This window comes from Carassius auratus, chromosome 23 (assembly GCF_003368295.1).
Source record: "Carassius auratus strain Wakin chromosome 23, ASM336829v1, whole genome shotgun sequence".
NCBI classification, from domain to species: domain Eukaryota; kingdom Metazoa; phylum Chordata; class Actinopteri; order Cypriniformes; family Cyprinidae; genus Carassius; species Carassius auratus.
Window position 1 is genome coordinate 13,276,279 of NC_039265.1, and position 61,425 is coordinate 13,337,703.

The 61,425-nt window shown below is 36.0% G+C and overlaps 2 protein-coding genes across 5 annotated transcripts; one reads left to right on the forward strand and one right to left on the reverse strand.

The window, feature by feature from the left end:
* Window positions 1–23,828: 23,828 nt before the first annotated feature.
* Window positions 23,829–49,909, forward strand: LOC113041387 (disks large-associated protein 4-like). 4 transcript variants are annotated; one of them, XM_026199863.1, is made up of 11 exons: window positions 23,829–24,208; window positions 25,289–26,152; window positions 26,402–26,646; window positions 29,336–29,492; window positions 31,323–31,542; window positions 38,971–39,392; window positions 42,603–42,691; window positions 44,854–45,209; window positions 46,687–46,778; window positions 47,917–48,069; window positions 48,898–49,909. In XM_026199863.1, the coding sequence occupies exons 1-11, from the start codon at window positions 23,915–23,917 to the stop codon at window positions 49,120–49,122; spliced, it is 3,117 nt and encodes a 1,038-aa protein (XP_026055648.1). In that variant the 5' UTR covers window positions 23,829–23,914; the 3' UTR covers window positions 49,123–49,909. The 4 variants fall into 4 exon arrangements, with proteins under 4 accessions (XP_026055648.1, XP_026055649.1, XP_026055650.1 ...); XM_026199864.1 differs by having other exon boundaries at window positions 25,292–26,152; XM_026199865.1 differs by lacking the exons at window positions 23,829–24,208; window positions 25,289–26,152; window positions 26,402–26,646; window positions 29,336–29,492; window positions 31,323–31,542 and adding an exon at window positions 35,253–35,499.
* A 6,793-nt stretch (window positions 49,910–56,702) lies between these two features.
* LOC113041388 (myosin regulatory light polypeptide 9-like) lies at window positions 56,703–60,748 on the reverse strand. The gene is made up of 5 exons (XM_026199867.1): window positions 60,610–60,748; window positions 59,477–59,683; window positions 58,617–58,778; window positions 57,024–57,195; window positions 56,703–56,867 (listed from the first exon to the last, which is right to left on the reverse strand). Exons 1-5 carry the CDS (start codon window positions 60,731–60,733, stop codon window positions 56,864–56,866), a joined length of 669 nt encoding a protein of 222 aa, XP_026055652.1. The 5' UTR covers window positions 60,734–60,748; the 3' UTR covers window positions 56,703–56,863.
* Between the last annotated feature and the right edge of the window lie 677 nt (window positions 60,749–61,425).

The window sequence follows — 61,425 nt, forward strand, 5'->3', positions numbered from 1 at the left end:
ATTGTGACCTCAGTGCCACCTATTTTTCTACATAATCTGTCATTATTTCATGATGGACTTGAGGCTAGGTCATTGATCACAGAATTACATTTTTGGGGAATATATCCAATATTATTTATTGGGGTATACATGTGTTGTAAGCCTATATAGTATTTAGTAGACGAAAACAAAACAAAAATGTAATTTCTAAATATTTATTATTGTTTTATTAAGCATGAAACCATATGAAAGATAAGAAAATGGATATGGATATGGTTTTTTGGACAAATGTAATACGTGCACTCCATTCCATCTAAAACCTGTTAACAGAACGGCAGCTTTCCAACTCTTTTGGGATAGAGGTAAGGGTGCACAAACCCTGATGTGAGCCCAAGGCACAAACAAATGAACTAGGACAAAAGAAACCTCTTCAAATCTATAAAATAATTAAGCAGGAGAGATTGTAGGACCGTACGTTAACACTGAAGATGCCAGAACCAACAGAATGATCCATAAAGCTTGAAGTTTATCCTGGTTCATACGTTTCTCTTCTTGACGTTATCACCAGGTCCAGGACACAGCAGAGCCTTTGCAAAATCAATCGATAAAGCCCAATGGTATTCATTGTCCCTAATACAGTTGAACATATGATCAGAACCCATCCGATGATGGATATCAATTTGAAACTCAACAGAGCAGACAAGCAAAAATTCGACACAGCAGACAAAATGTATTGGTTTTTAGTGGATTTTATTTCTACTTCATTGAACTCAAAGCTATTTTATAATTCTTTATCCTGTTTGTCAAATGCAGAAATTGCATGTGAAAGCTGAAAGGTGCACAGTCCTTACAAAGCTGTATTCAGAAGTCATGTGATTTGACACCTGTGAACACCTGCGTGTGTATCATGTGACAGTCTGTCATGAGCGTTCATCATGCTAGCCGCTTGTCTCAGTCACACCCAGTGATTTGATAAATGACCATCTGAAGTGTAAGCGAGAGAGAAAGTTGATATTATTTTCCATGATGAAAGTAATGTGTGCTAGTCAACATGCTGTCTGCTTAGGACTTGTACATCACCACGTATTAAAATATAGACTGAATTACTAAAAATAACTCAACTATAGAGCATTCGAGCAATTTAATGTATGTTAAATATAATTTCTCCCTCATATTCTCAATACTGGAAGTCTTAGACTGCAGTAATGTAATTCTTAACATTCACAATATATTTATAAGGATTTTATTGGCATTGTAAATATAGAGCGTTATTTATTTGGTCATTAAGTTTGATGATTTTGGATGTCAAATGTTTTAATTTTGTATTTGTTATAAATGGCAAAAAAAAAAAAAAACTGTGTTGGAGTTGACTAGAAAGTTTATTTGAAAGTAATTGGCTCAAAGTAATTTTTCACGTTAAAGAAGTGAAGCATAAAGACGTGGGGTAAGATAACCAAATGAGTATTAATTGAAATGCAAATGAAGCTCGATGATTGTAGTTGGATGTTTTCAGTTCTGCACTATCTGAAAAGTTTTCCTGTAAGCACTTTTTTCCTTTCATCTATTAAGAGAGGAAAAAGAAATCTCTTTGACTTGTGTGAAAGATGTCATCCTTTGCTGTCTGTAGGAACTCAATAGTCAAAGAGATCTCTTTGTGTGTGTGTGTGTGTGTGTACTTAAGCCTATTTTGAGGACAAATTTGTACTCAAAAGGGAGCTAAACCTGACAAAATCTCCAAAACCTCCAATTGGGGGCGTCCTCATTTGTAAAAGTGGTTTAAAAAGAAAGTAAACAAATTTTTTTTTTACAATTGTAAAAGTGCAGAAAGTGTTCTGCAAGTGGTAGGTTTAGGTGTAGGGTCAGGTGATAAAAAATACAGTTTGTATAGTATAAAAACCATTACGACTATGGAATGTCTCCCTGTGTGTGTGTGTGTGTGTGTGTAAAAGAGAGAGATAAAGAGACATAAAATCACATAAACAAACAGAGTTCTAGGTAATGCAGATCTGACCATTGTTTCTTTACATCTCCAGCAATACATACATAATTCCTCACACACTTCCAAGGTTTGTTTCATTGAGTTAGCAATGTAACCTTTGAATGTCTTTCTATTTTTACTATTTTCTCACATTAAGGCCTATTTCACACATGTTTGCGTAAGCACGGTTTATTTATTTCTGCATCCATATTAACAGGTTGTGGCATTCACACTGTTCACGCAAGCTTCTGCCATCTTATGTAGTTTTTTTTTTTGTGTGTTATAAAGCTGAAAGTGCACATCTAGTTCTTTTAGTTGTTAAAAGTTCATTTGGCACTTGAGAAGCTATTCAGTGAAACGTGTTCGTTTGCTCTTCTGTTTGATCTGTCACTGGCTGTCACATTATAAGTCTATAATTATTGTTCATATTTAGTGGTCATGATTTGGTCAAGCCCCGGAAAACCAAAAAAAAACCAAAAAAAAAGTTCTCACCGAATAAGACCGAAAAGGCAAGTAATGATATTTATTTAAACGTTAAATTATGAAGTACAGACATGGAAATATTATTATTATTATTCAGAATGAAGACGAAAAGCAAGCAATTTGGATGCTAAAAGACAAGAGGAAGTCAATTAGAACTACAGGAAAAACAAAGGGCACGGAGAACTCAAGAGTTTGGAAACTACCGGCGACATCAGCAACCAACGACGACCTGATTGGCTGAGAAAAACAACAGTAGTGGATGGCAGACAAATCATAAAAGCTGTGAAAATGAACCCTAAAATACATGTGTGTAAAATCACCAACAACCTCCAGAAAGCTGGGGTGACGCTCTGTCAATCTACAGTCTGCAGGAGAATTTGACAGAATTACAGAAGCTACAGAAAGATGCAAACCTTGATCAGCACCAAAAATAGAAAGGCGAGGTTCTTCACAAATGTGAGCCAGTAGAGTTTTGGAACCGAGTTGATGGACCGATGAGACAAAGATGAACCTTTATCTAAGTGATTGGAAAGCAAAAGTGTGGAGCACAAAAGGAAACTCCAAATTATTCTAAGCATATAAGCTCATCTGTGAAGCTTGGTGGAGGTGGTGTCATGGACATGCATGACTGTCTCTAGAACAGGACCTCTTCATTTTAATGATGGCTTCATGTATGATGACAATAGCTGAATGAATTTGGAAGGGTACAAAATCATCTTAGCTACCAATATTGAAGAAAATGCCACCAAACTCATTAGAAACCACTTCATATTGGATCTGGATATTAACCCAAAACATCCTCCCAGTTCAGTCAAGGACTTCATCAGGACAAAGAAATGTAAAGTCTTAGATTGTCCAAATCCATCTCCAGATTGAACATTAATTTCACGAGCTGAAGAGGAGACTAAAGACAGAGACTCCCCAAAACAAGCAACAGATGGAATTGACTGCATTAAAAGGCTGGAGAAAAGCATTTCAAAGCAGAAGAACAAGAGTCTGGAGATGTCTATGGTAAACTACTGCTCTGATTTCATGCAAGGGATCTGCAACTAAATATTAGCTTTTAATCTCTTACAATGCATTAAATTCAATACTTATGCTCACATCAGATAGTGGGATGAACTTTATAAGTGCTGTCCTTATTAGGTAAAACATGTCTGTCGAAAGACCTAATAATAAAATGTGATAATCTGTAGTTTTGTCGCATATTATTCATCTTTTAATCATATTTGCAAATGTCTTGACTCCACAGCAGAGAAAGCAGTTTTGTCTTCATGGCGGGCACTGTATATATTACCTCAGCTCATTTTTATTTAGTCAAGTTATAAAAACGTGTATAAAGGTTACTGAAATTATATTTCCATGTCTCTACTTCATAATAGATATCTAGGCGGGTTGATAGAAAATCATAAAAGCATATTGTTGAAATTTTAGGGATTTATAGTAAATCCATCGTGGATCTTGTAAAGATCGTAAAATGTCGAAACTCAAAACATTTTGCCTACCCCTGTTATTTTTAGCAGGTTTTGTGTCTCTGTTCACCTGCAAAGCATGCGGATGCGCAGCACGTGCAGAATGAATTGTGAAATTGAATCTCTGTGCTCGATCGACTCGAGGGGAACATGAGAACTGCAGAAAGTGTTTGGGAATTACACTGAGTCACAGTTGAACGTGGGCCGGAGCTGTAGTGAGCATGTGTGTTTGAATTACCCCGGAGAAAACGCGCCTCCCTCCCCTGTAATTACACTCGTGATGGTGAGATGCCGCGTGTGTGGGTCGAACTTTAATAGTGAAGGTGTTGTTGGCAGAACCCAGCTGAGACATGCAATACACGCTGAATATTTCATAGCATATTTTCCTCCTGCTTGCTGCTCGGAGGATGAAACCTTAGAAACACACGTCAGCAGAAATGCTGTAAATAGCCTTTGCTTTCGGGAGGACAACAAATACAGGGAATGTATTTTTCATTTAATTAAGATCATTTCCCAGATGTAAACTTATCGTTAGGACTATTAGCCAATGAGATCTCTTTAAACATCTCAGTATTTGCTGATACTGCATTGAGATTAAATGGAGCGATGTTGTCTCCTGCTTCTTAGATGTTTCTGCTGAGAACAGTCTCGCGTGTCTCATTTAGAAATTCAGAAGATTGAACTGTAGATGTAATCTTATAGCATTACATTCTTACTGTTTGCTAACTCACACAGTTAATGTATGTTCAATTTACTAACCCTCGGTCCACATGGGAACAGATTTGGAGAAATGTAGCATTGCATCAATTGTTCACCAATGGATCCTCTGCAGTGAATGGGTGCCGTCAGAGTAAGAGCTGTTAACATTGCTTTCTCCAGTGAAAATGTCATCTTGTCTGAATAAGGAAAGAAATATGCACAGTTTATAAGTGAAAATTGTTCTAAACACATCTGTTGGTGGATTTTGACAGCAGGGGATGGATTTTTTCTCTGGAGGAGACATTCTTGTGGATTGTGGACTAATATTTTGGCTCTAAGCTATTTGTTTCTTACAAACACACAGCTTTTAGCTTCACAAGATGTTAACCGATGGACGTGAGTGGTGTGGATTTCTTCTGAATTATTGTGATGTTTTTATCAGCTGTTTGTGCTCTCATTCTGACGGCACCCATTTACTGCAGATTATCCATTGGTTTGTGATTTAATGCTACATTTCTCTAAATTTGATGAAAAAACATCTACATCTTGGATGACCTGAGGGTGAGTGAATAATAACGTGATACAGAAAAGATGCTAAGCAAAATATATTTGTTTTGTTTGATTTTGGGGTAAAATGTAACAAGGAATTATTCTTTGATCCAAAATGAGCTAATTTAAGTAAATTAGATTCTGTGGCCTATTGTTTGTACTTTGTTGGCTAGCATGCATATCTGATGTAAAAGAGGAGGTGAACGGTGCAACTGTAGCTTCATCAGGCAGCAGTAATGTGTTTCTATTGGATGTTTGTTTGCAATGATATGAGGATATTTTCTACACATTTTTTGCTAATGAAGCATATGAGCACTAGAGTTTGCATATGTGTGTGTGAGTGTTCAATGGTGGAGATAAGCTAAAAAGTTCTGGGAGGAAAATATATGTCCTCATTCTCACTATCAGATCAAAACGTCCTCGGAGAGCAGTCAGCCAAATGAATGATTTCCATCAAATACTTGCCTTTCCTTTATCTCCAGCCTCCTAATGTAAGACATTCACTTACGCGCACAGGGGACAGAGGCTTGATTAATGTTTCTTATCAGCCTTGTTGAGTTTAGGGAGATAAGTTATTCTAAACAGCACCGACTGCTGCAAGATCCGCTGTAAATAATGAATATACTGCTATATTTTCAATTTATTTTAAACGATTTCATGCCTACTTGAGCTAAATTGCTCTGAAATACCTCTCCTAGGTATTACTCAATGTTTGCCTAGTTTTTAAAGTCAACATGAAGTCAAAATGTACGCTGTTTACTTTTATTGAATAATTCATAAATGTATGTTAACATAGAACATTTAAATATCATTTTATATTGGAAAACATGACATTATTTAAGCAAAATGTGAATGCTGTTAATAATAATAATATGTTTTATTTTATATAGCACCTTTCCAGTACTCAGGGTTGCTTTACAGTGAAGATACAATTAGACAAAAGTAAAATAAACAAACATAAGCACAAGTGAAATAAATGAAATATACCACAATGAGAAAACACAACACAAAATAAGAATGGTAACATTCCTGAAAAAAAAACAAAAAGATGTAGGACATAACTTATAAATGATAACATTCAGAGAACAGGTGGTGAGTTTTAATAATTGATTTAAATTCTAGAATGTTATTGACGTAGCAAAAATTTGTGGGAGAGAGTTCCAAAATTGTGCAGCAACACTGAATGATCTACTCCCCAAATGAAGCAAGGCAATACCAAGGGATACTGAGAAGACCAGGTTGTGCAACAAAAGTGAGCAGGATAATTTTGTATTTAATACAATAGACAACTGGTAGCCAATGAGGAGTGAAGAAAATTGGAGAGATGTGGGCAGAGCGCTTGATGTGGGTGAGTAGTCTAGCAGAAGAATTTTGAATACTGTAACCTGGAAATGGAGCTGGCAGGTAAACCACTGATGAGGGCATAGCAATTATCAAGACGGGATGTGACAAAAGCATGGATAATGGTTTCAGCATCTTTAAAACTAATAAAACAGCAGAGCTTGGCAACGCAACATAATTGAAAGAATGTGAATTTGGTGACAGAGTTAATATGGGCATGAAAGGAGAAAGAGATTTTTAACAGTACAACATGATCTAATTAGAGTACCAGCTATCTCAGAAGAAAAGTCATTAGGAATGTTTCTAGTAAGTGACGAGGTTCCAACAGTAATGATCTTGGTTTTATTCATGTTTAGTTAAAAAAAAAAATTGAGATTAGCCAGGCTTTTATTTCATGTACACAAGTAGAGATTTAGTCAATTTGAGTGGGAGTGGGCCTACAAATAGAGTAAATTTGAATGTCATAAGCATATAAATGGAAATTAAAGTCGTGTCAGTATAAAATTTTGACACGGGTAGTAAGTAAATAATGAAAATTAGTAGGCTTAGAACAGATCCCTGGGGGACACCTTGTTTCAAATGGACATTAGGGGATTGAAAACCCTACACTGATATGAAGAACTGTCTGACAAAAAAAAAAAAAAAAGAAATGGAAAGAACAGCACCAGAAATACCCACATCAGAGAAACCATTTCAAAAGTAGAGATCAAGTGGCATAAGTACAGAGAGAGAACCAGAGTAACCAGAGAGAAGTAGATCATTTAGTACTTTTACAAGAGCAGTTTCTGTACTATGCAATGGACAAAAGCCAGACTGAAACGGATCAAAGAGATTATTTTCAACAAGAAAAGACAGAAACTGAGAAGCAACAGTACTTTCCAATAATTTAGCAATGATCTGTACATTTGAAATTGGATGATAATTAGATAAAACGGAGGAATCAAGTCTATGTTGACTAACTTGATAAGTTTTTTGTGCATTCAGACATATGATCTGGGTTAATTGATTGAAGAATTAAAGCCACAGAAAGGTCTATATTTTGGTTTCACAAGGATTAAGTGGTTAGGCATGGCATAGTGAGGTGTAAGGCAGATCTTGTAGGAACTGTGGTGGACAATCCATAAAACCTTTGTGATATGCATTTGATGAGAAGCTGTTTCTCCTTTATTTATTTAATTTTTCAGACCCCTCCTAATAAATGAGCTGCAATGGACTAGGGCTGTACACTTTATATTAAAAAAAAATGTATGTCGCCATTCAAGTCATCTGGTCACATTTCTGTATTTTTTAAATTTTGTTTTTATCTTGAATTATATGTCACAGAAAATAAGTACGATATGGGAGGAAAATAAATTTTTTAATAATTTCTCTCACAGTTATATCATTGGGTAATTATACTGTATATAAATTGCAAGCATCAGGGAGCAACTATCATGCCTGGCATTAAAATTGCCTTTGAATGCACGATCGCTTTTTAATTTCACTTTTGAGAATCGCACGTACTGTTTATACTATAGAGCGGCAGGAGATACGACACATTAGATATTTGTCAGTGGTGCTGTTGATCTACAAATCATCGTCGCAAGCCATCGTCCTTAGTCATCTCTGATTTTGTGGTAAGTTAAATTCAATGTGCTGTAATGTAACAGGCAACCATTAACAATCGTTTTCTGAATACAAATCCATGCTTTGGGCACTAAACTAAATTTCTCAGTGTACGCTTTTTACAATATTGTGCAGCCCTAATGACGACTCTTATGTATAGACAAGTATCTACTGTTTCTTTTGAAACATGTTATGAAACAGGAAGTTGTACATTTTTAGCTCAGCTACACATTTTTAAATCACTAAAACAAAGACACACTTTGTTAACTCTTCTGAGATAGAGGAAAGGCTGCACGAACCCGAACATGACCCCTGTGCACATGCAAAAAGACCACCACACGAGAAACTTATTAAAATCTAAAATATAATAGAGTACAAGAGAGATAGTGACAGGGGCATATGTCAACACCAAAGAAACCAGCACGATCTGAATGATCCGTAGAGCCTTGACTTTATCCCGGTTCGCGCCATCTCTCTTCTTGATGTCATCACCTGGTCCAGGACGCCTCAGAGCCTTCAGGACCATCAAACAGCTAAACACCTCCATGATTAGAAAAGCAAAGTACTGTGGCATAAGCAATTCGTACATGTCAATGAGTCCCAACCTAACTACTATGCTTGAGCTAATGATCAAAATCCATCCAATTATGGCTGTGGTGATCCTGTATTTAATGGGTTTGAGCTTCAAGAAGGTCACAGGATGAAGAACCCCCAAGTATCGCTCCAAACAGATGCAGGTTTGAAAAAGAGGACGACCAACCAAAAGGATCATTCCAAAACCAATTATTACATGTTTACAGTGAAGACAATTAAAGAAATACTGTTTGATCACAAAGGGGAAGGAGAAGTTATAGATGACCTCAACAAGTGAAGTATTGAAGACGAAGACTTCGAGGGACTGTCCTCTGATTATTTCTTTCATGCTCAGCCACAGGATATAACAGTTTGCTGGGAAACCAAGAATCAGGTTGATGCTGAAGGAGAAGGCGACAAAATCATAAGGTAAATTGTGGCATTCGCTGGAGTTCCTTGCGAAAATGGATGGGCGGCATGTTGAAATGTTGGTCCACTCTGACATGATCACACCTAGATGTTTGGGAGTTGAAAGAAAATCAATGGATTGAAGGAACTGTATTAAATGAATAAAAAAAAAAAACAAGGAAAAAAACGTAAATTAGGATAGCATTAAGGGTTGTTATCATTACCTAAAACTGAAAGGATAACTGAAATAAATTAACTGAAATGAATTTAAAACTTTGTAAAAGTATTTATTTTCACATTTTTTGTTTAGACAAAGCAATAAATGACAAAACACAAATAAAACAAAATTACTAAAATTAAAATGTTAACTGAAAATAAAAAACACAAAACTAATTCTAAATATTCATAAAAACTATAATAGTATGGTAATGGCACAAAAATAAACATCAAAAAAATAATTTAAACATTTAAAATGAATCCGCTACCTCGCAAGGAGAACCGTCTTGGATGAGCATGGGACTGAATGTACTTTGCTTCAGATGTTGCAGATCTGCTTTATAGATTTGATTTGGTTATTCATGGGCATGCAAATGAAAAATCATTGTGATAAATAACCTAAATAAGGAATCTTGCAAATGGTGTGTTGTGGAAAAAAAAAGTAAATAGTGGTTCCATGCAAAACTTGCTGTTTCATTGCTAGAGTGTTGATAGACTGTTTTGTGATTATCATATAGTATATTCAATTTGATATGGCATATGACTCTCAACCTGCATCCTAGCATGTTATATTGAAATTAGCCATATAGCATCAGTATTCGTTAATATTTAATTTTATACTTTTTTGAGTATAATTAGTGATGAAAGAGATACTTGAGTTGGAAAAAAAATTATAATGATGCATTTACATTTATTTTTCACAAAATGTACAAAAAAATAAAGAGTCAAAACCGATGGTCTGACTTGGTTATGTAACTATTAAAAAATGCCAAGTTCTGTCATGAAACTCTAGATGGGGCAGGCTGATGGGTTGTTAAGGCAAACAGTAGTGCTTTACATTTAAATGTCCATTACATTTGCCTTTACATTTAAAAGTCAAGTCCAGTCAAGCTTTATTGTCAATTCTTCCACATGTACAGCACATACATACAGAGATTTTAAATTGCGTTACTCTCAGACCCCTGGTGCATACAGATTATTTCACAACTTCACTTCACTTCATTACACTAACAGTAGAGCATAAAAATACAGATAGATGCAGATAGTTCCCCTGAAACCCTCCTCCTTCACCAGCTCCACCTGTATAGATTTGCTACAGGTATATAATAGCTATATCTGCTATATGTGCAGCAGCAGTAGGCTATGTCTTAGGGTTATGTCTGTGTATTGGCAAAAATCTGGTGATACAATATGTATCACGATACATGGGTTGTGTTGGCACATTGAATAAGACGCATGCCTTTGGTGTGAGAGACCCGGGTTTGAATCCACTGTGAGACACCAATGTGTCCCTGAGCAAGACACTTAACCCCTAGTTGCTCCAGAGGCGTGCGACCTCTGATATATATAGCAATTGTAAGTCGCTTTGGATAAAAGCGTCAGCTAAATGAATAAAATGTAAAATTTAATGTAATGATACATTGCGATAGTGTAAGCAAGGCGATATATTGGGATCAGAATATGTGAGCAGAGAGGAGTGGGAGCTGAGCACAGAGTAGAGCGGTATGATTTTGACTGGAGCAAGGAGTGGATTTTTTAAAAGTCAGAGCGTCGTGGTTTTCTCTCACTCCAAGAACGCTCCACCACCGCTCCATCACGAGTACAGTTCATGCCAACGATTCGTAATATAACTGCATATTTAGCAGGAATTCACGTGTTTAACATATTTAGCTAGCTTGATAGAGAAGGATCACTCAGATCAGAAAGAATGTGAAGGCTATGATCACGGCAATGGACATGAGTGAGAAGTTATAGTTTGTGTTATTGAAACACTTTTTGTGCAGCACGAGTAAGGGGGGGGGGGGTTCAAGTGCTTGCAGGACTCTTTAGTTAAATGTAGTTAAACGGGGCGAACGTTACCGCAAAAACCCAAATGACTTCACACTTCAGCTTTGTACACCGATGCAGGAACTGGAACAATTCTTTTTTGAGAATCAATACATTATCGCCGAACAAAATATCACGATACTCACATGTATTGTTATTTTCTTACACCCTTACTTAGGGTGTACTAACACTAGGTATTTTGAACTGTGCCTGAGCGTGTTTGAATAGTGTGAGTGCTTTGCGCTGTGCTTGGGTGCGGTTTGTTTAACCGTCCCTGGCTCGGTTGAAAGAGGTGGGACAGGGAATGGTTCGGTTGGGCTTGGGGGCAGACCAGACCTAAAAAGTGAAAGTAACGCAGTGTGTTTCCCCGCATTTTGTTTTTATTTATTATGTTTTCCTTTTGAGATACTATGCTCAACACAGAGCCCAGCCTACCAGCACCCTTCTTCGTGGAGCTACAGTTTGACCTCACTGCTGGCGGAGAGCCAGAGCCTGTCGTGACGGACAGTCCATCTCCTAGGAGAGAGATAGTGCTGAGGATCACCCATATATGCAAACATGTCCCCTCTTCTCTCTCCTTCATATGAACTCTCTGCCTGCCCTGAATCCTCTGTCTTTCCTGAAATGACCACGGAGGTCATAACAGAATTGTCTGTTTATATTGATCTGTCTGTCTGCCTGGAATTATCTGTCTGTCCTGAACTGTATGCCTATACTATGTCAACAGTGGAAGTCGTTCCCCTTCCGCTGGCGCTCAAGGTACTTGAAGTGGCTTTATGGTGTGTGTCGGCAGCACACACCGTCCCTCCGCTGTCTCCTAACAGCCCCTCAGCTCAACATCTGTGCAGTGGGATCGCAGCGGGTCTGCCGGTCTCCATCGGCGTCATGACTGTTGGATTCCTTGTCTCCGCCTCCAGGCTCTGAGTCCCGGTCTCCGCCTCGGCCCTTCGACCTCCGCCAGGCTCCATCGTCCCATCCGGCTCCACCTTGGTCTGTTGTCGACCATCCGCTGCCTCTGGACTCCTCTGGCTACATCTTATCCCTCTGGCTCATTTAGGCTCCTCCTTTCCTCCAGCTCCACCTTGGTCCTCTGTCGCTCTGGCTCCACTGTGGCCTTCCAGATCCCCGCCTCTGCCTTGGTTGCTGGAGCCATCTGCCTTCCACCAACCTGGCTCATCGGCTTTCCGTCTCTGCCTCGGGCTCCTCTCTCCGTCGGCTCCACTGTGGGCTGCCATGATGGATTTGGCCTGGTTCCCGACTAGTCCCTCCTGCCTCTTCCCTGGCTCCTTCCCCATCTGATCCACCCTGGTCCCTTCTGCTTCCAAAATGACTCCTTCCTCCATTTGATCCACCCTGGTCCCTTCTGTCCCCGTCCTGGCTCCTCCATCAGAACCACCGTAGACTCTGTTTATCGTTCTCCACCTGGGTGTCCTTCCTCCGGCCGAACCTTCACCTGTATTATCTGTGTCACCATCCCATATCCATTCATTTGTCCTCCTCCTAAGTCCCCCTCCGTCCCTCCCTTTGTTGTGTTTTCTTTACTTATGTGCTCTGTGTGACTTAGTTTCTGTTTCTGTCTATAAACAATAATTGGCACACAGCCACCATAACGTTATGAAGCGATGAGAATACTTTTTGTACACGAAGAAAACTAAAATAACGTAGAATAGAATAAAAACCATAGTGCCATTATAGAGAATATGAGCAGAACGCAGACAGGGTACACTTTTCTGTGTCAGCTCCAACACAAGGATACATTTTCTATGCGTATTTTCACTTTGATTTGAAAGAAAAAAGCGCATCCTTGTGGCACGGCTGACACGAATTGTTGAATAAAGTCGTTATTTTTGTTTTATTTGAGTACAAAAAGTATTCTCATCACTTTTCTGGACCTTGACAGTGTCATTTACTTGGCAGTCTATAGGACAGTCACAAGTCTCCCAGTTTTCATCCAAAATATCTTAAATTGTGTTCCGAAGATGAGCGAGGCTTTTACAGGGCTTGAGTGATTAATGACAAAATTTAAATTTTGGGGTGGAGTATCCCTTTAATGTAAGTTGCAGTTCTTTGCATACAGTGGTTTTAACATGGTAAAGCAATAAGTAAAGTACGGCAGCCACAATTCAAAGATATTGATGTCTATCTATTTATAACACACATCTCAACACTCCTACCATTAGTACCACCGTAGGATTGATCATCAAAGATGCAATCTGCTTAAACTTGCTCTCCTCCCCTTCAAAATCATAGTTATCATCCACAAAGATGCAGAACACTTGGAGACTTCAAAGGACAGAATATGACGTGACAATTTGGACGCCTCTGGTCCTCTGCTCTGCTCGTGGGCTGAAATAAGGACTGTGACAGGATGAAGTGTGTCAGAGAGCTCTTATATGATCAGCAGAAGAATATAATTATTTAATATCACATATTCCTGAGATTAGCAATGATATAAAGATAGCAGAGGATTATGCAATCAAGGCTCTTGAGTTCTTAAAGGTGTTTGGGAACATTGAAGGTCCTCGTGTTTTTCTTAGTATGAAATTGAACACCAGATAGAGAGGATGACAAGTTGCTAAAGGTCAGTAAACCATTATATATTATCTGAGTAATTTTAAATCACTTTTACTATATATTTCATAATATAGTTGTTTGCCTTCCTTTAAATTTGAGGAAAAGTGTTTACATCAGGGATCTGCAACAGAGTGTCCCACCATTTTTTTTATTAATTAACTAACTAATTTTCTTTTTTTTTATGTTTTAAAGGGGACATATGATGGGATTTTAATTTTTCCTTATTCTTTGGAGAGTCACAAGCTCTTGGTACATAAGAAAAGATCTGTAAAGTTGCAAAGACTAAAGCCTCAAACCCAAAGAGATATTCCACACCCCCCTAAAACAGCTCATTTTAACATGCCCCCACATGTCTACATCATGATGTGCGAAGATTTACATAACGCAGCCCAAATGCTCACGAGAAGAAAGAAGGCGTAACTTTTATTCTTGCTGTAGTATTGTTGTTGATGCCGACGCCATGTTGAGCGACATGGAGTCGCTGTGTGTTTTGCTGTGAAAGCGAAACTACTTTGTTTGGCCTTCTAAAAGAGGACACGACTAGAAATCAGTGGTTAAGTTATATTTACAACACTGTTTCAGTACAGTTCAACCCAAATATTCAGATGTGCAACGCATTTTATGGAGGACTGTTTCCTGATCCTGAGAGCGTAGACTACAATACTAGCTGTTCTGACTACAGTCTGTAAGTAGGTTTTCATATTTAAATGATTTTGCCACTGATGATTCAAATGTGAGTTTTGAGCAGTGTAGAGTAGCGCTTGTTGTTTGTATTTTATGTTTACGAAGCACAATGCAACGCAACACGTAAAAAGACGGTAAAAGTCATTATAATCAGTAATTATGTCCCCACTGGATTAATGATTTTTTTTTTATAACCGATATAAATTATTTGTATGTTTATGTGCCCAATAACCGATATGCGGAACCGATATTTATTTAAGAACATACTTCACTTTGGTTTTTCCTCTTTTCAGTCATATTTTTTTTTAAGTGTTGAACATTAGTTTTCATGTTAAATGTAATCTTTATATTACAACAATAAAATCATTTTATTTATTAAAAAAACATCAACAGAAACAACACTAATATTAACAATAAGCAAAATAAATGTGGAATGTCTAATGTTTTCAAATGGAGAAAATAAAAAAAGGACAGGAGTCATATCAACTTCATTTTTTATATAGGTTTATAAGCTGTTTAATAGAGTCAAGAATAATTCACGGGATATTGTGAATTCACTAAATAATATTCTCTGGATTATTGGAATATAACAAACAAAACATTGTATGTTATTGCATTTCTCAACTGGAATGTTACATCAAATTTTTTTTTAAATCACATTCTGAAATGCCTGCTGATGGCGCGGTTTATCTATGCAGTTACACAGAACTATACTCAAGCTGTGATCGCTCGTAGCAATGATAATTAATTTAGAAAGAGTTGTATTTATTTAGAAGTCTATTAGCGAAATAATGGTTATATATTAAATGTTCATACAATTTAGGGTGTTTTAAACAAGTGAATCTTGTTAAAAGTTACATGCGGTGGCCGTGCTGCATTTCCTGAGCATCAACCCGCTGAGTGAACGGCAATTTGAAAGCGGCTTCAAGAGACTAATGATGAGCAAATTTACAACAGAGAGAGAATTAAATTCAGCACTTTTATTTGCAACATGTGCTCATTCATGGCTGTATTATTTAACTCATGCAAAGTTGCATCTTTATTGCGATAGGATCTTGACGGATTATTTATGTGACTTCGACTTAATGAGACTGACGATGAGCATAGACAACAGAAAGAGAATTAAATTCAGCACTTTTATTTCCAACATGCGCTCATTCATGGCTGCATATTAATTCAGGCAAAGTTATGTCTTTACTGGGACAGGACTTGATGGATCAATTTTTTAGAGCCAAGCTGCATAAACTACATATCAGGCATTTATGTAATGCATCAAATTTGTGCATAACTGGCTGTTATGTGAAAAAAAAGTTTACTAACTACAGCAAACAAGTACCTGCATGCCGTCGTTGTTGTCTCGTCTCCCCTCAGAAGCGTGCAATTCTCAAAAAACCAGCAGAAGGTACCGTTTATCTGTAAATCTGATAATACAAAACCGATACCCGATTATGGTCAAATGCTTAAATATCGGGGAACATATCGGTAAATCGATATATCGGTCAATCTCTACACTGGATGCAACAAATGCCTGGTTTATAATGGGTTTTTTAATGTTTTGTCTTGTCACTCCATCACAGTATGGTAAGGGGCATAACATTTTCGTCACACGCTTGAGGAATTCAGTCAATTGTATCACACTGGAAAGCTGAGCAGAGCACACCTCGCTTTTCAGAAAGAAGAGCTTTGTAAAAATCGACTCATTTCAAAAATGTTGTTGTATTTTATTTGATTTTCAGCAATTAATTTTTATCACAATTTACTGTAGTTCATTCTTTAGGAAATTCAACACCAGGGATCTCCATCCAGGTGTTTTCCAAAAAAAAAATAAAAAAAAAATATTTTATAAACATTTAGTTTGCATCTTTATTATAGATAATAGTAAATATTTAGCCATAAACTGATTCTTTACAGCAGGTAAAAAGTGAAAATAATAAAATTAAAAGATATAAAATAACACAATTTAAAAATATAAAATAATATTTGCTAAATATGTATTTACGATTAAATGAATGTGAAAAATCTATACGGTAACACTTTAGTATAGGGTCCAATTCACACTAATAACTAGTTGCTTATTAGCATTTCTAAAATTAACATATTAGCTGTTTATTAGTGCTTATAAAGTACGTATAATGCATTACATCCATAATCCTACCCAATACCCTAAACTTAACAACTACCTTATAAACTATTAATAAGCAGCAAATAAGGAGTTAATTGAGGCAAAAGTCATATGTAAAGAGTGACCTCTTTACATATTTACTTATAAATATACATTGAAAAAAAATGTATGAAAATGTTGTATTTAACATCTCAGAGCAAGCTGGTTTGTTTTGAGGTATATTTGATATTTAGATGTACATCACTCAGCTCTACAACTGACTAGTTAAAGCACTGAAAGGAATCAGTGAGACTGGACATCCATCGGCTCTCAAACGTGTTCAGAAAACAGAGAAAATGAGAAAAGAGTGTTTTCTTAGTGTAACTCTCACAGTCGGAAAGCAGCCAGTTCTCACACGTTCACACGTCCAGAGCCAAACCGCACACAGATCCTGAGTCATCAGCCTCACAGCAACGCGTGACATCTCTGTTCCTCTGCTGCGGACGTGAATGGAGTTTGTTTGCGGTCTGATCTCACAGGGTTTGGTCGTTATATCAGTGATGGTCAGTGGAGCGCTGAGAGATGGAACGTCTGACCCTGTGATGGAGAACATAGCCCCTAAGAAAGAGAGCAGCCAAATTTATATATATATATTAATATAGTATATCAAAAGTATGATTTTCTGTTGGAAGTCTCTTTTGCTCCGGCTGATAAAATGTATTTGATTTCAACAAAACTATAAAGCAGTAGTTTAACATTTAAAATACAACTCAGGATAGCTGTTTTCTATTTTAATATATTTTAACATTTAAATATTTTATTCCTGTGCCATTATTTGAGCATTCAAATAATTAAAGAAATAAAACATTGAAACTTAAGATCTATTCAAAAGTATCTATTAATGCTTTTTGTATTATATTACAAATTTTTTGTTTTTATTATAGTACACTTTTAGCTATTTTTTCCACAGAAGGTAATATTAAAATGTAAAAAGTATAAAATATGAACTGTCAAATATATATATATATATATATATATATATATATATATATATATATATATATATATATATATATATATATATATATATATATATATATTTATATATATATAATTGAATTTTTTTAATAATAAAAAAGAAATTATTATTAATATTGATTATTAATAAAGAACCCCACTGAAGCATTTTTTTTTTCTTGTTTGCATATTTTACTTTTTTATTTTTCCTTATTTATGGTCCATTTCTAAAAAAAAATTAGACCAGAAACTTCTATGGGAGCTCTGTCGTGATTGGCTAACCAAATTTTTCAGTACTGAATTAAATATGAATATGTAAATTTGGAGGGCATATGTTAATTAGCTCAAAGTTGTCATGTCAATACAGTGGGACTTCATAAATCATTAGATTTTTTTTTTTTTGTCAAGTGCTATTAAAGGGATGAGCTCTAAATTCATAGATGTTAAGAGTATGGCCAGTATCAAACTTTGATGTCATAATTGAGGCTGAAAACATTATTTAGCAAACGCTTTTATCCGAAGTGACTTATAGATGCTTTGTAGGTCTGTGTCAAAGAAAGCTTCATGTGAAATGTGTCTCTTTAGGATCCTGTAGTTGTGGGGTCCTCCTCCCGTCCTTCACTCTTCCTGTCCCTCCACAGGAAGTGGTTGTGAGGTGGTATGAAGCGTGATAAATGAGCGCAGCGTTCGCTGTCTTGGAGCCGGGAGTTCATGCTCAGTTCATGACATTGATTACTCGCGCTAAGTGCTTGGAAGTGGGTCAGGATGAATCCAGAGAGATTCACAGATCCGCTCGAGCAGAGTCTCATCATGTCATCTGAAGAACAGCTCAGAAAATCAACTGATTGTGCAATGCATGCACACCAGCTCTTCTGTTAGATATCACTTATGGTACTGAACTACACTACTGAAGTTTTAGTTCTTGTTTTTGAATGTCTTCTGCTCACCAGGTCTATCAAAAATAAAGTGCCAATTATCAAACATGCATTAAGTTGATGAAAGTGAAATTTAAGTAAAGAACTTTCTATTCATCACAGAATCCTGAAAAGTAAAATGCATTGAATCTGCATATTAGAATGATTTCTGAAGATCATGTGACACTAAAATATAACTGTGCATCACAGAACTAAATTACATTTTACAGTATATTACAACAGAAACTATTTTGAATTGTAATAATATATCACAAATATTACAGTTTTTACTGTATTTCTTAGTCAAATAAATGCAGCCAGAAGTTATTTAATATTACATTATATATATATATATATATATATATATATATATATATATATATATATATATATATATATATATATATATATATATATATATATATATATGTGTGTGTGTGTGGGTGTGTGTGTGTGTGTGTGTGTGTGTGTTTATATTTATATATTTTCAATATCATAAAATTTGTAATATAAATATTTATATAATTTATTATATATCTATTTTAAGTGTATTTGCTCACAAATCACCCTGAATAATTCTTTAGTTAATCTGAATTAAAATATTTAATAAGTAAATAAATAAATGTTTATCCAGAAATGACAATCATATTGATATTTTTGGTTTTTATAATCAAAATCAAAAAATGACTTTTATTTTGTTTTTGTCACCTAGGTGGGCTATTGATGAATGTTAAGCAGTATGCAGCATTTAGTGGATGTTTTACGATCTCTAGAGCAGTGAAGCATTAGCATTGGGATGCACAGCTGCAGCTGACCTTCATACGGGTCAGAAACCACACACACTGGTGATGCTTGTCTTAGCAAACAGCTGCAGGCTTTGTTTCGAGCTCTGAATGTGTGTAAGATCTGCTGTCAGCCACACTTTAATAAAGACCCAATAATTGAGTTCTTCAGCGATCAGCGAGGAACAGAGGCTTCAGACGCGGCTGCTGTCGAGTGACGGAAGTCATTTGTGCAGCATTCAGATCCAGAACAGATGTGTTTGATGCCTCAACAGAGCGCAGGAAGCTCGTTTATTTCCTAATGAACTACAGCACGACTCCAGCGCTGCCATCCTGAGAGCAACATCAGAGCCTTTTAGAGTCCTGGTGCGACCATAGCGAGGAAAAAACATCATTTACCCCTCATCCTGACCGCAAATTACTTGCTTTTATTTGCTTTTTATTGTTTGCTACACAAAATGAGACGTTAAGCAGCACAGGGATGACAATGATATTGAAGTATATGGGATAAATTATGATTGTAAAAATATATTATTAATATTTAAACATGAATTGAATCATGTTTTTAAATTAGATTATTTTATTATATATAAACATTGTTAATTAATAATAAATGCATATAAAAAAATTATTGTATAGCATAATAAAAAAAATATTATATAAAATATATATTTTTTTTGTTTTGTGTGTAAATATACACACAAAATATATAATAAAAAAATATTATATTAACATTATATATGTGGTATAATATATATATATATATATATATATATATATATATATATATATATATATATATATATATATATATATATATATATAATAAAATAATAATTTAATTGATTTTGAAGATCAAGTAATATACATTTTACATTAAGAAAAAATATATAAATGTAGTAATTATACTTTGATTAATGACTAACATTTTGTATAATATATACATATTTATTATATATATAATTAAATTATTTATGAATGTCAAATATAAAATACATTATAACTTGAGTAATAAATTATAATTTGGTTATATAATTTATACAATATAATCAATACTGTATAAAATAGTCATAGTGTAATCTATAAATCTGGTAAATTATGATTTATAATGTATATTTACATACTATAATATTACATAATTATGCAATTTTAATTTAGAATTATATTTTTTTATGTTAAATGTAATTTTTATTTGATCAAAGCACAATAGTCTGTCTAATAAGAAACCTGTAACTTCAGCCACACAAAATGAAGATTATAACTGAAATATGAAAGCAGAAGTAAGAAGTTTGACTGTAATTACACAGCGTCTGATCTGGACCCAGTATCACGGAAGAGAATTATCTCAGTTCATCGTTCATCACTCTTTCACATCGCCCTCCTCATCCTCTTATGCTAATGAGAAGCACTGATCTGGAAACCTCATTAGAATAAGCTGAGGAGCCTCAGTCATTATCTCCCAGTCCTGTTCCTAACCTCTCTCACTCCCCAGGTTTAGTTTGTTAAACGCAGCCCATGGATCCATCAAAGGGCCCTTAATGACTTTCTGAAGCTGACAGGTCTCCAGAGCCGCCACGGTCAGACGCACTACATTTTAATGAGATTCCTCAGGGATTCCTGAGGACTGTCAGATTCAGCCGTCATGTGCAGGGGGCGGAGCAGAGGTGGAGGGGCGTGGCTTGAAGGGCTGGAGGGGGAGGGGTTATGTGACTGGGCTAAAGGATAAGAGTTTGATTGGTTAACACAGACGACTGGCAGTATTTTAGTATTATGATAGTTTTTATTAATATTTTGATTTATATTTTACGTTTTTATCAATTTAAAGTTAATAATTTTGTTTGTTGTCTTTTTTATTAATATCTAGAGTTAGTTCTATTTTTATAGTTTCTGTTTTAATGATAATTTTAGGTAAAGGTTTAGAAAATTTGTTGTGTGTTTTTGTCATTTTAAATTAGTTGTTAGGCTTTTTTACGCTTTTTATATATATTTTGTGTGTGTGTGTATGTGTGTGTGTAGGGTTTTTTTTTCATTTTTAATTTCATTTTAATTTGAAATATTTTATAATTTTGTGGATTGTGAATTTTTATTATTTTTTGTTTTTTAAACAAGTATCTTTAAACATTATTTTGAATTACTTCTTTCTTTTTATTTTCCTGTTTTCATTGTAATTTTAGGTAAATGGTGACGTTTTTGCCATTTTGTCTATATAGTTTTTATTAAATTTACTTACTTTATATATATATATATATATATATATATATATATATATATATATATATATATATATATATATATATATATATATATATATTGTTTTGACATATTTAGTTGTCTTTAAAGTTTGTGTGTGTGTGTGTGTGTGTGTGTGTGTGTGTGTGTGTGTGTGTGTGTGTGTGTGTGTGCGGGCGGGCGTGTGTGTGTGTGTGTGTGTGCGTGTGTGCAAATAACATATTTCTCAACTGAGAGCCATTTAAACGTAGCCATGTATTATTTTTTTGCCATTTCCTTTTTTTCTTTTTTATTAAAAAAAAAACATTTACAGTACAGTAGATATTTCACTAGCAATCGATTTGTTTTTAGAGGGCTTTTGGGAAAGAGTGAAATTTTTTGGTATTTTCCCTGCATGATTCTCATCACAGTGCAAATAAAACACAATGCATGCTATAATAAGTGCTTCAAATGCTAGTATGCTGCATTGTGCCCTTGCACACTTAATAGTTTCCATGATGTATTCAACAGGCAAAATCAGGTTATAGCAGGAATTATTGTTATTTTCAATTTCTTTATGAATTTGGATGAATGGTGAAGTCAATAGCTTTGCATTGTTGGACAGATGTAGCTTTGTTGTTTGCTGCAAATGTAGCAGGTCGTCTGGGAAATGTATGTATACAGTAAACGTGCATGCCCCAGAAACATTGTGATAGTGTGCTGTTTACATAGCCAGACTTTTAATATGCCTCGTAAAGTTTAGTGCATAAATAATGTAAATAATTAACTATAAATATTTAATTATAAACACATTTACATAGTGTTAATTCTTTTTTATTAATTCATTTAATTTCACTTAGTTTTACTCATTTGACTACCTCAACCTTTTTTATTTTATTTTTATCTCAGTATTTCTTAAACGTATTTTATTTCACTTAGTTGCCAAAACAACATTTCTAGTGTTCTTTTTCTTTTCTTTTTTGTTACATTTTTTTATGTAGTCCAATACTTATGTTTAATTTGACTTGTTTTATTTTAATTAACAAAAAAATAGTTTTAACCTAATTATATGATATTTTAACAGTATTAATGCTGATGTATTAATCAGTTATGAAGCAAAATTAGGCCTCATTTCAGTTTTTAAAAAGATGGTCATTGGTTTAAAAAGGTGTCATTATTCAGCTTAATTTGGTTTAAATTTGGCTCAAATGCTAGTGTCAGTTCCATAGATAATCATACTGAATATTGATAGTGTTTTTAACCCCATATGGCACAAGATTGAGTAAATGGCGACCATTTTTATTCCAACCTCTAAGCAAAGTGCAAATGGCACGCTGAAGGTTGCTGGAGTCACTTACACAAACCAAACACATCTCGCCGTGTATAATTTCTTTTATCTTCAGAATCCAGTTGGTGGCTTTCATATGGGCGCAGAACGACTGTCAGGTGAACACGGTTCCTCCTGGTGAACTGGTGTGAGGTGTTTGTCGTGGCCTCGGGTGAATGCTAACGAGCTGCTCGGGCTCTTTGACGGCTGTGACTCATCGTGCCGTAATGACAGATGAAAACAGCTATGTTTAGCATGCCAATAGAGCTAGCTCTTTGTGAGGTTTTGTGAATGGTGCTGCCTGCCATCGGCGGAGACGTTTGAGTCGATGTCTGGATGAGTGTGTGACTCACATATCCAGCTCCAGATGACTGTCGATGGGAAGATGATGAAGACGCGGGTTTCATGAGCCTCAGGGGCGCGTGTTGAATACTGTGCCACAAAACAGACTGAACGTGAGCATGAGAGAGATCTGACTGGGAAGAATTAGCATGTCTATAAAACACGCAAGAAATTGACTGTGCTGCTATTTAAAATAATGTAAAAATACACCGCAAAGAGAAAAAGAAGAAGAGAAAAGTCTTCCTCAGTGTTTTTGTCTTGTTTTCTGTTGCAGAAACCGAAATCAAAAAATTCTTAAATCAAGATGTATTTAACGTTACTTGAGATGGAAAATACCTTTACATGTTAAGGCTATAAGGGGTCATTCACTGTGAGTTTAAAACACTAGACTGAATAAAAACACATGAGGCATGTTTAAAACTAAACAAAAAGATAACATGCAGAACTGAATGCCTCCATATAAAACCGTTGCCTTGCTATAATAAAAACACGCTTGCCCCGCCTCCAAATTCTTCTGATTGGTCCGTTGCTAGACGTCGTGGACAGCCGGCGATGTGCGTGATTATAGAAAACGTGTTCAAATTTTATTATACTCATTTTAGTGTTTCGTTAAATTTATTTTATTTCAGTTAACTGCAAAGACGTGAAAACATGACTCAAGAAAGCCAGTGTGTGCTTCTGTTCATCAGCTTGTAAGCGGCTGGATTTGATCTGTGACCGACTGTGTGTGTGTGTGTGTGTGTGTGTGTGTGTGTGTCCTGTAGGGGTCGCCCTCCAGGGCCGTCGTCTCTCTTCATCTGGGATCATGTTCTAGAGTCGACCCTGCGCAGCAATCATGAAAGGCTTAGGGGCCAACCGTGGCCGCCATCTGTCAGAGACCTGCGACCCCAGCGCGGGCCCCCAGGAGCCCCTGTGTCCATTGGCCCCGGACCCCCACGCCACCTTCCTCCTGAGCCCCACTGTCAATCACTACGCCACTCTTGATCCTCACCTCCATCATTTTCCTGTGTCCACCCCGACGACGCTGCAGTCGGACTATCTCCTGCCCCTAAACAACCAGCTGAGCACCAGCAGCACCTTCCCTCGCCTCCACTACACCACCCAGCAGGAGCAGAGCGACTACACACAGGTGCTCACACCACACTGCATGCGTTTCATTCACATACAGTAATATCTGGAAATATTATTACAATTTAAAGTAGCTGTTTCCTATGGGAATATATTGTAAAATGTAATTTATTCCTGTGATATGCAGCTGAATTTTCAGCATCATTCCTCCAGTCTTCAGTGTCACATGATCTTCAGAAATCAGAATAATATTCAGATTTTTTTTATTTGAAAAATAAATCTTTTGTAAGATTATAAATGTGATTACTGTCACTTTCGGTCGTTTTAATGCATCCTTGGTGAGAAAAAAAAAATCATTTTCTTTAAAAAAAAAAGTACAGACTCAGCGAGACTGAAGAGTAGTGTATGTATATAAAATATAACATATATTATAAACAATATATATTTCAATATAAGCATGGAGTACTCATCATAAGTGTTTTGATTCATGCAGTCATTCGTCTTGTCCATTATTTGATGCATTTATGTATAACAGTTCAGATGTTTTGTGTTTGAAAAGGTATATTTGTTAAACTAATGTATTTGTTGAAGTTTGCATGAATATGTCATATGCACAATATAAAATAATTTTTTATTTGTTATTATTATTGAACCTATGTAGATTATACATAAGAAATTAATTGTTAAATTAATTAAAACATACAGCCAGCTGACAATCTCTGGTGAAAATAATTTCAGTAATTTTTTTCTTTTAAATATTTTAGCATAATATAATAAATAAAAGTGCAATAATAATAACAATATTATTAATACAAATACTTTAAAAAAATATTTAATTTATATTTTAACCAGAACAAATTCCTAAATAACTGCAATAACTGAAATAACATTAATCATATTGTACAGGTGTTATACAGTTAGTTGTATGATAATAAATTAATAATAAATGCAATATGTATTGTTTAATAATTAATAATAACATACAAATATGTCAAATGGCTCTAATAGTGTGCATGTGATATATGTAATACAGTCAACAGATGTGCAGTTTTAAACTCTATATTTAACTCACACTTGTTATAATAAATTTGTTTATATTTTGCATTCTTCTATTATTTTATGATGGTGTGTTGTGTCTCAGCAGGCTTGTGTGGCTCAGACTGGCAGTCACTCGGGCACGCTCACGTCCTCCATGTCCATGGGCATGGGTTTGGGTCTGGGACTGGGTGCTCCAGCTATGATCAGCAGCGGCACAGCCACCATCTCATCCGCGGCGGCCGCCAAGATGAACCGGCTCCCGGCCAACCTACTGGACCAGCTGGAGCGCCACCTACCCCTGCAGCGGGACGGCTTCAGCACGCTGCAGTTCCACCGGCGCAGCCGCGGCTCCAAGCAGCGCAGCGAGAGTCCCAGCCGCATCCGCAACCTGGTGCAGTCCGTCCAGAAGCTGTTCGCCAAGTCCCAGTCCATGGAGGTGTCGGCGGTCAAAGGGAGCATCACCGCGGGTCCAGCCGGAGACGCGGCTAAAGCGGCCCGCCGCAGCAAAAGCAAAGACCGCGCCAAGACCGAAGGCACCAAACGCCGTCCGCGACCCAATCTCTCAGGCTTCTGGAGCTCAGATGACGGTTTGGAGGACGAGGCGCCGGCTCAACCCGCCGCCGGGCCGTTAGCAGTGGCTTATCGAAACCCTCTCAGCATGATGACGCTGGGCAGGGCTGTGTCGGACAGTCAGGCGGCTCCCAGAACACATCCGCAGGGCTACAACACCATCGCAGCGCATACACTCAAATCCTCCAAGAGCAGTGGAGATCTCAAGCCCACCGTCAGCCTGCCGCCCTCCACGGGCCAGACGGGGGAACACTCGCTGGTCAAGAGGGGCTCGTGGTCCACGCTGACCCTCTGTCAGGCTCGACAGGTGCTCCAGAAGGGATCCGCCACCGTCAACCGCACCCTGCTCAAGTCCAAGTCCTGCCACGGCCAGGAGATGACCTGCAACTTCCTCCAGGTACAGACACTTGTTCTGACGTGGAACAAAGACTGTCAATGTGGGAGATTGTGACAAACACTACATACAACATGCATAAAAGATTTCATAATAGGCAATAACATTTATACATATTTATACATACATATTATTCCACTGTCATTTTAAATGGCCTTTTATCAGTGTAATTTTTTAATTAGATTTTCAAAGTTTTTTTTACATGCTTTGACCCAGATGCATTGTGGGTAGTAAGTGTAAGTGTTTTGGCAGGTGCCTGCGGGTGACTGGAGCGGGACGACGGGTAAGGGAGGCGGCGGTGTGGGGGATATCCCGTGCAGACGGATGCGCAGCGGCAGTTATGTTAAAGCCATGGGAGACATGGAGGACAGCGAGGACTCGGACGGACCCCCTTCACCCAAACCCTCGCCCAAAACCGCCGCCAGACGCCAGAGTTACCTGAAGGCCACACAGCACTCGCTCAGTGAACAGCAGCCGCCGCTGCTACCCCCTCGCAGGTGAGTCCTGCACGCTACACACACACTACACACACTACACACACACTACACACACACTGCACACACTGCACACGCTACACACACACTACACACACACTGCACACACTACACACGCTACACACACTACACACACACTACACACACTACACACACTGCACACACTACACACACACTGCAAACACGCACAATACACACACTGCACACACACTGCACACACTACACACACACTGCACACACTACACACACTACACACGCTACACACACTACACACACCCTGCACACACTACACACGCTACACACAAACACTGCAAACACACACAATACACACACTGCACACACACTACACACACTACACACACACTGCACACACTACACACACACTACACACACACTGCACACACTACACACACACAATACACACACTGCACACACACTACACACACTGCACACACTACACACACACTGCACACACACTACACACACTACACACACACTGCACACACACACTGCACACACTACACACACACTGCACACACTACAAACACACTGCAAACACGCACAATAGACACACTGCACGCACACTGCACGCACACACACACAATACACACACACTGCACACACTACACACACACTACACACACACTGCACACACTACACACACACATTACACACACTGCACACATACTGCACACACTACACACACACTGCACACACACACAATACACACACTGCACACATACTGCACACACTACACACACACTGCACACACTACACACACACATCCTACACAGATAAACACACACACACAAATATATATATATATATATATATATATATATATATATATTCATGTTCATTTTACTTCAGGCAACAGAAATGTGTTTTATGGCTTTAGTTTTAGTTTTAGTTAACTATATTAGTCCTGACTATAATAATAACCTTTTACACACTACATTATGAATTAACACAAAGCTCCTAATCCTAATATCCTAAACTGAAGATCTCAGCATGGACGGCCTGAGGAACACATTATGACCAGCAGATGGCAGCACACTGACAGCTTGACTGCTAAAAACTTCAAATCAGAAGGGATTTCCAATTCTTTTTTGATATTAAAATACAATGATACACAGCTTAATTAACACTCTGTTAGTGATGTAATTTTGTTGGTTTAACACAATCAAAACTGCCAAATTATTGTTTGATGAATATGCTAACATAAAAAGCTCTCTTTATTAATTCTGAGTATGTTGGCTACCATAGCTATACATGTATGTTATAAACTTTAGATGACATGAAACTGTGGTCAGAAGTCTGTCATAAACGTGAAAACATTGCAGTTGTATGGAGAGGAGAGTGTTGTCAGCAGTTATGTTCCCTCCGGTGTTAAAAAAAAACTTGATTAAAAGTGTTGCATTATGTGGTCTTTAAAAAACAGCATTCAGGATACACTACATCATGCACAGTATGCTAGCATTAATTTCCAAACATAACCATAGTGCAGTAGATTTCTTTTGGGGGCCTCAGAAAACCTCTAAATGATTTCAAATAAGCATTAAAGAAAACTAAACTTTTAAAAATGAAGTTATTTCATATTTGTATACAACCTCGTTGGTCCCGGAACAGCATTTTTGTCAATGAGATGTTAGGAACAAGCAAAATAATAGGTTAAGAGTTTGGATTGAAGCTTGAAATACATAATTTATGATTAAAGCTGCAGTCGGTAACTTTTGACGCTCTAGCGGTTAATAAACAGAACTGCTTGCGTCTTGCGGAAGAACATCGTAGCCGGAACTACATCTCTCTGTTTATGTCTATGAAGAATCACAAAGGTACTGGGTTACTCCGCCGCGGTACCCCCGAAGCAATCTAAAATAGTCCGAATATAAACACTTATTATAGGTGCACCCTAGTGATTCAGGACAAGCTAAAAACACGGTTTGGAAAATGGATTCATGGTGTACTCGATTATTATATACATTTTTCTACATTTTGAACACAAACAAAGTTATGGACTGCAGCTCTGATTGGTTGTTTTTACTGGGAGCAACGGAGTTTCTGCAAATGGCAATAGGACACTGGGAGGAGCCAGAGGAGCTTGATTTTTACACAGATTATCTGTCTCATATTCTACTGTCAGGACATAATGACAGGTTTAACAAATATGTAAAAAATATATTTTTACAAAAGTTACCTACTGCAGCTTTAATTTTCTAGGAAAGTTACGCAGTTGAGTCAGTTGTTAATGAATCTTAGACATGTTGGATGGTGATGTAACGGCCCTTCCCATCAGGCCGAGCCCATGTCCCTTCATGCAGAAGCAGTTTGGCGTGGCTTGGTCTCCTCTGCAGAGCACCACCTCAGTGCCACACCTGCACAGGTTAGTGTTTAGCCCCGCCTCCGTCTGATCACATGACCACTCAGACGCACTCTCACTCTGTCCAGTGAAAGCAGTTTTAAACGTAACATCCCGATGCATGAGGAACACGTCCACCACTGTCCATCCTGACTGACTCCTCACTGACCTTCTTAGGTTTTGATTTATTTGTTTTTTAAGCTTGGTCCGAACTGGACTGCACCTGGCTCTCGCTTGCTACTGAATATACAATAAAATGTGATTTGCAGAGTGGCACATGGATGCAAAGGTCTCCTGCACTCACTCTCCAGTGTTTGTGTGTGTTTCTCTCAGCTGTATGCCGTCTCTATGCGAGGTCTCCACCAATCGCAGCCTGGATAACCTGGAGTGTCTGATGGGAGCCAATGAGGCGGCTCTGCAGCACTGGGACGCTGATGGGGGCTTCGGTCAGCGCTGCTCCACACTGGGACGAGGCTCCACCATGGGACAGGTGACAAACCACCCCCAGAACACTCTAGAAACCACAGCGGTAAAGTGTAGCGCTGTCAACACCACTCACATGTTCTTCTCCAGATGTTAAACCTCTCGTAATCTGTGCGCTCTGCATCAAACGCTCAAATGTTTCAGAGCGGTCTTGCTGCTCACTTGACCTCAGGAACGGCGTGTTCCAGATTAAAACGCTGTAAGACATCCTTAAGCTAGTTTAAGGAGACGTGGAGGGTGGGAAATCAGTTGGAGGGCATGTTTTCAGGACGAGATACTCAAACGCTCGCTCTTCTGATGGAGACATCAAGACTCCTGAAGCAAGACGATGCTCCGAAGCCTTTTCTTCGGAGGAAAGAGCATTGATCTGTTTGGCTGAATGGGATAATGTGACGTGAAGACTGATGGATGTTGTTGATGTTGGATTCTGGGATCAAAGGGAAAGAAGTCAGGAAAGATGAGGACAGCAGAGCTGATTTGCAGCAATTATAAGTTTTTTTTTCTGGGAATGGCTTGTGATTTCTCATTCAGTGAGCTCTTAAGACGCAGTTTGCTGTGCTTTACGGTTTGTTTGGTTTTAATAGAAGTGTCTCCCGCTGGACAAACAAACACAAACTCTCTCTGTACGTTTCAGAGAGTGTGAAGCGTGATTTTGTTTTGTTCGCAGGTTAGTTTGGAGAGAGATTCAACTGAATCATTTAGCAGTTTACTGACTCTGAGGCGTCTTCTGCACCCTGCCTGATGGATTTGGAGCAAAACAAAAGTTACAATTATATTTAAGCAAAGGAAAAATACTTTTTGAAATGACTTGCATAGATATTAAAACAATGCTTTTTTTTAATTAAGCATTTTTTTTTAATGCAGACATAAAAATTTTCAATGAGGATTTTTATTAGTTTCTAAATAAAAACACTGTATCACAGAAACATAATTTAATGTACAGCAGCATTAATTAAAAGCCGGACAAAAGATACTATGATGTTGTAGAAATATTTTACTATTTAAATAACATATCTTTAGATTTTATCCATAATACAGTATTTATTCTTAAATATCTAAAGCATTTCAAAACGTATTAATAGACTTAAAACAGAATGAATTTCCATATTATATTATATTTATATTATTTTATAAATATTTGAATTTTATTTCAGTTCATATTTTTTCAAAAATAACTTTTCAATTCAAAACTTGAATGAGACTTTGTGGTGAAATATAGTCTAAATATGGTTCTTTCCCACATTACAGTATTTTGTTATATAAAAAAATGACAAACAGTGAAGTCATGGTCCAAAACATATTATTAGACCTAAAACAGAATTAAATTTTCTTTTTATATTACATTTGAAATAGGTTTAACTACATTGTTTGCAAGACCGATATAAAACAATACAAACAAAATTATTTATTATTATTTATTAAATTGTTATTTGACAATTTTCATCAATTGTATATTGATATTTAATCAATTGTAAGGGAGCTTGCTTTCTTTCTTTTTTTTTTTTTTTTTTTTGATAAAAAAAGGTCTAAATTAAAAGCATTTTTTATACCAATTTATAAAACAACCCCCTCATCCACAGACAAGGAGCAGTAAAACTGTGAGAAGGAATACAATTAAAGATCGTTCTCATTTTAAGCCACATTTGTCGCATTAGACTGAATGGAGAGCGCTCCAGCAAACCTTCCATTGTCTCTTCATGTCCGCGCTCCGATGTATCAGTCCACCCTAAAGCGCCGGCCGCATCTCGCCCCATGCGAGGCTCGCTTGTGGGCGGGCCACGGCCGTCTGCCCCGCCGGCCTCGTGTGGGACGTTTCAACCTGCACGTGTGCTTTCAGGTGGAGCAGGGCTACCGGAGCGGCACGGCGTACGGTCAGCTGGACTCTCAGGCGCTGGAGGCCTTGGATCTGCCCACACCCAGCTGCTTCCGCTCGCGGAGCCACAGTTACCTGCGCGCCATCCAGGCCGGCTGCTCTCAAGACGACGACACGGGCTCCGCAGACTCCGACGAGACGCCCCCCATAACCTCATCCATCAGCAGCTACAGCAGCGCCACCGGTGAGTCACAAACAACACACATCCAGACACCTGTCGTACACCCGAAAACTACATCAGAGTCAATAGAAAAGACTGATTACATGATCTTGTGTAAAGAAGGTTTAAAGACCGTTAAGATTTTGTTCCATTCAAACATTACTGTCCTGACAGCAATGCTCTTCTTCCTTAAATTCTCATTAAGATATTTTACTTTTCACATCTTCATTATTGTCAATGTGGATTCTCATCGGATTTTAAATAAATATACATACTGTATTATGAATAATGTACACCAGCATAAAATAAAAGCTGGGAAAAACAAATAATATCACGATATATAAGTATTTTACTATTTAAATTGCATGCATATGATAAATGTCTTATTTTTTTGAGTAACATATTTTTTTTGTGGGGGGTGGTGAAATATAAGCTTGCATTTGTAACATCAATCATAAAATAGTTTTTTTCACTGATACAGTACTTTTCAGAAGTTTGAGGTCATTTTTTGTTCTTTTGAGAGAAAAATTTATACTTTTTTTTTTCTGCAAGGAGGCACAAAATCGAAAGTGACAATAAAGACATTTATAATGTTACAAATGATTTATATTTTAAAAAAATGCTGTTCTTTTGGACTTCCTATTCAACAAGAATAAAAAAAATGCTTTAATAAATGTATCAGTTTCAACAAAAATATTGTGCAGCACAACTGTTTTCAACATTGATAATAATCAGAAATGTTTCTTGAGTGATTTCTGAAGATCATGTGACACTGAAGACTGAGTAATGATGCTGGAAATACTTTGATATATGAATATATTCACACTGAAAAAAGTTATTTACATTTGGAATGATATTTCACTTTTTTTAATTGTATTTTTAATGAAATAAGAAACTTCTGTCAAAAACATTTTAAAAATCATACTGACCCCGAACTTTGAGATGGTACTGTATGTTGTCATTTGTGGTTTATGGCTGTGCATTTAGAGTAAAGTATTTAATTACATGAGAAACTGAAAGAAAGGCAGTGAATGGTTGATGCATTCGATATTACTGTATAATCTTAACACTTTAAAGTAATGATGCCGACCTTGCTGTCATGTATCACAGGGTTAGTGCTGAACTTGCATATGCAAAAACGAAAGTGTTGATAAAGAAGACAAAGTCCACGATATGGAACATAAAAACATCCTGATAAGCTCAGGCCTCGTGGACTTTTCACTGATCGTGATGTTATTTTATTGCCTCCAAAGGCGATGTCAGTGTAGTCAAACAGGCCTTGTTTTTCTGTCTCTGTAATAAAGACTTTAGTGTGAAGTCGGATCTCTTTTGCTTGGAGAGGTCGGCATGTGGACAAGTCCAGACAGATGATCTGGAATCATGGTGTGAGGGTAAAAACAGCCACTAGACCATGCCGACTGTCTCATAGTGATCCTCTTAAAGGGATAGTTCCCCTGAAAACTTAAATCTCTCATCATTTACTCACTGAAGGCTTATGTAGAAGCACATGAGGCATATGGACTACTTTGGTTCATTTTGGAGAAAAACATAGGCTTTTGGAAGGATTTGGTCCTTTTTTCACTCGTGTGGTCAAGATTATGGAAGCTTGTTTCCTCAACAGAATCAAAAATACAAAAAATTGCGACTTTTCATGCAATTCAGAACTGCAAGATATGAACTAACAAATTGCAAATCTGAGAAGGAACGTCTAAATCAGGAGATACAAACTCAGAATTGCAAATTTGCAAATAAAAAATAAAAAGCAAATAAAAATTAATTAATTAAAAAAAATTGTACAACTCAATAAAAAACAGTCTGAATTGCAACTCAGAAATCTGATGAAAAAATTGTCAGAAATGTGAAATGTAGAACATAAATCTGAAAAAAGTCAGAATTGAGATTAAACTCAGAAATGCGTTAAAAAATTTTGTGAATTGTGAGAAACAAATGAGCGAAACATAAAATGAATACAATGCAATGAATAAAATTTTGAAAATAAAAAAATTGAATTGCGAGACTTAAACTTGAAATTGAGAGACAAGTCAGAATTGATGTACACTTTTCCCCGTGACAGAAACAAGCTTCCATACGAGATCCATCAGGCTGCTGCAGTCATAGTGTTTATAAGGTCTCAGATGGCCAGTGTGTGTCTCTCTCTCTGTCTCTCACACACAAAATCTTCTGACCTACATTAGCTCTGGTGGTGTCCTGCGAGATGAGTCCTTCAGCTTAACGGCTGATGTTTCTCGGCCCATCATGACCAACTCTGGCAAAACCTCCACAGCAAATTAAACCTCATCTTAACCGGTTTTCAGAGGAATTAACCGACATCAAGCAGATTAGTTTGGCACAACGCTTAATAAACCAGCAGCCAGTGGACCGTTCTGATTTTGCAGTTGATCTACTTAATTTGGATTGCATTTTACTGCATATCGAAAGGTCTTATAATTTGAAAGGCGAACATAGTCCAGATTGATTCAGTCAGACAGCATTCCCCTGATTTCTTGATGATCTTGAAACGTTTGGAGAAGGCTGGCCACTTGTGTACTAAGTACAAAACACAGTTGTATGCTCAGAATAGCAAATAATGAAATCTCGTCTATTTTTGGAGAGGAATCTGGCTAATGCTATTTAGTTTAGGTAGCAAGCTGTCAAGAAAAACAAATCTTGGCCATCTGTTTACCATTTCTGCTAAAAGAAAAAAAAAAAGAAAAAAAAAAAAACCCTGTGCTATTTTTTGCCTGTTCCATTTGGCATAGCATACTTTCTTACTCTTAGACTATGCTTGTTGTGCACAGCAGTTCTGATTATGTTTTATTTCAGTATATGTATAAAAATATATTTGATAAAATAAGCAGCTTACTTGATGAAAAACTGTATCCCAGAATGCAATGGACTTGACTTGACCTTTTATTTCCGGCATGAATAATGCATACGGTTTCACTTCACTTTTAAACCTAGCAAACAGTATATTAAACATCATTCAATAATAAGCCATTTTAGTAACATTTAGTAGCATTACTGAATAAAATAGCATTGCAGGGTGCATGTGTCATCAAGCCTCGTTTATTTCAGTTCACTGAGCATCACATTCACTAGTCATATGCATGTTAATAAATAAATTGTCAAATTTCTAAAAAAATGTTAATATTCTAAAATGAGATATTTTTATAAATTTTGCAGCGACATCTAAAAGGATGTAACCTTCCGTTTGAGAAACGAACAATACATGTGTGTGTAGTGTAAATTTATTATGCATATTAAAAACACACGTGCATGCATATATTTCAGAAAATGTTATATTTACATATCAAATATATTAATATATAATATAAATTATATGAATCAACATATTAACATGTCAATATTTTCAATATATATATACGGTGTAATTATATATACATAATAAATATACATAGCACATAAAGATAGTATGCATCCTAAACTAAAACTTTTATTTTGGATGTGATTAATAGTTTGATAGCACTAAAAATGTATGCATGGATGAATGAATAAATGCCCTTCAGTAGGCTATGTATAATAAAAAGTAATGTTACAAGTAATAAAAAAACAATGGAAAAGATTAAAGAAAGAGATCTCTAAAGAAGAGAACGCGCGCGCAAGCGGGGATTCTGTGTGACGCACAAACAGCGATTCTGATTTGTCCGCGTCAATCTCTACGCCCCGCCCACCGACCAATGAGAGCGCACCGAGTGAACGCCTCGAGCGCGTCTCCCTCCAATCCCGCGTCCTGAAAGCGGATTACCGGATCGGTTCTTTTTCCTCGACTCCTCTAGACGTGGATGGTGGGCTCCGTTGAACGAAAAGATCTAACAGCGGGTGGGTTCGGAAGAAACACAGAAAAAAAGACAAATAACACCCTTTCAGTGGATCTTTTAATCGTGTCTTTTTTGTTTAACGCGACGGGATGGACGCACGCCGTCGACGCTGATCGCTTCACACTCAGAGGAAGAGGAAAAGGTGTGTGGATTTGTGTAACGAACGAGCGAAAGAGCTCAGCATCGCCTCGAGACGATTTTGGCATGAGCTCGGGGTCAGAGGAAGTCACGAGTAACACATCTGGTGATTCGCGAGATTTAGCATCGGAGATGCGTTTCCGTTAATCGTTTCAATATCAGATTTAGAGATATTAAGATTTCATTAGCAGGTTAGCTCACGCTAGCATGTGCTTGTGGCTTCTGTAGGTGTGTTTATGTTGATGCATCTGTCTAGACAGGCAAAGCATGACAGCATCGCCTACCCGAACATGACAGCTTGCATCTCACGCGTGCAGTTTTCCTGCAAAGTACTGTTTTCAGAGCAGTGCATGCGTGTGGATCAACAGTGCACGTGTGAGCTCTGCATCCAGTCACACAAAGGCCGGTGTCTGTGCACTGTGTTTTAAATCAGGTCAAATGCTATTGTTTGCAATGCAAAGTCAGGGAAAGATTATCTAACATTGGAAGAGAGCATGCATTGTTCATGCTTTCCTGTAATAAACTGAATATGTAAAGCATCTAAACCCAAATTGAAATTGCTCTCCTCAATCATGAATCTCCATGGAGAAATGTTGGAAAAGTTTGATTAGGCTATGCATATTTTCAGCCATACAAACTATTTTGTTCTACTCCAACTAGACTGAGTGTTTCTCTTCTTGGTAAACACTTGCTGTGCTTTGGAGAGAAGATGTGCACTTAATCTAAAACACTTCCTAATAAGGATTACAAGTCTGAATGAGATGAAAAGTTATGTGTAATGTACTCCGTTACACCTCTTTGCATTTATGGCTTGTATGTACCAAAGGCAGATTTATCATTTAAAGTTGTGACATCACTCAAGATACTCAAAGTCATGGAGTCAGACTAACTCCTAATGTTCTACGTTTAAAGTAAAACTAGTTTAAATTTCAGTAAATAAAATAATAATAATAAGTTTGCATGTTTGTTTTTTGTTGAGCATATTTGATAAACCATGATATAATAACTTGTATTATGATTTAATAAGAAACCTGGAGGAAAAAACCAGCCCTGTTTAATCTCTAGCTCTAGGCCCAAAGTGGACGAAAATATACAATTTGGTGCAGATGCTGATATTTAAATGGCAAAAAGATGAAAAAAAGCAAAAGTTCAGCAAAGTTTTGTCATGTGTGGCCATAGAAATGCATGTTTCAAATATGATACAGTAGCTTTATGGGGTTAAAGTGTTTGTGGTGAATCATTTACTCCCACCCAAACCTGTATGCTGTTTTTTTTTCCATTACAGCACAAAGTTATTTAAGGTCTTATGCATGAAACAAAGTGCATCAGGCTTTTGAAAAGCTTCCATTGCGTTGCATTGCATTATATGTTTTAAAATTACAGCGCTTTTAATAATACAACTAAGCATTTAAATATAATCCAGGCAATAAAATACCTGTTTCATGTCTTCTGAAGTCATACGATGGCTTTTGACACGCGGTCACAATGAAGTCTCGTATGAATGAGAGTTGCATAAAGATATGTCAGAGTTGTTTTGTGTTTCGTGCCTCAGTCTGGTCATATTTTGGAGCTTGTCCTCTGTGTGTTCACAGAAAGGCCATGTGAGGTTTGGCCGGGGCCCCGGGGCAGAGCGACTGGCTCTAATGCCGTTAATCTGGATCTGAGCCCCAACTGTGTCATAAACTCATATCACCCTCCGTACCAGACAGTCTCTGCTAAGAGCAAACGACGGTTTTATTCACGACTGCTGAAGTTCTCGAGGGAGGTCGAGATGTGATTATGTGATTAATTCAGTGCTGCTTTGAGATTTGTTCTCAGTATAAAAGTGTTTAATTAAATTGCCACTACGTCTCACAGAAGCCAGTCGTTCAATAGCTGTCAGTGGGAATAATTAGCCGTTGCACTTTCATTACTGTAGGGTTTATTGTTTTCCTTAAAGGAGCAGTTCACCTACAAATGAAAATGTATTCGCCCTCAGGTCAACCACGATGTAGACGAGTGTGTTTCTTCATCAGATTTGGAGAAATGTAGTATTCCAGCACTTGCTCTCCAGTGTGAATGGGTGCCGTCAGAATGAGAGCTAATTAAAAACAGCCCAAGTAGACCAGTTTATGTCTTGTTGAGAGGAAAGCAGCGTGTCTTTGAGAAACAAATCCATCATTTCAATGTTTTATCTTCAATTCGTTGCTTCTGGCTAAAATATGAGTCCATAATCCAAAATAATGCTTCATTAAGACAGAGAAAACATGCATCTCCTGTTGTCCTCTCACATCAAAATCCACCCACATATTTGTTTTACAGCTGTTTTTGCTTGTAAATGGTGTTTGATCTGTGCAGATTTCTCTCCTGATTCAGACTTTTTCACCTGAGAACACAATATTATAGATCATTGTGTTGTATTCGAAGCAATGTTTTGAAGTTAAAAGCAACCTAATGATGGATTTGTTTCTTATACGCATGCAAGTTAACTGATGGACTGGAGTGGTGTGGATTATTGTGATGTTTTTACCAGCTGTTGGACACTCGTTCTGACTGGTATGCATTTAGATCGGCTCTTTGTCATCTGTATCGACAAACACATGCTCATAGACTGCTGTGAAGCATCTGTCCTGGCACCAAACGGCGAGCAGAGCACACAATGCCAGAGAGGACACAGATTGATCCAATATTGTCTCTGAGCCCTAGAGTCCGGTGTTGGACTTGTCCTGGCACTGAGTCCTCTATACAGCACGGCCAAGACAGAGGAGAATTGTTCACAAACCTCTCGAGGGAGGGCAGATATTAGCCCTGATCGCTCGGTAAAACAAGTTTTGTGCTTGTTGCAGAACTGTTGATTAATGTAATGTTGTAGTCCAGCTCTGTCCTTCAGTGTTGACACAACTCGAATCAATGGATCTCTCATAATGCAAATAAATAGCAATGCTTCTAACTTTTTTTTGAAGTTCATTCTCAGATATAAAGTACTTTGGAGACTATTTTTTTAAAGAATTGATCATCAAGGCAACATTGTTTGTTACCAATAATCTGATTATTGCATTTAAGCCTTAAGACTGTCAAACACTGGCCCCTCTCTGTATGATTTTGTTATAATACATATAATTTTCAGTAAAAATAACTGTATGGTGATTTAAAATGACTCATGAGGTGGAATTGATTTTGGTTCTACCGCCTACCGGCTTGTACGCTTTCAAAGAAGCTTCTCCTACACGACCGAGCGTTATCACCGGGCTTCATGACACGCCGTACCAAACCCAGAGTCTCGTCAGCAGATTTCAGCTCATGTTTTGTGGGCGACACATTCCTGACGCATCTGGTATGAGAGGAATGCCGTCCAGATTCCAGTGTTTAAATGCCTGTCTTTGTCTCATCTCTTCCTGTGGCTCCGAAGCAGGGGCTGCTGGGTAAAGACGTGTGACGAGACTTTTTACTGGGGTTGTGGGAGGATTCTGACGGTCCATCTTCTTGTGTTTTTCAGTCTCCACGTGTACGGCCGTCTATAAGAAGAATCCTCCGCCTATTCCTCCTCGAACCACCTCCAAACCCTACATCGCGGTGACGGTCCAGAGCAGCACCGAATCGGCCCAGGACACGTACCTGGACAGCCAGGACCAGCGCAGCGAGGTCAACAGCCAATCAGGACGCAGCAACTCCTCCGACAGCATCGCCAGCTCTCGGACGGGGAGTCTGGTCAAGGCCAAGCGGCCACCCATCCTGCCCCCAATCCCCGCCCCGCGGGAACCCGTGCCCCTGCCCAGCGCCAGAGTGACCACGCCCCCTCCCACCATAGTCCCGCCCTCTCTCGCCCCAGACGCCAAAAACCAGCCAGCGAGCCTCACAGTGGCACTCAGCGAACCGCAAGCCCCGCCCAAAAGAAAGCTCTCCTCCATTGGCATTCAGGTTTGTGTGTGTAGGAATATTTTTGATGTCGTCATGATGCTTTTATGCTAGTGCTGCACGATAAATCATGTGCGATAGTCATTTGCATGAGCTTTAACTCTTCAGGTGTTAATTTCTGGTTAATTTGCTGTTGCAAAACATCAGTGTGAGTGCATTTTAAGAAATAGAAGCTGTTTTTATTATTGAACATTTTAAGAATTTTTTTGTGTGTGAATTTTAACGGTATAGGCCTGTAGGTTTTTACAATGCATTATTGCAATTTGATAAGTAGAAGAAGAAAAAATTGCCAACTTACCCAAATAAATATAAATAAATGCCTAATAAACACTTAAATCATTTGATGTTAGTTGTATTTTATTGTAGCATTGGTCAATTTTGGCAGAAGATGAAATGCAATGGATATTAGTCATTTGTTTGTTTTTTTTTTAAATCATTTTTTTTTTTTTTAATTAGGTGTTTAAATATTTATTTAATGGTTTTATTTAGAGAAATTTAACCCTCCACACTTTACTCTTTATTTACAAAATTAATCAAATATAAAAAAAAAATTATATTATACAATTCTGATCATTTATATAATTTTTATTTTTACATTTTTCATTACTTATATTATATATATAATGTGACTCTTGCTGGCAAAATAAGTCAGAATTAGGGATGTCAAATTTCGATTATTTCCATGATCGATCGTCGTTTAAATTAACGATCAATTAATCGATTAATCGTTAACCATAATACTGCAAAATGCGTCTATTGCAGGCACGCAGTCAGCGGTATGACAGGATGTGCAAAAGCCACACACACACACAAAACGCTTTCTCACTTGAATTAAAGAGGTTTTAGTCTGAATAAAATGCTAGTAGCAGGATTATAAAATGAATAGATGCGATTATGATCATTTGATAAAATGAAGAGAGCGCGCCATACTTTTGAGGTCATTTTACTTTGTTGACAGTTTCCAATCCCGCACGGAGAACGCTGAACGCGCCTCTTTAAATGGTTTTGTGGTGCTGGTTGTTGTATTTTAAAGCACAATTGCAATGTTTTCAACTGACATTATTGTATAAAATTATCCGAAATGTGGAGCGCGTGTGACTGCGCTGCACATTAAGTGAACTACATCGGCGCTGCTGCACCAAAACACAGTTGCTCACATTAATTTGATCCTGCTGGATTCTGTCCTAGAAAATGTCAGATTTTTAAAAATCCGTAATCATTAAAATCATTAGATCGTGACTGTGCGTGCAGACGAGGATGAGCGAGCGCGGCTTTGGCTAGATTTATTTGGAGGTTATTGCTCATGTCTCATTCGGCACAAATCGAAATGTTTCCATATTCGCAATGTATTTGAATGTTAAACTATTATTTATAATGTAAACTAGGCTTGTACTTAACACGCATTCGCATATAGACGGAAAAGATGATCCTCTTCATATGAGCAAAAACGTCCTTGGCATAACAGCAGAGTGGACCGGTATACTACGGTCTATTTAAACTGAATGCTCCAGGAATATGTCGGTCACAGCGCCTATTAATCGCTGTTTTGAATCCAGCAATTATTTATTTAGAAATGATAAGATCTGATTATGACAAGTGTGGTATAAAAGCTTTGTTTATTAGAGGAATAATAGGTTAACTGGAAAATGTTAGATCACGACCATGCTTTTGGACCCCATAGTCTTCATTTACGTGGCTTTGTTCTGGTTTGCCGGTTGGTCACGAATTTCCACAAATTCAGTATATTTAGGCATTGCTTCTTTTCCTAAATCTTCATAGTCTAACCCTCTAATTTCCCAGGTTTATTTTATTATCTTTCGCTTTTAATAACTGTTTTCGCATCTCTTACTGTGGTAAACATGGGAAGGGAAATTAAAGATTTCATGAATTAAGAATTCGTTCGATTTATTAATTTGTTCCCTTATTTCACTTAAATCATGGGTTATTTAGGGAACAAAATTAATGAAACATGGACAGTTGCCACATTAATAATTCGTAGGAATGAATTAACAAGTTGTAGGAATGAATAGACTACCTGTCCTGTCACTGTGTCCCGCAGCCCAGCAAAGCGCACGATATAAAACAGTTATCTGATGAAATGATTAGTAACTACATTTCTATTGCATTTAATGTTGAAGAACTTTTATGTTGTTTCTATTTTAATGTACTTTAAAGTTTAAATCACATTAAAAGCTTAATTTGTACATTGTGAATGAATGATGATGCTTTTATATATCGTCACCGTCACTCACAGCCGCTCGCACGTGTTGAGTGCGCATGAGCCGCACACAGCCCAACATTGAATCGGTTAACCGACCATCGATAGCCTTAATCGATTGCATCTCTTATCGACAATTAATCGATCATCGATTAATCGTTGACATCCCTAGTCAGAATACAAGTGAAAAATGTCAGTTTGGTCGAATTTTCACAAAAATAAGTTCATTAAGGCCTCGTCTAGTGAACCCAGTGCTCCACATAGTCATTAAACAACTAAAATGTTCCTTACTTGTGTTTTCTGAGAGTTGTACCTTCTTTGTTTTAAATTCAAGCGAACCACTTCTGCGTCTGACGTTTTAGTTTGAAAGGAACATGCAGGAAAGAGAAAATAAATTGCTAAAACTTGATTGATGTTAAGCGTTCATAAAAGTGATAATAAGCCATGAAAAAGATCTCACAGTAACAAATCGTGACTCATTTTGCCATCCTAGGTCACATATTACAGCAAAAATAACTGTAATAAAGTAACATTTTACTGGTTGTGTAAAATTGTAGGATATTTGACAACTCAAAAAATTACAATTATTTATTTATATATAATGTGTACATATCAATTTATGATCTTATGTTTAATTCATACAGTAATTCAGGCTTATGTTGACTACAGTAGACTCTGATATGTAAATGTGGGCGGTTGTATGTTAATGAGCTCATGAATGTGACGCTCCATGACTAATTCAGAATGAGAGGTTTTGTATTAGTGTCCTTTTAAATGCTCTGTGTAAACTAGCGAGGGAGGTGTGAGTCATGAATATTAACTACATCACTTAACATATCAGACTTTTTAAAGGAGCAGGAAAGATGTTGTTTTCCATCAGACGACCTCTTCACACTCGAGCTGTTTGGCTGAACCAGTCGGTGACCTCCTAGTGCGGTGTTGAGCTCATTTTAAACTCTAGACGTGTTGGATCTGAGTTGTTTCTCTCGTGGCAGGTGGACTGTGTGCAGCCGATTCTGAGAGAGGAGCAAACTCCCACCACCAGGTTCCAGTCCATCGGGGTTCAGGTTGAAGACGGCAGGCCGTGAGTTTCCTTTTGCATCCTCCAGAAAAGAAAAGTTGCAAAAGTAGCGCTTTGATATGCATGTTGAAGGCAGGACTTCTCACAAAAGTGTGGTCTGATTGCTGTGTGTGTGTGTTAACGGGTATGTATAGTTTATGAGGACACATGTGTATAATGACATAGGTACTACAATGTTAACATGGTTTATGAGGACACTTCCTGTGTCCCTGTAAATCAAAAGGCTTAAAAAACATACAAAACTTTGTTTAATGAAATTCAAAAGTTGGCAGTAGTTTTCTGAGAGGGGTAGGTTTAGGTGTAAATACAGTCTGTACATGATAAAAACCATTACGCCTATGGAGAGTCCCGGTGAACCACAAGTGTGTGTGTGTGTGTGTGTGTGTGAGTCAGCAGCAGAGTTTCTCAGCCATGTATGGCGCTGAAAACCCTCACAAGTAATGATTCAGTGCAGACGGCAGGAGATAATGAGATTCTGCACGCATCTCCCACTCGCTTTGTTTCCTGGCGCTCTCCGGTGCAGTCTATTTTCATATCTTTCCATCGCTCTGATTTACTTCTCTCTGTAAGTGTGCTGTGTCCCACACACCAGCTGTCTGTCTTTCTCCCGGCCTGCCTTCCCAGTCTCTTTTTATTTTCTCTTTATTGATATTTGTCAAATTGATATTTCTAAATAGATTTAAAATTCTTAATAAGTTAACATATAATAACAACTGAATAAAGCTGTATTGTTCGTTGTTTTGTTGTTCTCTCATCTGGTATTTTCTATTTTTAAAGTCTCCTGTGATCGAATATTTTATCCCTTAAACTCATCTTCGATCATCAAAAAAAACTTGTGAAAACAATTTTCTCATGCCTTAAAGTAAATTTTATTTATAGAGCACATTTACATTCAGCTTACACTGACCAAAGTGCTGTACAAAACAATCATAAAATATAGTGAAGTATGAAATAAAATGCAAATTAAATCCAAGATAACAATACTAATCCATAAATTAGAAATTAGAAAAGGCCATAGAATAAAAAATGAATTTAAATCAAATTCTAAAGGAGACCTGAAGCCAGTGGAGTTTATGATGTACTCGGTCATTATATTTCATTTTATGTACAAAAGTAACATAGTGCTGCTTTAAAGTATCTTGAATGTAACTCTAAACTCTTTCCTCATTTAATATGCACTGATCTATGAATATGCAAAATAGCCCCGCCTCCAGATCCACTGAACTGTGGTAAACGAGAACGGATAATGACTGACAAAACAACTTTTGTATATTTCTGAATATTTTGGTTGTATTTTTAAATTATAGTATTTAAATAAATGCCTGATCATATTTTAAGTTGTAGAATTTAAAATAGAAAAACAATTAAGTATTCTTATGTCCTTGATGTACAAAACTGAATAATAGTGTAATTAGAATGATGTAACAATTTGTTGGTGGTCTAATATAATAATATATTTTATGATATTTTAATTGTATTTTTAAATTACAGTATGTAAAGAAATGCATAATTATGTTTATGAATGCATTTTAAGTTTTATAAAAAATACGAATTTATTATTTTTTAACGGTAAATTTATATTTAGGATTTCATAATTTAGCCTTATACAGTTTTATATACATATGTATGTATATAATTTAATTTATTTATTTTTACAAATTAGAAATGTATTTTTTTGCCCTTGATGTACAAAATGACTACATGCAAAATATAAATTATTAAAAACTATTCATCATATGAAAAAATAAATAAAACACAGTTTATTTTTAAATTACAATATTTGTGAAAAATGTGAATTTATAATTGCTAATTTTATTTTGTGACACTGTTTTTATATAATTTTATTATTCCTGTTTATTTGGTTTCTCTAAAACCATTTTTTTCCCCCATATAAATTCTAATATTTAAAGAAATGTATAATCATGATGTCAATTTTATTGGAAAATTACAGAATTATAAAACATTATTTTGTGATTAAATTACAAAATCTATGATTAAATGCATGTTTTAGAAATAGGACATTATGGTGTGAAGAAGCCATTTCCACAAGGAATGTACTTTCAGCTGGTTTATTTTTTCCGATAATGGATTCATAAACTAATGGAAGTGTGTAGTTTGAGTGTCAGTCGGTGTCTTTAGTGGGTCTCTTCTCTCTGTGTGTCTAGACTCAGTCGCTACACTAGCATGGCGTCTAGACAGGAGACGACGGAGGCTGAATCTCAGTCCGACGGTAAACCCTCGCAGAACAAGACGCCCCACCAGAGTCTGGACTGCGGCAGCGTTCTCAAACCCTCGCTGCAGGAGAAGCTGGACCCAGCGCTGGACCCGTCCTCCCTCCCGCCGCCCGACCCGTCTCTGCAGGCTGGGAGCATGAACGGGGCCGTGGAGCAGCCTGGGGGTGCGGCGTGCCTCAGGGACGGGTGCTGGTTCCAGAAACTTCTTCAGGCCGAGACCGAACGCATGGAGGCCTGGTGTCAGCAGATGGAGCAGGAGACCAAAGACAAACCGCTGTCAGAGGAGGGTGAGTCTAATCTAAATTATTCAAATAATACAAAATCGGTTTTCAACTAATCAATAATAAAAATAAATAACAATTTATTGTATTAGCTCTCTGTTTAACCCTTAACTGTCACCCCGTCCCAAATACGGGACGCCTAAGTTTACGTCACTATATTACAAACAAATCGAATCTAATCTTGACAAACTATATATCGTTGGAAAAGTCTAAGACTCCCGAATATATATTTTACCAATGTTTTTTGTAAACAATTATGTAGGAAAAGTAATAGATTAATTTATGGCAAGAGTGCACCCTCAAAAATCTACATTATAACAGGAGTTCTTACCTTTGTCAAAAAAAAAAAAGACTTCTTCGATTCCTTTTTCTCATTTTCACATTTTAGAAATCATCAGAAATTATATATCACTTGAAAACTTGAAATCGCAAAATTCATGCTTTAAAACCCATTTTAAAATCAAACATTGCATTACCATGTAAATGGTATTTCAAAATCATGTTTTTAGTTTTGAAATATAAAAACATAGGTTTGGATCGTGCACATTCAAGTCAGTGACAGTTTAATAATTAATATGATTAATATTTTTTTTTTTTATCACATCGTAATCGAAAAGAATCGGAATCGATACAATTCAAATGATACCCAACCTGAATCATGATATAATAATTAACACTACTATAACCACTTATAAAAATAACAAAAACTAAATAAATAATTGAATAGAGGATGGAATAAATTGGTATTATTATGATGCATAATTTATATATAATATAATAATTTTATGATATACATGATAAAAAATTTTTTTATCAGTGTGTGTGTGTATATGTATATTTGTGTGCAAGTAAATTTTATGCTTTAAAGAATTAAAAAAATACATATGTATATATTTATTTATTTAATTAATTTTTATAACCACTTGCCCTTAAAGAGATACTCCACCCCAAAATAAAAATAACTCCCATGTCGCTCCAAACCTGTAAATGCTTTGTTCATCTTCGAATAATTACACTTTACGACTTTATTCAACAATTCGTATCCCTTTAATTAATTTTTTACATTTTTTCTTACTTTAAAAAAATAAATAAAAATAGTATTAAAGGTAACAATTTTCAGTAAAACTAACTGTGTCAGTGTGAAGTTTATTATGCATGTCATCCTGGCCGATCTAATGAACTTTTCTAGCATATTTAACTGAAACCCTGTTTTAGACCTGTTTCAGTGAAATGAATGTGCAGGAATCTCAAGAGCTTCTTTCAGATGCCCAGCGGATCCTTGAATAATGGATGATATCAGTCCCTCATTAACCAGCTTTAATCACAGACGCCTTTCTCTCGTCTGCTAATTCTGGCTCCTGGAGCCGGTGATTAAAGTCATTAGGGTTGAACCTGGCAGGAGAGAGAGAGAGAGAGAGAGAATGAATGGCTGTGTCAGTGATGATGATGATGATGATGAGCGGGTCTCTCTGTGTCTCTGTAGTTTTGGGGAAGGTGCGCAGTGCCGTAGGATGCGCTCAGCTCTTGATGTCTCAGAAGTTCAAGCAGTTTCAGGGTCTCTGTGAGCAGAACCTGGTGAGTGTCTCTATAACACAGGGTCTCACACACACACACACACACACACACACACACACACACACATATATATATATATATATAATCCCCCCAAATGTCTTGCTTTTGAGGGGGTTTTTTTATGAACAAAAACATTATTTTTAAAGTGTTTCTGATTATTGTAATGTAGTGTATATATATTTTTGTAATTAAAACAATACACTTATACTATTATATTGTTCATATTTAAAACAAATTTTATCCATCTATCTATCTAGAAGTGTGAATCCAAATCTTAATGTATATAAGTAATAAAAATTAAAAGTATATAATTATTTAACTTTTTATTGTTTTCATTAATACGAATTTTAGTTGTGTGTGTATATTAGGAATATTTTCTTTATTGACAGCTATTTTTTATTATTATTTGCAATTACATATTTAAGTATTTATGAGAATTGATTGTGTATATAAATGAATTAAATGTTAGTAAGGTATATTAATTAATGAATATTCCTTTACCCATATTTTATAGATGCTTTTGTAATTATTAATGAATCTGTTTATTTTTCTGCTGGCAACTTTGGCTGCAGGACGAATAATATACAAATAAAAAGTATATCATTTATATATTTTTTATTGTCTTTTTTTATTTATTCCTAATATATATTGTGAATAAGGAATTATCATTATTTAATCTTTATTCTTATAACTATAATTATTAAATTAGTAACTATGTTTTAAGATGAATGACAATTTTCTATTTATGTTTAAGTATAGTGTATACACATAAATATAAAATTGTAATTAATCTTAAAACATATACTGTATACATTTATTAAATGTAAATAAAAAGTATATATTTTATTATTTTTAGATTTTTTATTATTATTATTATTATTTATTTTAGTTTGTTGCATTAGTTTTACTAAAATCCTGTTGGATTAAATCTACTCTCATCATATATTAGTTATTCTTCATGTATTTAGAAGCGCATGTCTTTGCAGAAGAGCTGGTGATCGGCGCCCTCTGCTGGATGTCTGTCTCTGTCACAGACACATCACTGCTGGATTCTGCTGGATTCTTCTGTTTGGTCTCATTGAAGCGGTGCAGTAGTCTGCTGACTGATGTGTGTGTGTGTTTGTGTGTTTCCGGTCAGGATGCGAGTGCTCAGCCGCGGCCCACAGCGCAGGATCTGGCCGGTTTCTGGGATCTGCTGCAGCTCTCCATCGAGGACATCAGCATGAAGTTTGACGAGCTGCACCTCCTCAAGTCCAACGACTGGAAGATGTGCGAGACCCAGGACAAAAAGGTCCCTCTGACAAACCTTTCCAACATCTTAACTGTTGTCTGGTTTGTGGATATACTTCAGCTTTTAGATCTAGAACTTCGTGTCACCACATAGAGCCGGCCATCTATAATAACATCACATGATGAAAATCTAGCCCAAAAAAACAAAACAAAAAGTAGGCAGAATATATTGTATTTTTTGGTATGGTGTTTGTAGTAAATAGTTCACTGTTGTTAAAAAAAATTTATGGTAGTATATTGTATGCATACTTTTATATTTTATATGCATTTTGTTATTTTATAAATAATATTTATGTCCAAAATGTATTTAAATATAAGCTAATAATTTTTTTGTTTTAAATTTTAAAAGTAAAATTAGTAATGTTATATTTTTATTAATCTAAATAATTTATATTTTATAATCAAATAATTTTTTGAGGGGGTTAAAAATGTATATTAATTCAATACTATTTTAATATTTCCTTTGATAATTTGGAATAAGCATTTTATTGAAATTTAATATTTAGTATACATTTCTGTATTTGTTATAAAAAAACTTTTTAAGTTTTATATATTCTATTTGTATTGTATTCTGAAAAATAATTTAATGTTTTATAAATGCATTTTATTTAGTACAGTTTCATATAAGCTAGAATACATTTTAACAGGTCAAATTTTCAATTGATTAAATATCATTTATATTAGTTTTTAAAAACGACAACATCTTTAATGTTTATTACAGATTAAATTTTATAAATGTGTGTGTGTATACACTCTTATATAACTGATCTTCAGCTTCTTCGTAGTATTTAACAGAAGCAGAGTTTAATTCCTGAATGCATGTCTTCAGGAGGAGAAGAAGTCGGCTCCGTCCCACACACCAAAGAAGACGGTGAAGGTCAAACCCAGCGGAGGAAAGGAGAAGAGCAGCGACTCGCTGGCCGACAAACAGCGTCAGGAGGCCAGGAAGAGACTGATGGCGGCCAAGCGAGCGGTTTCTGAACGACAGAACTCTGCCACCGAGAGCGCCGAGAGCATCGAGATCTACGTCCCCGAGGCTCAGACGCGACTCTAACTAACCCCAAAATGACAAACTCCAGACGAGGACACGCGCACCGGGGGGTCGGAAACCACACGAGCAAAAAAAACATGAAATCTGAAGAGCAAAAAAAAAACGGAATTAGAACGCTGCCACAGAAGAACCTCCCCTCGACGTTAAAATTCTAAATGACGATGATTCTAAATGTTCTAAAAGTTAATTATCTCATGGAACTATATCAAGACTCTGTGTGTAAATTGTGCTAATATCTCTGATGATCTCAGACCCTTTACCCGCTTCTCACGTCACATGACCCACAGCATGCACTCAGGACCCCGCACCCGTGCACTTGTCTTCCTGCTCTCTGTTCAGTTCCCTTTCCCACCAAGGTTTTGGACGTTCGCGCTCCAATGGAAATGTTTGGATGGCCGTGGGAAGCCTCCACTCGTGGTGTTTGATTCACTCCAGTAAAGTTGAACACAGAAACACGTCCAGCTTGGTTTGTTTTCACGTAAAAGCGCTCGGAGCACCACCCGGTCTCTGCTTATTTAATAGGGTTCAAACATGACCACTCCACTTTGTTTTTATGATGAATGTTTTAAAAACTCGACAACAATGTCCAGATTTTTACTTGGGCCAAGTCTGTTTTGTAATATTATTAATATTATTATAATTTCAGTGTGTTTTTGTTGTCCAGTCATTCCATGTGTTTCCAGCACACGGTCTCCGTGTGTGTGACCAATCAGAGCCCGTCATTTGTGATCGAAGATGTTTTTTTTCTTTTGTCCGATATTAAAAACTTCCGTCACCCAGGTCTTGCTGATTTGGAAAGGTTGTTTCAGATTTGTCAGTACTTACACAAATGCTTTGCTTCTAGTTTTTGGTGCATATTAAACTGCCCGTTTCTTCATGTGCCAAAGGAAGGAAATGAAATTTGATGCCACTTTCGTTAACAATACGTTCATTTTTTCAGAGTTTGTATTCCATTATAAGCTTTAAAGGAATAGTTCATCCAAAAATTTGCTGGAAATGTCCTCACCCTCTGGTCATCCAAGATGTATATGAGTTTGTTTCTTCATCACATTTGTAGAAATGTAGCGTTCCATCACTATGGATGTGAATGGGTGCCGTCAGAATGAGAGTCCAAACAGCTGATAAAAACCTCACAATAGTCCACACATCACTCCAGATCATCAGTTAATGTCTTGTGAAGCCAAAAGTGGTGTGTTTTTAAGAAACAAGTCCATTATTAAGACTTTTTAACTTGATATTGTTGTTTCTGGCTTAAATACAAGTCCTGAATCCATGTGCTGATGAAACACTCATTTTCATCTTGCTTGGCCTGAGAAGTAATTGGATGAGTCATTTTTGAGTGAACGACTCCTTTAAGAGCATCAGATCTGTATCAGACCTCGAAGCTTCCCGCTGACTCACGTCTGTGTTTCAGAAGCTTGATTTTGATGGTTTGTGTGGTGCGTTCAGTTCAAACTTGCTTTAGTTTGGATTCACATGTAGACGATGAGTCTCTGATCACGAGTTATTCATCCTGGACTCGCCCTGAAAGAGCTGAGAAAGGCTTTTGCGGTTTAATATTTTTGTGGAAATGATAAACATGATGCATGACATTTAAAAGTTTGGGTTAAATAATATATATATATATATTTTTTTTTTTTTTTTTTAAAAAAAGTGACAGTAAAGACATTTATGTTGGGAAATATATATATTTTATAAAAAATTTGTTTTGGTAACTAATTCACGAGAGAATTATGAAAACAAAATGTTTAATTTTTCCACAGAAATATAAAGCGGCATAACACTTTTCAAAAAAATTTTTTTCATGAGCAGCAAAACAGCATATCAGAATGTGATCGTTTAAAAATAGTCACTTTAAGTTTTTGTTCTGCAGAAGAAAATGTTTTTAAAGCCATTTTCACATGCACTGATTTTCATCACGCCAAATGAATCTAATGCAACTTTACATCCTGAAAGTAATGGTTATATGTTCCCTTAACTTTTTTTTTTTTAAACAAAATTTTGTGCATGTTCTCCAGAATATAACTGTTTGCATAAGTGGCGTTTTCCCCTAGATCACATAATTAAAATTATTCTGGAATTAAATTTTTCCCACTCTTAAAGGTGCTGTATGTACTGTAGGATTGACACCGAGTGGTTGAACTAGGTATTGCAGTCCAAATTCAAAATATTGGAGAGTTTTTTTTTTTTACCCTGCTACTCCTCCTCAGACTTGAGGCACACTCAGGTTGCCAGATTGACAACACAAACTGGAATGAGTTCACTTGATGATTAATTAAATGAAATAATTCGTTTTAATAATTTTGTTTTTTTCACCTGTTTTCTCCACCAACTGCAACCCGAAGCACCGAGATACAATTGGGTAAAATGGCAGTGGGTGGGTGACACAAACCAAACGGAGACTGACATTCTGGCCCAGAACGCACATTTTTAAAGGAGAATAACTGACTGTAGCATTGATTTTCAGATAAACAAGTATGTTAACTTTATCATGTTTCATAAATATCTGCAAACATATGGTATTTTTATGCTTTAGTAGTGTCAAAATCTTACATTAAGCACCTTTAAGACTCCTCCACTGATCAGTTTGTAAGGCGTTAATAAAGCATTGCGCAATGTGTTCTGCATCTGATTGAGAAAGTAGTTGAAATTAACATAGTTAATCATTTTCTGTTAAACAGATTAGATTAGATCTACACTGCTGTTAGCAATCAGTTAGCAAACTTCCTGCAATCTTCAAGGGATCTGTTCATCCCTGCTGAAAAAAACTAAACTAAGGAAACAATAGAAACTGTCACAAAACTTCCAATTGTTTCCACAACATACATTACAAACCATTCACACTTAACCATAAAACCATTTCCTAATGGCTTCCAGTTGCAGGGTTGCCAGGTTGTGCAGTTTTCCTGTAAACTGATAAACTGTTGCCACAGGTTTTTTTTTTCTTCTGTGGTTTAAAAATTCACATACTGCATGAATTGTATTATTACTAATAATAAACCTGTTCTAAATGATGTGTTTTGTGGGAAGGGCTTTCGAGCTCCTTTATGAAAACAGACGGTCACTAGTGGAGTTCAAGTTCAAATTGTGTTTAATATGTAGTTTAGGGACGGAAGTCCCATATGTTGAGTTTTGATAGTTGTTTTAGGCTATTTTTTTTATTTATTTGACCTTTGGTCTAGTTTTGTTACACAGACTTGGCAACCCTGTACAGTAGTCCAGGAACACTTCAGGTTCCATTGAAACCAACACAGTTCCCATTATAACCATTAAAAGCATTACAAACTCTGAGGGTTTCTGTTGTTTTCTTCAGCAGTGTGGTAATGGATGAAACCGAAAGCCTTGCACAATGAAGTTACAAACCGTGCCAGTCTTTATGTTCAAATTCGTTTGACAGAAACCCAATTATTAATTCATTTCTCAATCAAAATTCATATCTTGATCTTGAAAAAAATAATAAGTGAATATTTCCTAAGAACTAGTGAAGCATAAGCATTTTCTGCTCTGATTGATACAAAAGTTTAATATTTTTTTTTAAGCGGAGTTGAACTATTCGTATTCAATTTGTGTATTGATTTCAACGTAACGTTTGATTACAGATATGAATTCGATCAGTTTCTGGCCCGGTCACAGCTCAGCATGCTCAGATTCATCAAACATTTCACACAATTGACTTGAGCAATAAAGTAGCATCTTAGATTACCATTTGTTAGATGAAAAGTGGGTTTCGGGCGGGTGAGCGTTCAGTTTGTTCGTGTTTTTCTGTTCTCATGTTTCCTGACCTGCTTCTCCAACAGACACTGATACTCAGCACAACTCTCTGAACTCTGTGTGTCATAGCAATGTCAGAGTCGTAAAGCCTTTGTGTTCCTGTGGAAGGACTGATTATTGAATATCAATGAACTCAAACCCATCAGATCTTAATAGGGCTACACAGGACTCAACACACTTGTGGACTTTCATCGGACATCTTGCCTGCCTCTGTATACATTTATTTATTTTATTTTCTTTCCGTTGTTGTTTTTGTTTTGCTTTTTTACAGGTGATGCTTCAGATTTTATTGAAGGACATTGTGAATGGACACAAATCAAATGTGTTTCACATGGTCATGTTGTTCTTATGCTAACTTTGGAGAGAATGGCGAGGGCCGATATTGAAACTTTCATACATTATGTGTTTGTCCAAGCCATCAGGTTGTTCCTTGCACTTTTGTTTGTGTTTATAGTGAATAACCAGTGTTAAATCAACTGCTTTAGTAGATATAAATGGCACTTTCATAGTTGTGATAGTTTGAAAATACTAAAATGCTGTATTTAATATAGATTAAAACAAATATAGGCCTACATTTAAGAAACGTTTGACAAATATTTAACTTAGCAGTGTAGCTCAAATTACTTTGATTTGCCCCAATTCAAACTGTGACACACAGGAAGTGATGTCATTTTGGACAAGGTGGCGGGAAGCATGTAAATAATTTCGTTCAATTATAGTATTTTTTACACAAATTATAATGTTGACAGCATTTGTCAAGATCAAGCAGTTTGAAGCAATTAAGTAAGGTTTGAAATATTAAATAAATGTATAAAAAAAGATCCTTAGTTTCAAAATCAGACTGATGTTTATTGTGGTGATCAGGTACGAAATTCCGCGAAAAATACCGATTACTTTGCAGCAGCAACAAATGTTAGCAAAACATACCGGAGACCAGATGCCATTTTGAATGAATGTCAATGGAGGAAAGGCTTCACTAATCTGAATAAACTGATTTTGTGTGAAAACAGTGAATTGTTGAACATTTTCGGGATTAAACATTAATTTGGATTGAGTTGCTTTAATAAGAATTTACGGACAAATTTGTGACAGATAGAATTCAGTTTATGGTAATTCTCATTGGTTATTATGGTATTCATGCACAACGAACGTCAAGACCGTGAAGTGATTGGTTATCGAGGAACACGTGATCATATTTAACCATTACGCTATGCTTTCTTTAATGGAAGAGCAGCTTACATTACAAGTTTATTGCTAGACAAAAAAGGGAGAAAAAACATGCCGGGGTTTGTCTAAATATTTGGTAAGAGATAAAAAAAATTCTAAGATTAGGAGATTAAAGTCAAAATATGACAAGAATAAAGTTGAAATGTTTCGAGAATAACGTTTAAATATTACGAGAATAAAGTTGAAATATTATGAGAATAAAGTCGAAATATTACAAGAATAAAGTTGAAATATTACGAGAAGAAAGTCGAAATGTTTTGAGAATAAAGTTGAAATATTTCGAGTATAAAGTCGAAATACTACGAGAATGAAGTCGAAATATTACAAGAATAAAGTCGAATTATTACGAAAATAAAGTTGAAATGTTTCAAGATTAAAATCGTAAAACTACGAGAATAAAGTCGAAATATTACGAGAATAAAGTTGAAATATTACGAAAATAAAGTGAAAATGTTTCGAGAATAAAGTCATAATACTACGAGAATAAAGTCGAAATGTTTCAAGATTAAAATCTTAATACTATAAAAATAAAGTCTAAATATTACGAGATTGAAGTCTAAAGACTACGAGAATAAAGTCAAAATGTTTCGAGAAAAAGTTGAAATATTACCAGAATAAAGGTGAAATATTACCAGGATTAAGTTAAAATGTTTCGAGGTTAAAGTCATAATACTACGAGAATAAAGTCAAAATATTATGATGGAAGTCGAAATATTATGAGAATAAAGCCTAAATGTTTCGAGGATAAAGTTGTAAAACTTCGAGAATAAAGTCAAAACATTACGATTGAAGTCGAAATATTATGAGAATAAAGTCTAAATATTATGAGAATAAAGTCGAAACATTACGATTGAAGTCGAAATATTATGAGAATAAAGTCTAAATATTATGAGAATAAAGTCGAAACATTACGATTGAAGTCGAAATATTATGAGAATAAAGTCTAAATATTATGAGAATAAAGTCGAAACATTATGATTGAAGTCGAAATATTATGAGAATAAAGTTGAAATATTATGAGAATAAAGCCTAAATGTTTCGAGGATAAAGTCGTAATACTTCGAGAATAAAGTCTAAATATTACGATTGAAGTCGAAATATTATGAGAATAAAGTCGAAATATTATGAGAATAAAGTCGAAACATTATGATTGAAGTCGAAATATTATGAGAATAAAGTTGAAATATTATGAGAATAAAGCCTAAATGTTTCGAGGATAAAGTCGTAATACTTCGAGAATAAAGTCTAAATATTACGATTGAAGTCGAAATATTATGAGAATAAAGTCGAAATATTATGAGAATAAAGTCGAAACATTATGATTGAAGTCGAAATATTATGAGAATAAAGTTGAAATATTATGAGAATAAAGCCTAAATGTTTCGAGGATAAAGTCGTAATACTTCGAGAATAAAGTCTAAATATTACGATTGAAGTCTTAATGTTTTGAGAATAAAGTGGAAATATTACGAGAATAAACCAAAATGTTTCGATAATAAAGTCAAAATATTTCGAGAATAAAGTCCTAATACTTCGATAATACATTTGAAATATTTCGAGAATAAAGTCGAAATATTACGAGATTAAAGTTGAAATATTACAAAACATTTAGACTTTATTCTCGTAATATTTCAACTTTAATCTCGTAATCTTAGATTTTATTTTATTTTTCAAGGTGGCACTAAAACGCAGATTGTAGATTACAAACCTATTATGCCATGAAGATGTGACTTTTAAAAAATCCTAACCTTGTCTGTACCATTTTTGTGGAAAGTGTCATATTACGATGTGGTTGGCTTAGCACTGGTCAATCACATGTGAGTCTGGTTCTGTTTTTGAGCGCTTTTGTGATCAATTTAAGAACAAACACATGAAATCTGATCCTGGATCAGTGAATTCAATATGCATACAGGCCCAAATCTCATTCTTACATCTCCAGAGTCCAGAGAAAGAGAGATTTACTATAGATATCATTGATGGCTGTTATTTTTCAGAGCTGACCTGTTTAAAGTAACATAGATATACAGCGTTACACTCTATAGATTGTAGGATTGTTGTGGGAAATATTTCTTTTACAATCAAAATAAAGTTTTATTTAACAAGAACATGGCAAGCGACGGATGTGGTGTTACTTGCTTTTATATTTTTCAGATTATAGACTCATATTTTAGTCGGTAGCAATGGTTTGACGTTAAAATGTCTTGATGATGGATTTGTTTCTTACAAACACACAGCTTTTCTCTTCACATGATGTTAACTGATGGACTGGAGTGATGTGTGGATTATTGTGATATTTTTATCAGCTGTTTAGACTCTCATTCTGACGGCACCCATTCACTTCCATTGGTGAGCAGGTGATGCAGATTTCTCCAAATCTGATGAAGAAACAAACTCATCCTAATCTTGGATAATCGAAGGGTGAGTAAATGGTTAATTAGCTTCCATTTTTGGTGTGAACTTTTTGTGTTAAAGCCAGAAAACCAGGATTGGTCTTTTTAATTGTGTGCATTTTGTGTGGAAGAGTGGAAAAGTGTCTTTATTTTGAAATGATGCTAATTGCTAATTAATTAATACAATGTCGTATATCACTTCTGGAATGTACAAACTTTATTGTTAATACATGAAATCGACAAAACTATATTGTAAAGCTTTTTAATATGTTGAACTTCATGTTAATGGGTGTTTTTGGACTTCTGTAGAGCATAACCCATCTGCTTCAGTCTCTTACAGACACACAACAGGGATTTTATCTGGAGAGACAAAGAAAGAAAACATGAATACAGGATCTAAAGTGTGTTTGCACATGCAGCACTCACAAACACACTGTGGAATACATGCTAAGGCTTTCTGAGTGGTTTCTGAACTGCTGAAGCTTGACATATATATGAATCTGCTGCTGTTTTTACATGTCGTCCTTGTCTTTGGCCCCGTGTTTGAGGATGCGAGTGAACTCCACGTAGTTAAAGTTTCCTTTCTTGTCGATAGGTGCCTCTCGAAACAGCTCGTCCACTTCTTCATCAGTGAAACGGTCACCCATGGTGGTCAGCAGCTCGCGGAGATGGTCCTCATGGATAAAACCTGTCACAGACGTCACATAAGGCTGTCTGGTTACTGATGAAGATTTAATTAAACAGAAAATCAGCTGCTATTTGTGTCTTTCAAAAAACAGTTGAGGACAGTTTCTTATATAAATGATTTTCTAAACAGATCAATGTCAAATCCAATAAATGTATTAATAACAATGGACCACAAAACCAGTCATAATGGTCAGTTTTTTTAATGGAGATCTGAATAAATAAGCTTTCCATGATGTATGGTTTGTTAGGATCGGACAATATTTGGCCGAGATACAACTATTTGAAAATCTGGAATCTGAGGGTGCAAAAACATCTAAATATTGAGAAAATCACCTTTAAAGTTGTCCAAATGAAGTTCTTAGCAATGTATATTACTAATCAAAGTTACGTTTTTATATATTTAGGGTAGGAAATTTGCAAAATGTCCTCATAGAACATGATCTTAATATAATAATGATTTTTGGCATAAAAGAAAAATCAATAATCTTGACCCATACAATGTATTTTTGGCTATTGCTACAAATACACCTGTGCTACTTATAACTGCTCTTGTGCTCCAAGGACATATTTTATTTTTAACGTTTTCCCCCTTATATCATGAGGATGCTTTTTTAAGCATTTGTCTTTTAAGGTAAGTGTTATTTTAATATCACAGAAAAACTATGATAGTTTTTATCAATATATTGAATTAGTTATTTGGTAACACTTTAGAATAAGGTTCCATTAGTTAATGTTAGTTAACTACTTTCGTTAACATGAACTAAGCAAGAACAATCCTTCTACAGCATTTATAAGTCTTAGTTCATGTTCATTTCAACATTTACTAATGCATTAATTAAATCAAAAGTTGTGCTTGTTAACATTAGTTAATGCACTGTGAATTACCATGAACTAACAATGAATAACTGTATTTTCATTAACTAACATTAACGAAGATGAATAAATACAGTAATAAATGTATTATTCATTGTTTGTTCATGTTAATTAATACATTAACTAACATTAACTAATGGAACCTTATTCTAAAGTGTTACCAGTTATTTTTATATTAGTGTTTATTACTTTAATTTCAGTCAAATGTTTAGTCATTTTATTGTGTTTTTGCATTTTATTCTTTCATTAAAGTTTGAGTTATTTTAGTGCATCAGATAAAACTAAAATATTATTAGTATTTTTTTTTTATTGGTTTATCTAACACTTATTATGTTTCTCAAGGGAAAATCTTCTAAAAACAACAGTTCCCATGATTTAGTTCAGTAATTGAGCTCTTTCTGAGAAGCTTGAGTTTCATGACTTTGAGAACCAGGCTCATCATGGTGTCATTCCTCTTCCCTTCATGAGGGTATAATTATACCAAAACATGATTTAGATCTATTGATTGAGCTTGAGATGGCACAATGCAGCTCATTATTAAAGCTGTACCAGAAGCATCTTCGTCGAAGCACATGAAGGCGTTTCGGATTACGTCTTCAGGATCAGTGCCGTTCAGACGTTCTCCAAACATGGTGAGGAACATGGTGAAGTTGATGGGACCAGGAGCTTCGCTCATCATTCCCTCCAGGTACTCGTCAGACGGGTTCTTCCCTGCAGAACCAGGAACAAATGCTCAGATTCAGGGCTGGTTGAAATGGTTGATAATTTGCATGCTATTTGGCCTGCAGAATACTATTGGCAAATGATAATTAAATTAATTAATCAATAAATAGATGAAAACAATTCTAAATAAATAAATTAAATAATTCAGCTAAAACATGGATAGTACTGGATGAATCTCACAAAACCAAACTAAGGTCATATTTCCGTTCACAAGAAAAAAATAAAATAATAATAATAATAATAATATATATATATATATATTTATTTATTTTTTTATTTTTTTCTCTCTCTCTCTTTTTTCTTTTTCAAATAATATTCTTAAATCTAGTAAAATAAAAAACATCCAAAATGTTCATGCAAAAAAGATAATTCTTACAAAATTTCATTTGAATTCATCTCAGCACGAAATCAAAACAAAAATTAATTAATTAAATGTTAAAATAAATAAATGTTAGGCAAAAAAAAAATGTTAGCCTGAATGCACTGTAAGTTGTTTTGGATAAAAGTGTCTGCTAAATGCATAAATTAAAATTTAAATAACTAATTTACACACACACACACACACACACACAAACATCTTACATAAAACTTAATTTTACAAACTACAAGGTCATATTTCAGCTCAAAATCTAAATAAAAATGAAGCCTATAATTAAATAGATAAGATAAATAAACGTCTAGATCACCCAGAGAGGCCAGCATGTCGTGCAGATCCTCTTTATCGATGAATCCGTCTCTGTTCTGATCGATCATGTTGAAGGCCTCTTTGAACTCCTGGATCTGTGATTGGTCGAACATGGCGAAGACGTTGGACGTGGCCCTCTGCGGGCGCTTCTTCGTGGTCTTTCCTTTGGCTCGCTTGGCTGCAGACATTCTGACCGCAGGGTTTGTTTCTGCAGGAGGAAGAGATAAGAGATTCAATTCATCAGAGTCCACTTATCGCAGTCTGGAGAACACAACACACTGCGATGGAGCAATGCCATCGGCACAAGTAGGCCTTTCAATGTACAAAATTACATGAAAAACCACTCCTTACAGTACATGCATTCAGTCTTATATCAGAATAGTTAGAGGCACATTTGATGGCGTCAAAAATAAATTGACATGAATTTTCAAGCAGAAGCATCTTGCCATGTGACATTGACAATCATTGAAAACCTGTTTGTTGTTTAGTTTTTTTTCCTCCTAAAAGTACAGAATTATAAAGGGCTAGGAATATTTATACTGAAAACAATTCATGTCAAGACGCGTCCAATTAAATTACTAAATTAAGGTGGTAAGAGCAAATATATGTATATAAGCCTACACGCAGTGTAAAATAAACAACAAAAAAAATTGGTGTTAATCATTTTAATGAAATATGTGATATTTACATTTTTTTATTAAATAAGAAAATATTTTTTAAATTCAAATAAGTAATGTATGTGTGTTTGTGTATATATATATATATATATATATATACACACACACCTATTTTTTTTTTTAGAGCATACAGTATTTGTACTTGAAAAATGCACACACATACACACACACACACACGCACATGCACACAAAAGACTAAAAAGGGTCAAATGTTACATAACCTAAAATAAACATATGTTCACTTATACATATAGGAACTCTAAACCTTGCTGTGAATGATAGACTTTACATATTTCAAATGGAAGACAAGAAACTGTTCTGAAACTATCCATACATTTACACTGCACTGAGACATTTCAGAATCAACCTGTTCAGAAGTTTCAAACTCAAAACTATGTTCTATCTGTTAACCATTAACAAAGCCAACAATGATCAGGAGTTCTTAAAGTAGCTGTACCTTGTTTCTGAGTTGAAAAGTGTTGGAGAAGTTCTGTTCCTGCGCTGGGCTGAAAGGGAAGTTTGTTTGGTTTTTCAGTCTTTTCTCCACACCTCCCTGTTCCTGAGCCGGCCAATAAGGTCATGGTCCCGCAGCCGGGCGCGTCTGGAGCCTTTAGCCATACAAGGCAAAGGAATCTGAGAGCAGCAGATCTCACATATCCTGAGAAACAGCAGAGCGTTTTCACAATGGCCAGAAGGAGGCCTTATTTAGCAAACCAAAGACTGAGTATGCAGCTCAACAGAAACATTTCCTTTGGCAGGCAGTGCAGATGAAGGATTTTGGCATTATAGGAAAAACAATGCAAACTTATGAGCTGCTGGCTTGGTAACGCACAATACATCCTAGTTATCATCTTTCATCCTCTTCTCAAATATTTATTTAAATGAATTAATTTATTATATAATTCCCATAGAAAAATCCAGAGCTTTAAAAAATGTCTCTGCTGCAAGCAGTGCTTGTCTAAATGGTAAAAAACAAAAAAGAATGTGTGTAAAATTTAGATGCATGAATTGCATAAGTTAAACTATGTGTCATGATGTTGTATTAGCATGTTAAAAAGGTCACAATATTTTTTCATGTTTCTGCATAAGCATAATGTGTATTTATCTTTAACTACAGTTTTCTGCATTAAGACACAATTTCAAAAACAAATATTAATAATTTTTAATAATTAAATTAAATATTTTTTGATACAATATTTACAATCTATTAATATTTTTTGACGTTAAGATTCTTTTAAGGTTAAATGTAATTTTTCTATTTAGCAGTGAACTA

Bases quoted from the DNA above. Each gene is read 5' to 3' on its own strand.
- LOC113041387 (XM_026199863.1), top strand. From the start codon at position 23,915: ATGAAAGGCTTAGGGGCCAACCGTGGCCGCCATCTGTCAGAGACCTGC. The intron at 24,209-25,288 runs GTGCTCACACCA...GTTGTGTCTCAG, and splicing joins AGCAGAGCGACTACACACAG to CAGGCTTGTGTGGCTCAGAC. The intron at 26,647-29,335 runs GTGAGTCCTGCA...TGTTTCTCTCAG, and splicing joins CCGCTGCTACCCCCTCGCAG to CTGTATGCCGTCTCTATGCG.
- LOC113041388 (XM_026199867.1), bottom strand. From the start codon at position 60,733: ATGACCTTATTGGCCGGCTCAGGAACAGGGAGGTGTGGAGAAAAGACT. The intron at 58,779-59,476 runs GTGATCTAGACG...CTGGTTCTGCAG, and splicing joins CGACATGCTGGCCTCTCTGG to GGAAGAACCCGTCTGACGAG. The intron at 57,196-58,616 runs GTACAGCTTTAA...CGTCTGTGACAG, and splicing joins CTTCGACGAAGATGCTTCTG to GTTTTATCCATGAGGACCAT.